This window comes from Odocoileus virginianus, unplaced genomic scaffold (assembly GCF_023699985.2).
Source record: "Odocoileus virginianus isolate 20LAN1187 ecotype Illinois unplaced genomic scaffold, Ovbor_1.2 Unplaced_Contig_3, whole genome shotgun sequence".
NCBI classification, from domain to species: Eukaryota; Metazoa; Chordata; class Mammalia; order Artiodactyla; family Cervidae; genus Odocoileus; species Odocoileus virginianus.
In genome coordinates, this window is record NW_027224320.1 from 22,707 (window position 1) to 93,283 (window position 70,577).

At 52.6% G+C, this 70,577-nt stretch overlaps 1 protein-coding gene and 1 long non-coding RNA gene across 9 annotated transcripts; one reads left to right on the forward strand and one right to left on the reverse strand.

Annotated features, from left to right (window-relative positions):
* Positions 1-27,123: 27,123 nt before the first annotated feature.
* On the reverse strand, positions 27,124-53,679 carry CFAP100 (cilia and flagella associated protein 100). 5 transcript variants are annotated; one of them, XM_070463543.1, is made up of 17 exons: positions 53,472-53,679; positions 52,246-52,354; positions 46,559-46,633; positions 42,055-42,155; positions 39,138-39,324; positions 37,158-37,225; positions 36,923-37,086; positions 36,671-36,751; positions 36,183-36,361; positions 35,949-35,981; positions 35,735-35,861; positions 33,553-33,604; positions 33,328-33,479; positions 30,319-30,454; positions 29,149-29,354; positions 28,269-28,362; positions 27,124-27,410 (listed from the first exon to the last, which is right to left on the reverse strand). In XM_070463543.1, exons 2-17 carry the CDS (start codon positions 52,292-52,294, stop codon positions 27,297-27,299), a joined length of 1,818 nt encoding a protein of 605 aa, XP_070319644.1. In that variant the 5' UTR covers positions 52,295-52,354; positions 53,472-53,679; the 3' UTR covers positions 27,124-27,296. The 5 variants fall into 5 exon arrangements, with proteins under 5 accessions (XP_070319644.1, XP_020737138.1, XP_020737148.1 ...); XM_020881479.2 differs by lacking the exon at positions 53,472-53,679 and adding an exon at positions 53,192-53,286; XM_020881489.2 differs by lacking the exon at positions 53,472-53,679 and adding an exon at positions 53,188-53,285.
* LOC139033814 (uncharacterized) lies at positions 33,408-46,399 on the forward strand. Of its 4 annotated transcripts, XR_011486297.1 has the most exons (5): positions 33,408-33,495; positions 34,448-34,911; positions 35,396-35,554; positions 36,997-37,423; positions 46,008-46,399. It is a non-coding gene; the product is annotated as an uncharacterized lncRNA (long non-coding RNA). The 4 variants fall into 4 exon arrangements; XR_011486294.1 differs by having other exon boundaries at positions 34,448-35,554; XR_011486296.1 differs by lacking the exon at positions 46,008-46,399 and adding an exon at positions 38,644-39,432 and having other exon boundaries at positions 34,448-35,554.
* Positions 53,680-70,577: the final 16,898 nt, after the last annotated feature.

A 70,577-nucleotide genomic window follows, 5' to 3' on the forward strand; every position in this document is an offset into this window, starting at 1 on the left:
CCCAGGCGGAGAGCAGTAGGGGAAGGGAACCCAGGAGAACAGCTCTGTCACGTGGCTTGCAGTCTCGGGTTTTATGGTGATGGGGTTAGTTTCCGGGTTGTCTTTAGCCAGTCATTCTGACTCAGAGTCCTTCCTGGTGGTGCTGAAGGAGGAAAGTAGGCTGAACGGATTCCATCTTGAAAATCGGTCTCCATCTTGAAACCACTGTGAACTTTGGACTGTATGCCTGGGTGCTCACCTGATGGACACTAAATTATGTGCTCAGTATCCATGGAGATGACATACTGTGAGAACGCCGCGGCAAGACAAAGACAGCGCCAGAGTATTAATGGGCTCCATTGGGCAAAGCTCCCAGGCACGGAAGCGGCGGGACCTTTTCGAATATGGTTGGAATCAGGCTCTAGGGTGCTGATTGGCCTTTTGTCCCGTGTCGGTTTTTCTTGATTGGCCGGAGTCTTGGCACCTTCGCGTCCATCAGTCTGCCTGGCAACGGGCTGCTGATTGGTGGATGTCTGTCCCTGGGACTTATCTGGGACTTTTTGGCGGGGGCAGTCAGCGTGACCTTTCACATACCAATTGGAAAACCGACCCCCGGATAAAAGGCCTCCATGACTCCTACCGAGACATCCCGTCATCAAGGGAGTGTACTAGCAAAACAAATTATCTGTACAGTGTCTATGGATATGTTACCCTGTTTATCCAACTAAGACTTACTGCATATAAATCATAGCTAGCCTTGATTGTATCTCTTCTTTACACTATCCAGACTAGTTTCAAGGAATCTGGGCATGAGGGCTTGGGCACACACACCTGTGGTATATAAGGTTGTCACAAAAAGTGGTAGGGGTCCTTGGCTAAGAGGAGACTCTGCCTTGGGCCCGCCGGTGTAATAAATTGCACTCCACTATTTGCATTGTCCTTCTGAGTGAGTTTGCTTCCTGGAGAGCGTGGCTACAACAGTGCATACCCTGTTCAGCCAAGATGGATGCCAGCAAGGATTCTGGGAGGTGGTTGGACATGTGGTGTCTCCTTTTGACCTTTCCTGAACTCTTCCGGTTGGTGGTGGCTTATTAGTTCCGTGTTCCTTACCAGGACCTCCTGTCGTAAAACAACTCATGCAAATGGTTACTATGGTGCCTGGCCAGGGTGGGTGGTTTCAGTCAGTGTGCTTCCCCTAACAGTGGGATGCATGTACAGCCATTTTATAAGACAGCTGGGCAGTTTTCTCCAAAGCTAAACAAGTCTCACGTTGGGATGCTCAGTATTAGTCAACTGCTTCAAAAATCTATCTCCAAATTCAAACAAGGATGAAATTATGCACAGCAGCACTGTTCATAATAGCTAAAAACTTGAACAAATCAGGACATCCTTCAGTAGATGAATGCACAAGCAAAGTGGGATACATCCATGTCAGGGCAAATAGAATATACCACCCCAAAATACACCTTTCGGGCATAAGGAATATTTCAGTCTCATTAAAAAAAAAAAAAAAAAAAAAAACAGGAATCTCAGAAAACTGTATGGAGATTCCTCAGTTGTGAAGGACATTTACAATAGAGAAATCTCCATATTTAAGGGCTGTCCCTTTTCCCACCAGAAATAGAAGGATGACTAAACCTCAACTCTTCTCAAAGGAGGAGCCCTGACTTAAATCTGCAAACAATCACACACGTCTTTACTGTGTTTTGGTGATAACCTGCCAAAACGGGCTTCCCCTCCCCCAAGGACTTTCTCCTATTGTTTTCATCTGAAGATAGTATTTTAAATGATGGCCTTGGACGTTAAAGGGAGTACCTCACTTTCTCTGGGTAGCTCCTGTATACACACGAGGCATGTACTTAGTCGCCCAGTCATGTCCAACTCTTTGTGACCCATGGACTGTAACTCGCCAGGCTCCTCTGTCCATGGGATTCTCCTCCTCCAGGGGATCTTCCCAACCCAGGGATCGAACCCAGGTCTCCCGCATTGCATGTGGATTCTTTACCATCAGAGTCAAGAGGAAAACTCATACAGGAGGTATACAGGTTATTAAACTTCTGTTTTTCTCCTGGTAATCTGTTTTTTTCTTTTTTACAGGGGAAGTCTCTACCAAGAATCTGGAAGGGTAGAAGGAAAATTGTTTTTCTTTACAAGCATATACAATGGACCACTGCTCAGCAATAGAAAGGAATGAACCATCAACCCATATATTGTTAAGTGAAATAATCCAGTCTAAAGAAGCTGCCCATACTATTGATCTCAATGAGGCAGCAGTTGTAACCAGGAAGGGTTAATTTTAAATTTACACTGGATCTGCTTCTGTGACTTTAACCTTTTTTTATTATAAGCATACATAATGGTCTGCCTCTGGGAGACAACCTGAGACTCCGGCCTGTGAAGGACTGTAAGGAAGTGAGATAACACATCCCCCTGCCTGAGGCTTCCCATTCTAGGAGATATCTGCAAGGACTGAAAAGTCTTTTTGCTTTGTTTCCTCACCTCCTCCCATTTCTGCTCCATAAAAGAGCCTGGCACCAGGCCCTGACAAGATGGGTATTTGAGGCATGAGCCTTCCATCTTCTCAGTCAGCTGGCTCCCCAGTTAGAGTCTCTTCCTTGCCTCAACACCTCTTCTCTCGGAGTCATTGGCCTGTTGTGCGATGAGCAGAGTGAGCTTGGACTCGGTAACAGAGTGAGCAGGGGCATGAAGTGGGATCTTAATTCCCTGCCCAGGAACTGAACCTGGCCAGCCTGGATGAAAACCAGGAATCCTAGACACCAGGTCAGCAAGGGCAAGGAGCTAGAGGATATTTTCCCTTGACTGTTTGTCCCAGGGAAAAATGCATTTATCATGGAGGCAGAAACTGTAAACCAAGTATAAAATTCATTATTATAGAAATAGCATAACAACAAGTGGGACAGCACATGGAAAAACAATTTGTTGAGTTGAGACAGAAGCAAGGCAGAGACACACACCTGGAGAGAAAGTAGTGTGGGCAGGCCCCTACTGAGGAGGAGCGCAGTAAAGAGGCAGTGAAGTCATTCATACAGGCCAGTTCTTCCGGGTCCTTCTCTTCCTTCAGCCAGTTATGTGGTTTCTTTTTCAACCTGATCTATGCTGGGACCCTCCCCTTGGTGTGCACACACCCCTCAGCCAAGATGGATCTCGAAGTGAAGGTTTCTGGGAGGAGGAAGACTCATTATGGCCTGGCATTATCCCTTGACTTTTAACCCACAAAAAGCCTTCCTGTGCATGTTTAGTGTCCCCTTTGTCCCAAAAGAGGGGGAGCAGCAATCCCTGAATCCTTTACTCAACACAGGGTTTTGCCCCTCTTTGTCCTTGCCTTGACTATCACCTTGACTATTGCCATGACTATTACCTTAAGGTGTTTACAAGAGACAAACACTGGCTATTTACCCTGTTTCTGTTGTTACTTCCATTTCAGAGGGCAAACAGGAGGCTGATTGTAAATGCCTTAACAGAGTACAGCTATCTCTTGTCTCAGGAAATGCTAACAGTTGCGAGTATCCAGCTGAAGCCCACTTCTTCATGCCCCGTGAAAAGCAAACAGGAGGCCAGTTGCTAGTGTCTAACCTGGAGCCCAGCTATCTCCTATGTCATTATGGCCCCATTTATGACATCCTGGATGAGGCAAAGCTAAAAGCTACACAGATAATAAGCAGATCATGGGGTGGGGGTTTAAAGGATTCCAAGTGATACTTTAGAATGGATACCTGTCACTATGCACTTGTCTAAGCCTGCAGATTTGTATAGCCCAATGGGTCAATTATAATCTATTTGATTTTAGTTATTTTGGGTATAGGAGTGGAACACACAATGTGGCATTGCATCTAACTGTAATAGAAATATGTAGAAAAACCTCACTGTACAGGATGAGGCCAAAGGTGCTGACAGCTTTGGGAATGAGCAGAACCTGTAGACTAAAGGCAAAACTGAGCACCCATCAACAGTGGGCTTGACTTTACAGAGGTCTTTCCCAGGCACGGTAGCTACGAGTGCTCAAACCTCTGAACACATCCTGCGAAGGAGCAGCACACAGAGAGACAGTGGGTGGCGGGCGCCGAGATCCTCTCTGTGGGACTGGGAGCTGCAGAGAAATGGAGGGAGGGCCTCTTCCCTGCTGACCCTGGATCCGGACTTCCTGGGAAGCTGACATGGGGAGCTGACTGGCCGGGAAAAACGCACAGACCAGACTTCTGCACTGGGAAGGCCCTGCACATGTAGGAACCTCACGCCCCATCTTTCCCCCCATACCTGTTGGAAACACTCAGCCCTCCATGATCTGAGGTGCAGATTTTAAGACATTCTTGACCCCAGGCAGGTACAGGAGTGTGAAGGCCTTGCTTTCCCCTAAGCTGTCCCAGAACCCAGGCCCTGGAGGTTGGAGGCAGGATGGGGTGCCTGGGCCTCTAACCAGCAGCTGGTGGGAAGAAAGGAGACCAGTCCTGAGGGCAGGAGCTCCCTGACAGCTGTGAGCCCCGGTGCCCTGATACGATTCATCCCCAGTGGGGACATGGGTGGGGTTGCAGTAAGTCCTTTTGCCACCAGGGACCCTTTGATGAAAATGCTTCCCGGGTGGCTCAGTGGTAAAGAACCCACCTGCCAATGCAGGAGACGCAGGAGATGTGGGTTCGATCCCTAGGTTGGGAAGATTCTCTGGAGGAGGAAATGGCAGCCCACTCCAGTATTCTTGCCTGAAAAACTCCAAGGGCAGTGGAGCCTGGCAGGCTACAGTTCGCAGGGTCAGACATGACTGAGCATGGTCACACGCCCTTTGATGAAACCACGCAGCGCTGGGCTCAGAGTCTCCTGATAGGATTTCAGACTCTGACACGGGGTTTCATAGGAACAGAGAAAGAAGCTGAGCTCCTGACAGCCAGTCCTTTCTGGCTCTGAGTTGATTCCACCAAGACTGCACCACAGTCACCCGCATGGAGTCTGCTATGACCCACATGCCCTCACCTGGCCTCTCCTCTTCCTGCAAAGATTCCAGTGACATTTCCAGCCTGGACCCTCTCCCAGACCAAGTGTATCTGTCCAGCCACTGCATCCCCATTTCACCTTGAGGGTCAAGAGGCCTCTCAGAGGACTGTGATGCTGCTGCTCCCACACCCAGGAAGCAGCCCGACCTCCCCTGGTTGCAGAGCCCAGACACCCAGGGCCTCCCAGTCTCCCACTTCCTTGTGCCCCGGTGACTGCCAGTCCCCCCTCCAGAACCTATGGCCAGTCACCACACTGACTTCCCTCTACGGCCACAACCTTTGCTCAAGCCTGCTCCCTCCATCAGGCCCTAACAAAGTTCCCTGGCGCCGCGGTGCATCTCACACCCCATCTCAATGTGGTCTTTCTGAAGCATAAACTGTGGAACCACATGCTGGGGTCATAGGGCAATATGTCCAGAATTAGCTAAGCTGCATGGCAACCACTGTCCTGGGCCATTCTGTTTGTCATGAGCCATCCTGTCCCTTGGACTTCCCTGCTGGCTCAGATGGTAAAGCGTCTGCCTGCAGTGCCGGAGACCCAGGTTCAATCCCTGGTCAGGAAGATGTCCTGGAGAAGGAAATAGCAACCCACTCCAGTGTTCTTGCCTGGAGAATCTCACGGACAGAGGAGCCTGGTGGGCTACAGCCCATGGGATCACGAAGAGTTGTACATGACTGAGTGACTTCACTTCACTTTCCACTTCACATTCTGTCCCTAAATAGCAAGTTCCAATCTCCATATTAGGCAAGGTGGGCATTCAAAAGACCCCCAACCAATGACAACACCATCCCATCTCATAGGAACTTCCTTTGTCCCGATTATAACAATTGGCTACAAGCCCATGAAAGGGGTCAGCTCTTCCTGGTCCGTCAGGAAGTCTGCCCACTGCCTCATCAGTGGCCCTCCCTACCTCAGTCCTCTGTTCTCAGCAAGTTCTCTCTTCTGAAATACTGCCTGCTCTGTCTGTGTGTCCCTCTGTCTCTCTCCCTGCCACGTAAGGACACAGCGTTACACATCTTATCCTTTGCTGACCCTTACAACACTCCCTTCCCCTTGGAGTTACATATCAGAAAGGCCACAGAGTCACTGAGCTGCTGTGCTCAACTACTGGGCTACTGACACCAGCCTAGGACTGTTTTTGACAAGATCTTAACACCTCTGTTCCTCATCACTAAGTCCTGACTGCAAGTCCTCATCTTATATAAGCCCCTGGACCCCTCATGGGAGGGGGCACAATTCTCGAGGCATGACCCTACGGGGTTCCCCTCTCCACTGACTGGAAATTTCTTTTAGGAACTTCTATGTTATGTAACTTCAGAGCTCAGTTCAGTTCAGTTCAGTTCAGTCACTCAGTCGTGTCTGACTCTTTGTGACCCCATGGACTGCAGCACGCCAGGCCTCCCTGTCCATCACCAACTCCCGGAGTTTACTCAAACTCATGTCCATTGAGTCAGTGATGCCATCCAACCATCTCATCCTCTGTCATCCCCTTCTCCTCCTGCCTTCAATCTTTCCCAGCATCAGGGTCTTTTCCAGTGAGTCAGTCTTTGCATCAGGTGGCCAAAGTATTGGAGCTTCAACTTCAGCGTCAGTCCTTCCAATGAATATTCAGGACTGCTTTCCTTTAGGACGGACTGGTTGGATCTCCTTGCAGTCCAAGGGACTCTCAAGAGTCTTCTCCAACACCACAGTTCAAAAGCGTCAATTCCATGGCACTCAGTTTTTTTATGGTCCAACTCTCACATCCATACATGACTTCTGGGAAAACCATAGCTTTTACTAGACAGACCTTTGACAACAAAGTATGTCTCTTCTTTTCAATACGCTGTCTAGTTTGGTCACAGCTTTTCTTCCAAGGAGGAAGCGTCTTTTAATTTCATGGTTGCAGTCACCAACTGCAGTGATTTTGGAGCCCGGGGGGGGGGGGGGGGGAACAAACACTCTCACTACTTCCATTGCTTCCTCATCTATTTGCCATGAAGTGATGGGACCGGATGCCATGATCTTTGTTTCTTGAATGTTGAGTTTTTAGCCAGCTTTTTCACGTTCCTCTTTCACTTTCATCAAGACACTATTTAATTCTTCTTTGCTTTCTGCCATAAGGATGCTGTCATCTGTGTATCTGAAGTTATTCAGGCAGCCTCTCCCTCTCCTGGTGCTGGGGGTCCCAGCTCCAGCCTCCTGCCTGAGAATACAGCCTTCTGACACCTAAGAACTCCCAGCAGTGCACAGTGGGCCCTGAAGGGACTTGTCTGGACGGGCTGCTTGTGAGATGCTGCAGGGGAAAGGAGAGAGACTCAGGCCCTGTCTTCTTTGCTTAGGCACATCCCACTCATTTATTGCACAGCCCAGGAAGTCAGCTGGCCCTAAGGCTCCACTTGCCCCCAGGATCCAAAGGAGGGCATGGGAAAGTGCTGCCTCCTTGTGGACATTTCCTGTAACTACAACATGACCACAGGCACCTCAATTCAATCCACAAGGCCTGGGCTTCTGAGCCAGCTGCCCCCAGGGAATGGCAGTGGATGTTCAGGAAGCAAATTGCCAAAGGAAAATTGTCCTCACACCCTTAAAGGAGAAGAAAAAAAACCAGAAAAGCACAGACGCACCCAACCTCCCCCACCAAACAAGGCGCTCAGCATCCCTGATGACTGCAGGAATGCCGATCGAAAGGACGACGGGAAGCCACACTGCAACACTGACAAATGCCAACAGGGCAAGGCTACAGGCAATCAACGTGGAGAGAGCCTGGAGGGAGAAGAACCGCCCTAGGCTGTGGGTGGGAACACCCATTGACAGCAGCCACTAGGATGGAGACGGACAGTCTCTGAGTGCCTGAGAGAAACACTCTCAAGTCAGACCTTACGTCATTCCCACACCTTGGCCTGTTTCCTGAGAGCTCCGTTGGTCAAAAGGCACACGCGCCCCAACAAACCTCGAGAACTGCTTCCTTCAGGAGCCTAGACGCGCACCCCACAAAATTCCCAACAAGAGGTTGAAGCTTAAAGAAAACGTTGTACATAGATCCGGTAGATGGTTTCTCACTCACAGAAAAAAAGACACAGAAAGTGGGGAACTCTAACCCTGGGAGACACGGATGGACGGCCCATGAAGGGTCAGAGGCCAGAAGTAGTCAGGCAGGCAGAGGAAGATCCGGGTATATGAGGTCTAGTCTAGGCCAAGTGAGGACAGACATAGAAAACAACAAACTGACATCCCAGAAAGAGAGCTGAGAGTTTAAAGTCAAAGAAAGGGTTTCGGAAAGAAAAAAAGAGCATGGCCTGGAACAAATTAGTGGGTGATCACCCAAAGCGAAAGCAGATCTGTCCCTGTAATCACCCACGTGGACTGTACCCTTTGCCCCTCACTTCCATCCACACAGATGTACAGCTCTGCAGCTCTAAGAGATTATCCAGACCAGCTATCGGTTATCTTCCTGCTTTCCACTGGCAAAAAGAAGGGTATCTGAGGTAGAAAAGGCATGAAGACCTGATGCTCACCACTCTGCTTGACCTCCTAAGGCAGATAGTCCCCCAACACCATAGAGAAAACCCATAGATGACTTCATACCTGAATCCGGTGACAGTGTAGTGACAATCATTACAGCAGGTCAACTGGACTATGTTGTGGGTAGTATTGGCAAGATATCAAAGAAAAGGGAAGGAAAGCAGTGCCTATTGTATGATGCCTGACCTCCCTGACTTGCGACGCTATCCCATCCCTGGAGGCTGAGCAGGCTTGAGTCCCACTGCTGAACTGGGGTGAGGTCAAAACAGCTTGGCAGGGTGCCCTTCACTGAACAATTTTTAAAGGTTTACTGTGTGCTGTGTTGGGCTGGGACAACATTATGTTGTGGGATCAAGGCCGCTAGGAATTTCAAGGCAAAATTAAGCCAGTCTTCACCTCTGCTGGTCCTGGGGATCTTAGCTCAAGCCTACTTCCTGTCGATGCTGTCTCCTGGCATATAAGCACTCTCAGCAGTGTACTGTGTACCCTGAAAAGATTAGTCTGGATTGGGTGTTTGTGTGATGCTTTATGGGGAAATAGTAGTGAGACTCAAGCCCTTTTGTTTTTGTTCACATAGAATTCAGATAGATAGTTCAGGTAGAATCCACACAGAAAACTAATCAAACTGATCACATGGATCACAGCCTTGTCTAACTCAATGAAAGCTATGAGCCATGCTGTGTAGGGCCACCCAAGATGGACGGGTCATGGTGGAGAGTTCTGACAAAACGTGGTCCACTGGAGAAGGGAATGGCAAACCACTTCAGTATTCTTGCCTTGAGAACCCCATGAACAGTATAAAAAGGCAAAAATATATGACACTGAAAGATAAATTCCCCAGGTCGGTAGGTGCCCAATATGCTACTGGAGATCAGTGGAGAAATAACTCCAGAAAGAATGAAGAGACAGAGCCAAAGTGAAAACAATGCCCAGCTGTGGATGTGACTGGTTTTGGAAGCAAAGTCCCACGCTGTAAAGAGCAGTATTGCATAGGAACCTGGAATGTTAGGTCCATGAATCAAGGCAAATTAGAAGTGGTCAAACAGGAGATGGCAAGAGTGAACATTGACATTTTAGGAATCAGTGAACTAAAATGGACTGGAATGGGTGAATTTAACTCAGATGACCATTATATCTACTACTGTGGGCAAGAATCCCTTAGAAGAAATGGAGTAGCCATCATAGTCAACAAGAGTCCGAAATGCAGTACTTGGGTGCAATCTCAAAAATGACAGAATGATCTCTGTTCATTTCCAAGGCAAACCATTCAATATCACAGTAATCCAAGTCTATGCCTTGACCAATAATGCTGGAAAAGCTGAAACTGAAAGATTCTATGAAGACCTATAAGATGTTCCAGAACTAACAACACCCAAAAAAGATGTCCTTTTCATTATAGGGGCTGGAATGAAAAAGTAGGAAGTCAAGAAACACCTGGAGTAACAGGCAAATTTGGCCTGGGAGTACAAAATGAAACAGGGCAAAGGCTAACAGAGTTTTGCCAAAAGAATGCACTGGTCACAGCAAACACCCTCTTCCAACAACACAAGAGAAGACCCTACACATGGACATCACCAGATGGTCAATATTGATTGACCATATTCTTTGCAGCCAAAAATGGAGAAGCTCTATACAGTCAGCAAAAAACAAGACCAGTGAGAGGGTAACAGGCAGGAAGGCCAGGGGTCTCCAAATGGAAAAAAGAGGCTGCAGGTGCCAGACATTTTTATCTCTCTTAAGTGGCAGGAAGAAACAAACCAGCGATATGTCTTTCCTTCTCTATACAAATTTAAAAGGAGGTTTCTCTTAACATGCTGTGTTGCCATGACACCTGGTCTCACCTGAAGCTAACTACTCTCAAACCTTGAGTTAACCAATACATTTCTTTTTCGTATGGAAATGTTGTCTTAAGCTATGTTAATGAACCCCAGACTCTATCTTCAAGTTGGTTCCGCCAAATGGCCTAACTTACTTACTCAGGTATTGTTCCCCTAATCTATGTAAACGAAACTATTTGTTGGTATTCTGCCCTTCTACAAGATTCAAGTCAATCGTTTTATGGCCAGGGATGAATTATCTGGTGCCATTCTAAATTTTATGACATTCTTTTCATTAACAGACTGTGAGTGACTATATAACATACAGCTAAAGACTAGGAGGGGGGTACTCTTTTGCCCCCTTCTGATGCCTATGTCAGAAGCTTTCTCTATCTCCTTTATACTTTAATAAAACTTTATTACACAAAAGCTCTGAGCGATCCAGCCTCTTCTCTGGCCCCGGATTGAATTCGTCTCCTCCGGAGGCCAAGAATCCCGCGTCTAATCATTCAGCAACAACCTTTCACCAGGATCTAACTGTGGCTCAGATCATGAACTCCTTATTGCCAAAGTCATACTTAAACTGAAGAAAGTAGGGAAAACCACTAGACCATTCAGGTATGACCTAAATCAAATCCCTTATGATTATACAGTGGAAGTGACAAATAGATTCAAGGGATTAGATCTGATAGAGTGCCTGAAGAACTATGGACAGAGGTTCGTGACATTGTACAGGAGGCAGTGATCAAGACCATCCCCAAGAAAAAGAAATGCAAAAAGGCAAAATGGTTGTCTGAGGAGGCCTTACAAATAGCTGAGAAAAGAAGAGAAGTAAAAGGCAAAGGAGAAAGGAGAAAAATATACCCATTGAATGCAGAGTTTCAAAGAAGAGCAAGGAGAGATAAGAAAGCCTTCCTCAGTGATCAGTGCAAAGAAATAGAGGAAAATAATAGAATGGGAAAGACTAGAGATCTCTTCAAGAAAATTAGAGATAGCAAGGGAACATTTCATGCAAAGATGGGCACAATAAAGGACAGAAATGGTATGGACCTAGCAGAAGCAGAAGATATTAAGAAGAGGTGGCAAGAATACACAGAAGAACTACACAAAAAAAGATCTTCATGACCCAGATAACCATGATGGTGTGATCACTCACCTAGAGCCAGACATCCTGGAATGAGAAGTCAAGTGGGCCTTAGGAAGCATTGCTACAAACAAAGATAGTGGAGGTGATGGAATTCCAGTTGAGCAATTTCAAATTCTAAAAGATGATGCTGTGAAAGTGCTGCATTCAATATGCCAGCAAATTTAGGGAACTCAGGAGTGGCCACAGGACTGGAAATGATTAGCTTTCATTCCAACCCAAAATAAGGGCAATGCCAATGAATGCTCAAAATACCGCACAACTGCATTCGTCTCAAGCTAGCAAAGTAATGCTCAAAAGTCTCCGAGCCAGGCTTCAACAGTACATGAAGCATGAACTTCCAGATGTTCAAGCTGGATTTAGAAAAGGCAGAGGAACCAGAGATGAAATTGCCAGCATCTCTTGGATCATAGAAAAAACAAGAGAATTCCAGAAAAACATCTACTTCTGCTTTATTGATTACACCAAAGCCTTTGACTGTGTAGATCACAACAAACTGTGGAAAATTCTTCAAGAGATGGGAATATCAGACCACCTGACCTGCCTCCTGAGAAATCTGTATGCAGGTCAAGAAGCAACAGTTAGAACCAGACATGGAACAATGGACTGGTTCCAAATTGGGAAAGGAGTATGTCAAGACTGTATATTGTCACCCTGCTTATTTAACTTCTATGCAGAGTACATCATGTGAAATGCCAGGCTGGATGAAGCACAAGCTGGAATCAAGATTGCTGGGAGAAATATCAATAACCTCAGATATGCAGATGACACCATCCTTATGGCAGAAAGCAAAGAAGAACTAAAGAGCCTCTTGATGAAAGTGAAAGAGGAGAGTGAAAAAGTTGGCTTAAAGCTCAACATTTAGAAAACTAAGATCATGGCATCTGGTCCCATCACTTCATGGCAATTAGATGGGGAAACAATGGAAAAAGTGACAGACTTTATTTTCTTGGACTCCAAATCACTGCAGATGATGACTGTAGCCATGAAATTTAAAAGATGCTTACTCCTTGAAAGAAAAGTTATGACCAACCTAGACAGCATATTAAAAAGCAGAGACATTACTTTGCCAACAAAGGTCCATCTAGTCAAAGCTATGGTTTTTCCAGTAGTCATGTATGGATGTGAGAGTTGGACCATAAAGAAAGCTGAGCGCCAAAGAATTGATGCTTTTGAACTGTAGTGTTGGAGAAGACTCTTGAGAGTCCCTTGGAATGCAAGACCAAACCAGTCCATCCTAAAGGAAATAAGTCCTGAATATTCTTTGGATGGACTGATATTGAAGCTGAAACTCCAATACTTTGGTGACCTGATGCAAAGAGCTGAATCATTGGAAAAGACCCTGATGCTGGGAAAGATTGAAGGCAGGAGAAAAAGGGGAGAAAAAGAGGATGAGATGGTTGGATGGCATCACCGACTCAATGGACACGAGTTTGAGCAAGCTCTGGGCATTGGTGATGGACAGGGAAGCCTGGTGTGCTGCGGTCCATAGGGTCACAAAAGAGTCAGACATGACTGAGGATCTGAACAACAACAAGATGTGCTACATTTATATGGTAGACTATTTCTCATTTGTCTAAAACTACCCCTGAAGTTAGGGATTTATGACACTGGTAGTCACAGGGATGGACTTTGAAGGATCATACACTAACGGAAGTCAGGCAGGCAGAGGTAGAACATGGTGTATGAGGTATTGTCCAGGTAAACTAAAAAAGGGTGTACAAGTCAACAAATTTACAATTCAGAAAGAGACTCTGAGAATTCAAAATCAAACAAACAGTTTCAGGAAAAAAAAAAAGTTAAAGTGAAGGGATGGAACAAATTAGGAGATCCATACCTAAATTGACAAGAAATCAATATATCTAACAAGCAATCCATGAAGATAATCCTCTTTCTGTCTTCTTCCCTTCATTCCTTCCTTTGACATATGCACAGAACTCTTCATCTCTAAGAGATAATTCATAAAATTTATCTCCTATTGAAAGGTTGTTGCTGAACCACGAAAGACGCCAGGATTCTTGGCCTCTGGAGGAGAAGAATTCAATCCGGGCCAGAGATGAGGCTTGATCGCTCAGAGTTTTTGTGTAATAGAGTTTTATTAAAGTATAAAAGAGATAGAGAAAGCTTCTGACATAGACATCAGAAGGGGGCAGAGAGTCCCCTTCTCTAGTGTTAGCAAGGGAGTTATATACTTTTTAATTAGTTATTACAATGAATCAAAAGAATGTCTGGAGGTTGTAAAGATCTTACTAGACCCACTCCCATAATTTACATTTTAAGATAACAGGATTAGCCAGAAGGTTTTCAGGAAGGAGAAACTGTCCTCAAGCAGGATACACTGTTGTTGTATAATCCTTAGCACAGAGTTTAAACTGAGCTGTTTGTTGTGTAATCATCAGTTCGAGGCTAAGGAATGTGCGGGAGTTGGGGGGAGTTTGTCCTTTCCTCCTCCTTGAGAACCCCAGACCCCTCTCTCCTTGGGGACCCCTGGACTTCTTATCAACCTGCCTAGGAATTGACTCTCTCACTATCCTCCTGTTTATAGTCACAGAAAAGTGTATCTGATATAAATAACCACCAAGAACCCAATGCTCACCACTCTGCTCAACCTTCTAAGGCAAAAACTCCAGGGGAAAAAAGTAGAGATTTCCCATAGATAACTTGCATTCCAGTTCCCTATGATGAAAAGGACATCTTTTTCTGGTCTCAGTTCTAGGAGGTCTTGGTAGGTCTTCACAGAATTGGTATTTCAGCTTCTTCAGCATTAGACGTTGGGGCATAGACTTGGACTACTTTGATATGGAATGATTTGCCTTGGAAATGAACAGAGATCATTCTGTCTTTTTTGAGACTGCACCCAAGTACTGCATTTCACACTCTTTTGTTGACTATCAGGGCTACTCCATTTCTTCTAAGGGATTCTTGCCCACAGTAGTGGATATAATGGTCATCTGAATTAAATTCACTCATTCCCACCCATCTTAGTTCACTTATTCCTCAAATGTCAATGTTCACTCTTGCAATCTCCTTCTTGACCACTTTTAATTTACCTGGATTTGTAGACCTAACATTCCAGGTTCCTATGCAATATTGCTCTTTACAACATCGAACTTTACTTCCACCACCATACACACCCACAACTGTTTCCCTTTTGGCTTAGCCTTTTCATTCCCTCTGGATTTATTTCTTCACTCTTCTCCAGTAGCATATTGGGCACCTACCAACCAGGGGAGTTCATCTTTCAGTGTCATATCTTTGTGTCTTTTCACACTGTGCAGCTGAATATTAAATGCCAGCTGAATTTTGAAGCAGTTAATATTCAGGAGAATCCAGGTTTTTGTAGTTGTTCAAGTTGCTAAGTCATGTCTGACTCTTTGTGACCCCATGGACCGCAGCACACCAGGCCTCCCTGTCCCTCACTATCTCTGGAAGTTTGCTCAAACTCATGTCTGTTGAGTGGGTAAAGCCATCCAAACATCTCATTCTCTGCTGCCTGCTTCTCCTCCTGTCCTCAATCTTTCCCAGCATCAGGGTCTCTTCCAATGAGTCAATTCTTTGCATCACATAGCCAAAAGATTGGAGCTTCAGCTTCAATCCTTCCAAAGAATATTCAGGGTTGATTCCACAAGAACTTTCTCTCTAACACATACAAATTGTTAGTACAGCTCAATTAAAAAAAAAAAAACCCAACAACAACAACAAAAAATCAGCCAAAGATCTAAATGCATGTTTCTCTAAAGAGGTCACAGAGATGGTCATAAAGCACATGAAAAGATGCTCAGCATCACTAGTTCTTTGAGAAAGGCAAATCAAATGTACCATGAGGTATCACCTCACATTGGTCAGAATGGCCACATCAAAAACCTACAACAATAAATTCTGCAGAGGGTGTGGAGAGAAAGGAACCCTCCTACACTGTTGGTGGGAATGTAAATTGGTACACCCATTAGGGAGAACATTATGGAGGTTCTTTTAAAAACTAAGCATAGAAGGTACCCAGTGACCCAGAAATCCAATACCTAGAAGTAGATCCAGAATGAAAAGCAAAATTTTAAAAGACACCTGCACTCCAAAGATCATGGCAGCACTAGGTACAATAGCCAAGACAGGGGAGCAACTTAAGTGTACAAGGACAGATGAATGGATACAGAAAATGAGGTACATATACACAATGCAATATTGCTCAGACATAAAGAAGGATGAAATAATGCCATTTCCAGTTACAGGGAAGAAACTAGAGGTGATCAAACTAAGTGAAATAACTGAGAAAGGGAAAGACAGATAATAGAGAATATCACTTCTGTGGAATCTAAAAATGGATACAAATGAACATCATTACAAAAGGCAAACAGATTCACAGACTCAGAAACTTATGGTTACCAAAATGGAAAGGTGGCAGGGGGTGGGGGGAGTAATTAGCTGGTACAGATCAATATTTACATGTCAAAATCAGCGCTGTTGTTGTTGTTTAGTTGCTTAGTCATGTCCAACTCTTTGCAACCCCATGGACTGTAACCTGCCAGGCTCCTTTGTCCATGGGATTCTCCAGGCAAGAATACTGGAGTGGGTTGCCATTTCCTTCTCCAGGGGATCTTCCCAGCCCAGGGATTGAGCCCAGGTCTCCTGAAAGTCTCCTGCATTGCAGGGGGATTCTTTTACCACTGAGTGAGCAGGGAAGCCCTAAAACAGGTGCTGAAGGGCTCTAAATAGTCACAAGTTTGACAGGGCTTTAAATGACATCTGCCCTCAAGAAATGTCCGGGGTATTTCATCAGAAAAGAATTCCAAAGAGGGCCAAGTTTCAAGAGGTAAATTGTACTCACAAGGTATAAAATAATAAAAGCACATGGAAAGATACTCCACATCAATAATTATTAAATCAATGCCAATCAAAACTACAATAAGGTATCACCTCACACTGGTCACAATGGCCATCATCAAAAAGATCTACAAAGAATAAAGATAAAATAAATAAATAAATAAAATAAAAGATCTGCAAAGAATATACAGAAAATGAAATCCTCCTACAATCTTGGTGGGAATGTAAATGGTGAAGCCACTATGGAAAACAGCATGAAGCTTCCAAGAAATACAAGACATAGAGGTATCATATGACCCTGCAATCCCACTCATGGGCTTAGGTCCAGAGAATATGAAGTGAAAGTCACTCAGTCATGTCTGACACTTTGCAACCCTATGGACTATACCAGTCCATGGAATTCTCCAGGCCAGAACACTGGAGTGGATAGCCTTTCCATTCTCCAGGGGATCTTCCCAACCCAGGGATCAAGTCCAGGTCTCCTGCATTGCAGATTATTTACCAGCTGAGCCACAAAAGAAGCCCAAGAATACTGGAGTAGGTAGCCCATCCCTTCTCCAGTGGATCTTCCCGTCCCAGGAATCGAACTGGGGTCTCCTGCATTGCAGACGGATTCTTCACCAGCTGAGCCACAAGGGAAGTGCAGGTCCACAGAAAATCACCATTCAAAATGACATGTGCACCTTGATTTTCAGGGCAGCACTATTTCAATAGGCAAGACATGGAATCCACCAAAAGGTCCACTGACAGAATAACGAAGACCAGGTGGTACATTTATAACTGGAATCCTGCTGCTGCTGCTGCTGCTGCTGCAAAGTCGCTTCAGTCGTGTCCAACTCTGTGTGACCCCATAGACGGCAGCCCACCAGGCTCCCCCGTCCCTGGGATTCTCCAGGCAAGAACACTGGAGTGGGTTGCCATTTCCTTCTCCAATGCATGAAAGTGAAAAGTGAAAGTGAAGTCACTCAGTCGTGTCCGACTCCCAGCAACCCCATGGACTGCAGCCCACCAGGCTCCTCCGTCCATGGGATTTTCCAGACAAGAGTACTGGAGTGGGGTGCCATTGCCTTCTCCACATTGGAATACTACTCAACCATAAAATAGAATAAAATAAGGATGCAGTCAGCAGCATGGATGAACTAAGAAATCATTACAGTAAGTGAGGGAACTCAGAGAGAGAAAGACAAATATCATGAGATCTCACTAATGGGTGCAATCTATAAATTCATACCAATGACCTAATGTACAAAACAGACTTCACAGCCTGAGAAAATCAAATTATGATTATCAAAAGAAAGTTAGAAAGAAGAAATAATTAAGAGTTTAGGATTAACTATACACACTAATATTTAACAAATTAATAATCAAATAGGACCTAGTGAATAGAACAGGGAATGCTACTGAACAGACTGTAATAATCTGTATGAGGGAAAAAATGGAGAAAGAATAGATATGCTTCTATGTAAAATCAAATTAAGTTCCTGTACAGCTAAAACTAATAAAACAATGGAAATCAACCTGACTCCAATAGAAAATAAAAATTAAATTACAGAAAATCCATCTAGGGGACCCCAGACAGTGGCGACCCTACAGATTAGGTCTGTGATACACTATGATATTAATATGACACCGCCAAAGGTTTTCACCCAGCAGAACACAGAGCAGCAACCCATTCAAAGGTGCCTGACCTCATGTGAATGTCACAAGATGAAGAGAAGAGAAAGGACCACAGGTTAATCAGGGCAACACCCTCAATTCAGATGTTGGGGATCTCCAAGGGGCAAGACACACAGAGGTGAAGAGCAGACATGGGGTCTCTGGGCACAGGATCCGGACCCACGTGGATGGGGTGAGACCCACACGGTCCCCGAACCCTGCATCTGGGGCCGCATGACTCTTGGTCAGTACACCAGGTCCCTGATGGCTGGGCCCCAAAGGCGGAAACGAGTGGGTTCCTGGAAACTTCTCTCGTCCCAGAGAAGTCCTCCTCTCCTGCCCTTTGGTTCTGTCTGATATAACTGTTTTGACAGCTGTCACGATAATGTTGAACACACTGCCTTGGTTCCAGCAGGCTCCATTCTTTGTTTTCCCACTGAGGTGTTGAGAAAATACACCAGGCGTGGGGCTAGAAGACGAGGGGCAGGTCTGGTCTCTGCTGAGCAGGGACGGCCGACGGGAAGGCGATCACATAGCAACCTCACCTGCTGCCCGTTGGTTTTTTGCCTGATCCTTGTACCCTGGAATCAATTAACCAGGTGAACCTGCCTCCCTACTCAAACTGAATGTGCTGGAAAACTGGAATAATTACCAGGTAGCCCACCTGAGGAGTCTCCATGAGCCTCAGGGCAGGTGAGCCTGGCAGGAGGAAAGACTAAGAGCCCTACTGCAGCACTGACCCCTGGGAGGGCCATGGAACCCCACTCAGAGGAGAGCACATTACCCAGAGAAGCCCACCTCAGCTCCAGACCCCAGACCTCTGAGCACTGACATTCAGACACAGGCACGGAGTTTTCCAGGACAGAGGCCAGGCCGGGTCTGCACCCAGGTCTCCACGTCCTCGTGCACACAGAACATGGTCAGGTGTCAATATTCTCATTGCAGAAAGCAAGCAGTCTTGTCTAAACATAATCAGTGCAGACAGGATTGAAAAGTCAAAGTGTTCATCGTTCAGACATGTCTGACTATAGCCCTCCAGGCTCTTCTGTCCATGGGATTCTCCAGGTAAGAATACTGGAGTCAGTTGCCATTCCCTCCTCCAGGGGATCTTCCCGATCCAGAGATCGAACCCAGGTCTCCTGCACTGCAGGCGGATTCTTTACCATCTGAGCCACCAGGGAAGCCCCTAGACAAGACAGAGAGGTCTAAATCTACCATGCAGACAGAACTTGGTCAGGTTTAAACTAGCGTAAAGTTGCTCTCCCTGGAGGCACAGGTCACACCCAGGCAGGGTCTCTCATCATTGGACGGGGGCCTCACCCTCGTGTGGGAGCTAGCACGTAAGTTTCTTAAAGCACTGGGCTCCACATGTCACCCACATCAGGAAACTGAATGAATCTTTGTCATTAAACACTTCAACAGCCAGAACAAAACTGTTACCAGCATCTTTGGGCACGTGGTACTCAGGATCCAGGGGAGATCCAGGGATTTCTTAGAGTTGAGCCCAGGGTCCTGTACAGACAGACAGGAGATGCCCTGATTCCATCATTCAAGGCTTCCAGCAGGAGGCAGCCACACTGGAAGCCTTCTAGAAAAGGATATTCTTTATCAGAATAAAAATTGTTGAAATTTAAAGCACACTAGTTAGTATTTGCCAACCTAAAATATTCTTAAAAGCTTGGCCCCCAGATCTTTGCAGTTCCCACTGGTTCCTTTGTGTTCAGATTGTCAGGGTAGAAACAATCCATCATTTCAAATTAGTTTCTTCTAATTCTGTTATTTGCTATTATATGAATGAAAGGTCACACTTGAAAATATACATAGGAAAATTCCTGCAAAAAATTTGAGTCAAGGAGCCCATAAGCTGCCATGAACTCTGCCGTCTAACAGTTTCAATCTCAAAGACTGAGGGCAGAAGAAGAAGGGGATAACAGAGGACAAGATGGGTGGATGGCATCACCGACCTAATGGACATGAGTTTGAGCAAGCTCTGGTAGATGGTGAAGGACAGGAAGCCCAGCATGCTGCAGTCTATGGGGTTGCAAAGAGTTGAACACGACTGAGCAACTGAACAACATCAAGCTTCAATTTTCTGCCTGGAGAAACCTGATAAAATAGGCACCCTGATTTTTTCACTTCTCTGTTTAAACTCTGCTAAAATGAAATTGATATTCATATAACATGTAAGAGTTTCTGAGTTTTGAGATGTCACACCAAGGTAAGAGGTGCTGGTGAGAATAGAACACTGCTGGTGGGCAAAACGTTCTTCAAATAAAGCTTTGTTTCAAATTGGATTTAAATACAACACTACATGGTTACATGAAGTATGAACCAAGAGCCTAAATATAGCAGGCAATATGTAAAAACAAATTTGATATCCCATATGTGAGAGTAAAAGCTACTGGTTTTTGCAGTAGTCATGTATGGATGTGAGAGTAGGACCACAAAGAAGGCAGAGCACCAAAGAACTGATGCTTTTGAACTGTGGTGCTAGAGAAGACTCTTGAGAGTCCCTTGGTCTGCAAGGAGATCAAACCAGTCAATCCTAAAGGAAATCAGTCCTGAACATTCATAGGAAGGACTGACGCTGAAACCAAAGCTCCAATCCTTTGGCCCCCTGATGTGAAGAGCCGACCCACTGGAAAAGACCCTGATGCTGGGAAAGATTGAAGGCAAATGGAGAAGGGGACGACAGAGGAAGAGATGGTTGGATGGCATCACCAACTCAATGGACATGAGTTTGAGCAATCTCCAGGAGATGGTGAAGGACAGGGATTCCTGGCATGCTGCAGTCCATGGGGTCACAAAGAGTCAGACACAACTTAGCAACTGAACAGCAACTACAACATGAGAGGAAATGTTTCTTGTCAGACCTGCAGCTGGTACGCACACATTGGTTTAGAACACTCTCCAACACAGATTGTCTCTAAGTCTGATTGTGTCACAAGGGCATGAATCAAAAGGTGATGTATTCACTCCAGGATGGAAAAGAATGTTACTTTGAACAGTCTGTAAAACTTACACAGAGTCTGTAATCCACTCAAGATTTCAAATAATAAAACATTCACCTGAAATTTAAAGCCTCTTGGAAAGTTGCATCCTATCTATGAAAACATTCCATAGATTTCTTTTCATAATCATTTTTCACAGTGATAACACTTTAACTCTTCAGTTGCTGATATTATTACCAAGATGAACTTGTCCTCATGGGTGTGGGAGATGAAGTGGATCCACTGTGATTGCTCTCTGGTCAAATGACTCTTGCAATTTCTAATTATGTTCTATATCCACAATATTTATTTTTACATCCATCAAAGTCTACTTCTCAGATCTTCATGTACACCAAACAATAGATACCTGGTGAGTTCAGATTATATTAAACACTCTTTCCATAACTTTTCCAATGTCAATTGAATCAGAACAAGGTGAAGCAGGGAGAAGAGTTGAAATTTTAAATGATCTCTAAGGACCCTAACACAACAACAAAAAAACATTAGACAGAAATCCTAACCATTACTGGTCTATACAAAAGAATCACAATGTGTCTTTTTCATGAAATTGCAACAATTGACTAACTAGAGTTGCAACAAGTTGGAGTTGTGCTTGATTTGAGTTGGAACAGTTTGAATGTGGGCACAGGAGGATATATAGGATGATACATACTTAAGGAGGTACCAACAAGTATGAATCCATAAATTGATAAGGTATACTTTGTAAACAAAGATGAAACATTTAACTTGCTCTATCTCACCCTTCCAGACTTTGCCGTCGTCTACTGACTCCCCGTGGACTTGCTGGTTTATTGCCACCAGATTAGACCCAGTCACATGCATCTTGCTTAGCTGTGTTCTCTTTGTTTGAAATTGTTTATGTTTCTCTCTCCTAGTATGCTCTTATAAATGCCACTATCTGTATCACTTATGTTGTCTCTAAGGTGGTCTCCTTCATTGTCCACTGTGTAACCATCCTCCGTGTATGCAGATATTTACGTGTCTATGTATATAGATATCTATGTCTATATGTATCTATAATAGATATTTATATCTGTATATACATAGATATTTATGTCTATGTATATAGATATCTATGTCTATATGTATCTATAATAGATATTTATATCTGTATATACATAGATATTTATATCTATATGTACATAGATATTTATGTCTATATGTACATCATTTATATGTCTATATAGATATTTATGTCTCTATGTATCTAAATATTTACATATCTATATATCTGTGCATATAGACATTTGTATATCTACATACCTAGACATTTATATCTCTATCTGGACATTTACACATCTATGTACCTAGATATTTACATTTATGTACACTTATGTATATACAAATAGATGTCTTTCCACTATAACAGGGCCTGTAGAAAAGGGAACACTCCTACAAAGAGAGTCAGACATGACTTGGCAGCTGAACAACAACATAATAGAAAATACATACAGTTCACCTGCCACCAACAACACATAGTATATCAATGTTCTACAATAAAAAATAAAGATTAATTTAAAAAAATAATGCTCAGGGGGACTTCCCTGCAGTCCAGTGGTTAATATTCTGTGCTTCCAAAGCAGGGGGCGAGGGTTCGATCTTTGGTCAGGGAATTAAGATCCCACAAGCTGCATGGCACGGCCAATAAGTAAATAAAATTATTAAAATAAATAAATAAGAATGTTCAGGAAGAACACACAAGCTTTTGGGTGTTTCTTCAAGTATATTCCGTATTAAATTACAGTCCTGGTTGAAACTCAAAAGCTTTCATTTCCAAGGTTAAGGTTAGGGTTAGGGTTAGGGTTATGAAAAAATCCTGCCGCCTTGTGGCCATACCCTGCAATAGCAACCTGAAGAGTTTTGCTTATGAATACCTCTTTGTTGTTCAGTCCCCAGCTCCTGTCCCACACCCTGTGACCCCACGGACTGCAGCACGCCAGGCTTCCCTGTCCTTCACCATCTCCCAGAGTTCACTCAAACTCATGTCCATTGAGCCAGTGATGTCATCCAACCATCGCATCCTCTGTCGTCCCCTTCTCCTCTTCCCTTGCTGCTGCTGCTAAGTCGCTTCAGTCGTGTCTGATTCTGTGCGACCCCATAGACGGCAGCCCACCAGGCTCCGCCGTCCCTGGGATTCTCCAGGCAAGAACACTGGAGTGGATGGCCATTTCCTTCTCCACTCCTCTTCTCTTACCACAGCTCAATCCACAGTGGGGCTGGGGCTGACCACACAGCTCACTCCACGGAGGTGATGGGGGCAGATCCCACACCTCACCCCACGATAGGGTTGACCCTGACCTCACCGCATGGTGGAGCTAAGGCTGATCCCACTACTAACCCCACAGTGGGGCTGACCCAACACCTCACACCACAGTGGTCCTGGGGCTGACCCCAAACCCCACCTTACGGTGGGGCTGACCCAACACCTCAACTCATGGTGGGGCTGGGCTTGACCCCACACCTCACCCCACAGTGGGGCTGGGGCTGACCCCACACCTCATCCCATGGTTGAGTTGGGGGTGACCCCACACCTCACCCCACGGTGGGGCTTACCCCATAGCTCAGCCCTTGGTGCAGCTGGGGCTGACACCACACCTCATCCCACGGTGGAGTGGGGGATGACTCCACACTTCACCGCACAATGGGGTTGAACTGAGACAGACCATGGTGGAGCTGCAGCTGACCCCAAACATCAGCCCTCGGTGGAGCTGAGGCTGACCAACACTTCACCCCACGGAGGAGTTGGTGTCTAACACAACACTTCATTCCACAGAGGAGTTGGGGGCAGAACCCACACCTCACCCCATGGAGGAGTTGGGGACTGACCTCACACCTAATCCCACAGTGGGGCTGGGCCTGACCCCATACCTCATCACATGGAGGAGCTGGAGCAGACCCTACACCTCATCCCACAGTGGAGTTGGGGATGACCCTACACCTCAACCCACAGTGGGGCTTACCCCATAGCTCAGCCCTTGGTGCAGCTGAGGCTGACACCACATGTCAACCTACGGAAGAGTTGCAGATTGACCCCATACCTCACACTACAGTGGATCTGGGGCTGACCCCACACCTCACTCCATGGTGGGAATGACCCAACACCTCACCCCATGGAGCTGCTAGGGCTGACCCCGACCTCAGACCACGGTGGAGCTGGGGCTGACCGCACAACTCAACCCCACAGTGGGGGGGGTGCTGACCTGACACCTTATCCCACGGTGGGGCTGAACCTGCACCTCACCCCTCGGTGAATTTGGTTCAGACCTGGCACCTAAGTCCACAGTAGAGCCTGGGTTGACACGACACTGCACCCCACAGTGGGGCTGACCCGACATCTCACCCCACAGTGGAGCTGGGGCTGACCCGACACCTCACCCCACAGTGGAATTGGGGCTTGCCCCATACCACACCCTGAGGTGGAGTTGTGGCTGACCACACACCTCACCCCATGGTGGAGTAGGGGCAGACACCACACCTCACCCATGGTGAACTTGAAGCTGACCCAACAACTCACCCCACAGCGGAGCTGGGGCTGACCCAATACCTCACCCCTCCGTGGGTTTGGGGCTGACACCACACCTCACCCCACTGAGGAGTTGGGGACTGACCCCACAACTCAGCCCATGGAGCATTTGTGGGTAAACCCCAGACCTCACCCCACGGTGTACCAGGGGCTGACCACACACCTCAGTCCACAGTGGAACAGGGCCCGACCACAGACCTCACACCACGGTGGAGCTGGGGCTGGCCCCACACCACACACTTCAGTGGAGTTGTGGCCGACCACACACCTCATCCCATGGTGGAGTTGGGGCTTGCCCCAAACCACAACCTGAGGTGGAGTTGTGGCTTGCCGCAAACCACAACCTGAGGTGGAGTTGTGGCTGACCACATACCTCACCCCATGGTGGAGTAGGGGCAGACACCACACCTCACCATGGTGAACTTGAAGCTGACCCAACAAGTCACCCCACAGTGGATCTGGGGATGATATGACACCTTATCCCACAGAGGAATTGGGGAATGACCACACACCTCACCCCACAGTGGACCTGTGGCTGACCACACAGCTCACCACATGGTGGAGATGGGGTTTATGGCACACCACACCCTACGGTGGAGTGAGGCTGACCACACACCTCATGCCTTGGTGGATCGGGGTCTGATGCCACCCCTCACCCTACAGTGGAGCTGGGGCTGACCCACAACTCACCACGGATGAGATGGGGGCGAACCCCAGAACTCACCCCATGGTGGACCTGGGGCTGGCCACACAATCACCTCAAGTTGGAGCCAGAGCTCACACCACACCGCACCCCACAGTGGAGATGGGGCTTACCCCACAACACACCCCACGATCAAGCTGGGGCTGACCCACAGCTCACACAGCAGTGGCACTGGGCCTGACCCCACACCTCACCCCATGGAGGATTTGCATGGAACCCATACCTCACACCACGATGGAGCTGGGGCTTACCCCACAACTCACCCTATGTGGAGTTGGGACTGACTCCACACCTGACCCCACGTGAAGTTGAGGATGACCCCACACCTTACCCACAGTGGAAATGGGGCTGACCCTACACCTCACCACACATGGAGTTGGGCGGACCCCTCACCTAACCCCAAGTGGATTTGGGCCTGACTTAACACTTCACCCCACTTGGGGTTGGGGGTTGACCCCACACTTCACCTCATGGTGAACCCGGGGCTGACCCACACCTCATCTCACATGCAGTTGGGGCTGACGCCACACCTCACCACACAATGTAGATGGGCCTAACTCACATCTCACCCCACGGTGGAGCTGGGCTGGCCCCACACCCCACCCCACATGGAGCTGGGCTGACCCCACACCTCACTCTACATGGAGAAGGGACTGAACCCACACCTCACCATATGGTGGAAAGAGGTTTTACGCTACACCTCATCCCACGGAGGAGCTGGGGCTGACCTCACACCTCACCCCATGTGGAGCTGAGGGCTGATGTCACATCTCACCCCAAGGAGGAGGTGAAGGAGGAACCCACACGTCATTCGCTGGAGGATTAGAGGGCTGACCCCACACCTCACCCCATGGTGGAGTTGGGGGAGGAACCCACACCTCACAACACGGAAGAGTTTGGGGTGGACCTCACACCTCAAACCACAGTGGAGCTCAGTATGAACCCACACCTCACCCCACAGTGAACATGTTGGCTGACCCCACACCTCAACCCACGGTGAAGCTGCAGGCTGGCACTACACCTCACCACACAGTGGAGCTGTGGACTGACCCCACCACTCATCCCAGGGTGGGCCTTGGGGCTGACCCCAAACCTCGCTCCACAGTTTAGCTGGGGGCTGACCCTGCACCTCAGACCCAATGGACCTGGTGGCTGACCCCACACCTCACACCATGGTGGAGCTGGGGCGGACACCACACCTCACCCCATGGGGATGTGAAGCTGACCCCACACCTCACCCCACGGTGGAGCTGGGATGACCCCAAACCTCAGCCCACGGTGGAGTTGGGTGGACCCCACTCCTCACCCCACTGTAGAGCTGGGGCTACCCCACACCTCACCTCACAGTGGAGCGGGGCTGACCCCACACCTCCACTCAGTTCCCACCTAGAGATGATCCTCTACATCCCTCAGGTACAAAACGAATGAACTTCACGACTAGTCTCAGAGAGCCTGGGTCTGAGCCCACATCTCTCCTCGAGTGTAACCGTGCTCGTTGCCACACTTGAGTTCCTTGGCAGCTCGGAGTCATCCTACAGCCCGTCAGCGTTGGGTGGAGCTGAAGAAGATCCCAAGGTGGATCTAGGGTGGCTCCCACACATCACCTGGGTTTACACTGCAGTTTTTACCCCGTCACCTCAGGTTAACATGCAGTTGATCTCCCATCTCACCTTGTGCAGAACCGCAATTGATCCCACACCCCAGTCACCACAGGACGTCTGTCTCAGCAGCTGACTGACAGGAAATCCAAATGGGCTCATCCCTTATCATTGTCGTTCAGTCACGAAGTCACGTCTGACTCTTTGGGACCCCATGGACTGCAGCGCACCAGGCTTCCCTGTCCTCCATTATCTCTCAGAGCTTGGTCGAACTCAAGTCCATTCGGTCGGTGATGCCATCTAACCACCTCTTCCTCTATCCCTTGTCATTTCCTGGTTTAAGTGACAAATGAGAGGAGACTGACGTTTTGTTACTGTGTCTGCCTCCTGAGACAGGCCTGGAGGTACCCACGCGACACAGCTTTTATTCCAGGTGAGTCTGGAGGCAGAGTGGGCGGTGAGGGGCGTGCTGGGCCGCAGGCTCCGCCTCTGCTCCCCGCGCCGCCGTGCTTCCGCTCAGCCAGCAGGGGGCGCTCGCGCTACGCGAAGAAAAACAGCTGCTCCTCCCGGTCCTCGTCCATCGGCTCGCGCTTGGACCGCTCCGTGGTCTTCGGGGCGGGCGGCCGGGATCGGCACACTAGCCTCCGGCCCCGCTGCGGGGAGCGGATGTCATGAGCCTGCACCCCAGCCTCACTGCACCCGGGAGGAGGCCTGGACACCTGCCCTGAGTGCACGAGAGCCCCCGGCCCAGGCCCAGCCCAGCCCAGCCTCCCCAGCGGCTGAGGTCCTGTGCGGTCTGCGGGCGGGCCAGGGCCTCCGAGAGGGCCGGAGTAGGGAGATCTATCTGGTCTGCACGCCAGGTGCTGGCCCTGGGTGATGAGTGGCGGTGGGGGAGCAAGGAGGCACCTGGAAACTCGGGAGACGCCAGGCTAAAGGGACATCTCTCCGGCCATGAGGGTCAGGAGAGACCCCGCAGGGTCCACACTGGTCCTTGGGCCAGGGTCAGGATCGGGACTCTTTAGGGACCACAAGTCCAGCAGGCCAGCGGCTGCTCTGACCCGTAAGCTATGGGTGGGGGATGCAGCGGCTGCGGGACCCTCAGGGAGTGAGGGGTGGTGGCCTTGGCCTGCGGTCTGGCTGGAATGTAGGTGGGATCCCAGGGGGGCACTGAGCTGTGGGCACCAGTGCTCCTAGGGAGGGTTGGGAGGGTGCCCGGAAGAAGTGGGTCCTCAAGGGCAGGTGGGGAGGGAGGGCAGGCCTGAGAATGGGGGCCCTGGCTCCACCCTGACATTGCTCTGGTGACCCGTCTCCCCCAGGACCCCAGCAAGTGTGTCCACAAAAGTGGGCGAGGCCTGGCGGGTCTGCAGCCTTGAGCCCTCCCAGCCACGCCCCCTCGACGCCACCACGCCTCCTGGGGCCACGCCCCTAGGGGCTGCCGCGCCTCCTCGGGACTGCCACGCCCCTTGGGGCCACCACGCCCCCAGGCCGCACCTCCTTGGGGCCTCGCTTACCTTCTTCTTGACCTCGGCCTGGGCCCGTGCCTGTGCGCGCAGCAGTCGCTCCTCCTGCAGCTGTTTCTGCAGCTTCGCCTTCTCTTCCCGGAGTCTGGATGCAGAAGGTCGAGGTTAACAACCAGAGGCCCGGAGAATGCCACCAGCTCCTCCCCAACGCAGCCTCAGGCCTCGGCGCCTCTCTGTCCCACCTCCCTGCTGGGTCAGGGCCTGGCTCTGGCCCTGGTTGCTTGGGAGGGCCTGGCTTGGGGCTCATCTCCCTTCGGAGGCCCAGGTTCCTGGCTTCCCCTCCTTGGTCACTGATGTATCTCCACCCTGGAAAGCCCAGGCCCCAGCAAGGTCAGTAGTCCCGAGTCCTCCTGTCTGTACTTGAGGCCACCAAACCTTTGTCCACTGCCTGCCTGAGCAGGGTCTGAGGACCCAAGGGGAGAGCCCTTGTGTGTGGGAAAGACATGGCTGCTCACAGATGGCCGTGCCTCAGGACTCTGCTGGGAGCGAATGACCCAGGTGACCAGGAACTGGCCTGCACCCCACCGGGCCCATGGGGCACACCCTTTGCTGATTCCCCTTCAGCAGCTCTCAGGCCGGCTGTTTCCCTCCCTGGCCTCGGGCAGTACAGCTCTTTGCCGGGAAAGTGCCTCTCGCTGTCCCTTCTCCTTGGCGGTGGGGTGTGGGAGGTGGGGGGTCACCCATCACTTTGCTCCCGGGGTCCCTAACGCCACCACGTGCCTCTCCCAGTGGAGGGACCTTCCCCACTGGGCTGAGCCTGCGGCCCCATCTGAACCCCAGATGCCCCCTCCCAGTGGAAAGCCCCGGGGTGTGTCCCTGTCCTCAGGGCCAGCCCAGAGCTGGCAGGGGTGTGCAAGACCTCCCCACGCACCGGAGGCGCCTCTCCTTCTCCTTGGCTTTCTCAGCCTGCTCAACGCGGGCCGGGGGCACGCGCTCCAGGTTCTCAAGCAGCTCGTCCAGCTGGTGCTCGATGGTGGCCAGCATCTGCACGGTGCCCAGGCTGGACTCCTGCTGGCCACCCACGCAGTGCCGGTAGACATCCAGCACCTTGCAGTTCAGACTCTCCAGCAGCTTGTCCTGTGAGGCGGGCAGGCCTCCCTCCAGCAGAGCCGCGCGGGCCCAGGCTGCCCCCACGCCTCAGCTGGCTGACCTCCCAGGGCTCTGCCAAGCTGGCAGGGGGTGCTCGGTAAGTCAGGGGGCACAGAGCTGGACACTCGGGCTTCTCTTGGGCAGAGGGCCGCGCCCTGGGCCTCTGTGGTCAGCCAGATCCTGAGTCCCAGCACCTGCTGGGGCTCCTGCCAGGACCCAGGGTGCCCACTGAGGCCCCGTGACCTACTCTGCCCCTGCGCTGACCTCAGCTCCCCCAGGGACCACGTTCTGTGATCTGCTTTCTGTAGTGCTGGGCTATACGACCTCCCCTCTCTCAGCCTGTTCTGCTGTTCAGAAGACACGACACCACCTATCCCCTGGGGTGGCCAAGAGGGTGGGGGGAGGGGCAGGGGCACAAGGCACGGCTGGCGCCCGGTAGCCTGGGGGTAGATGCCCAGCCCGCTCTTGGGTCTCCAGGTACTTGGTCCAGTGCCCAGCAGGCAGGAGACTCTCAACAGCAATCAAATGAACTAGGAAGCTGGGTGCAGGCCCCGGACCCATGGGCTCTGTGCTCTGGGTCCTCTCACCCTCCCGGCCTGGCTGGGGACGTGCCTGCCTGCCTCCCTGAAGGGTCACTTCTGGACACACTGAGGGTTTAAGAAGAAGATGAGTTCACGGAAGGAAGGAGGGATAGAGGAGGGGTGTTGGGGAGCTGCCCACTCACGGGGTGTGAACATATGACTGGCTCTGATTTGGGGCCAAGGGCCTTGTCCCGCAGTGCCCGTGGATCAAGCCCAGAGCCTGGCGAGTGGCAAGGACCATGGCAGCCCTGGAGAACCTCCGGGCTGGCTCTCCTGAGGTCTGGGCCCCTCTGGCAGGGATGACTCCCACCCTCCACTGGGGCTATGGCCACGTGCCCCATCGCTGCCATCTGCCCATCTGGGGACCCTACCTCCTGATCACCCTTGAACTCGCCAAAATGGAAGACGCGGGCTTTGAGCTCCAGCTCCGCAGCCGTCTCCTCCTCCTTGGCGATGGACATCATCAGCGTGGTGATCCACTGCTTCAGCTGGTTCACCTCCCGGTCCCTGAGGGGCATCGGCACCTCTGAGCCTGCTGGCCCTGCTGCATGCTGAGGGCCGAGAGCCCCAGTCTCAGAGGCCCTGGTGAGATGCAGGGGAAGTCTAACATCTTTAACAATCCATGCTAAAGAAAAAAAAAAAAAGGAAAAACCAAAACCTGCCTTATTGAGGTATATAATTCACCATAAAATTCTTTCGAAATGTCCAGTTTTTTCATGACCATCATAATCTAATTTCAGGACAGTGTCATTAACTGGAGAGAAGCCCCCAGTCACTCTCGTCCGCCCCCTCCAGTCCGTCTCTCCTGGACATAAGCACGGAGCCACATGACGTCTGTCCCTTTGTGTCTGGCTCTTCCACCCATCACTGTGTTTTCAGGTCTGTCTGTCCTGTAACATGTCTGGTCAGAGCCTTGTTTCTTCTTACGACCACTTCTTACGACCCACCGTGTGGGAGACCAGGCTTTGCCAGAGTCATTCTTCAGTGGACATCAGGCAGTTTCTACCTTTAATCTCTTGGGAACAATGCTGCTGTGGATGTTCACTGGACAGGGTTTTGCGAGCCCAAATTTTTAATCCTCTTAGGGGCTTCCCTTGTGGCTCAGCTGGTAAAGAATCCACCTGCAATGCAGGAGACCTGGGTTGGGAAGATCCCCTGGAGAAGGGAAAGGCTACCCACTCCAGTGTTCTGGCCTGGAGAATCCCATGGACTGTATAGTCTACAGGGTTGCAAGAGTTGGACACGAGTGAGTGACTTTCACTTTCACTAGGAATAGGATGGCAACAATCACCTTTTCTATGAAACATATTAAATTTTTCTTAAGTCTTTCGTGTTCATGGCAGACATGCATTGTCTGCTGGGGTTTCTGGAGCAGGAACCCCGGCTCTTACAGTTGGCATGGGTCTGGCCAGTGTGGGCAGCGGCATGCCAGTCCTGACCAGAGTGAGCAGGACATTGGTCACTCAGCCAGCTGTGCCTGTAGGGTCTAGAGGTGCCCCTTTCCCTATGGTGGTTCTGAGGCTCTGCCCAGGTGAACAGAACTACCGACATTTTCCTGTGCTTAGGCAGAGTGCCACGGGAGCCACTCCTTTGCCCTCTGTCAGGAGCACGGGCGCCGGGTGCAGGCCTCCGCCCCCTGGCAGCCCTCTAGGCTGCAGCCCCATGGCTGTGGGGCTGAGGTTGGGAGCCTGAGTACGAGGGGGCGGAGCTGGTCTGGCCAGCCCTCCCAGGCTTTCAGAGGCAGGTGGCCAGGGGGGCCACCTGCAGCTCACACACACCCTCCCCTCCAGGCCTGGGCCCTTATGGGGGGCAAGCAAGTCACCCAGGATAAGAACAGAGGCCGGACCTCCCCTCAACGCTGAGTGCCCACTGCAGAGTCAGCAGTACATCTCCCAGCAGTACATCACTGCCAGGAATCCAGCTTGCTCCTTAGAGCTTCCTCTACGTCCAGTGCCTGGACACGAGAGTGACCCTGCAGCCAGCACCCCTTTTACATGGACCAGACTGGGGGGGGGGGGGCAGGTAATTTTGTTCTTCTATTTCTTTCCCAGGTATTTGGGATAAAAAAATGCCTTTTCCACACTGTGTGTGTGCTCAGTCACATCCGACTCTATGCGACCTCATGGACTGGAGCCTGCAAGGCTGCTCTGTCCATGGGACTATCCAGGTGAGAATACCTATTCCCTTCTCCAGGGGGTCTCCCCGACTCAGAGATCAAAACCGAGTCTGTAATATCTCCTGCACTGGCAGGAAACACAGTCTTTCCTGAGAGCTCATGTTTTGGCATTATTCTGGAGACTCTTGGTAGGAAATTATCCAAGGCAGGATGTCAGTCAACAGGACATGAGCACACACGTGGTCAAAGCTGTGGGCTGGCTCCATCAGGGCCTTTGCACATGCTTCCCTCTTCCCCCAAGATTCCCTGTGGTGTCCCATCACTCAGGAAGTCCATGGCTGAAAGGACACCTTCCCCTGGGAGTCTCCCCTACCCTCTCCCATCTGCCGCCAACCTCCACTTCAACCTCCTCCTCATAGGACTCTTTACTTTACTCCTAGCATGTGTTACTACCCACAAGTCAAATCTGTGCACATCTAAGTCGGCTCCCCTCGGCTGCCAGCTCATGGGGCAGGGCTTACCGTATTCATGAAGGGCCCAGACCCCAGCCTGATCCGGAATGGGGGCTTACTCAAGGTTCGGGAGTAAAGAGGTGATCCCCTGCTCCCAGATGGCCTCACCTGGAGCCAGACCCTGCCCAAACGGGCTCTGCAGGGCTTGGTGTCAGCAATAAAACTGACTCCTCTTTCTGTTCCTGAAAACTTACTATGAGCCAATGCTGGGCAGAAAACACTACATGACGAAGGCTGGAGAGTCAAGTAGCTTGGATCATATTACTACTTTAAATAACAAATAACAATGCTAGTCATTATAATCATTAGTAAAGTAAATGTGCATGTGCCCAGTCACTTCAGTCATGTTGGACTCTACGACCCCATGGACTGCAGCCCACCAGGCTCCTCCATTCATGGGATTCTCCAGGTAAGAATACTGGAGTGGGTTGCCATTTCCTCCTCCAGGGGATCTTCCTGACCCAGGGATGGAACCCGCAGTCTCCTGCATTGCAGGCAGATTCTTTGCTGCTGAGCCAGTAAAATAATCATTACAAAACCACCTTGGGGGTGTCTGTGAAGATGCCCCCTTCCAGCTGCAGGCTGCTCCAGGTTGGGGAGAGGTCAGCCCCTCAGGGCTCCACCTGCCTGGCCCACTCTGAATCTCAGCTCCTGGCCCAAGAGGACACAGCCTCTCCCCAGAGCTGGCAGGGCCAGCACCATGGACAGGGCAGGGCGGGCTGCCCAGCAGCAGACCCCTCCCTGAGACCTACATGCGGGTCTGGGTGTTCTTCAGGGTGAAGCTCAGTTCCTCCAGGGCCTCCTCCATCTCCTGGGTGTTCTGGACCAGGGACAGGTTCTGCTCCTCCAGCTTTGTGAAGATGTCAAGGAGCTGCTGCGGATCCGTGAAGTACAGCTCCAGCTCCTGTGAGCAGAGCCGGGTGAGGCCCCTGGGCAGTGGGCCTGGCCCTGCGGCCCTGCCAGGAGCAGGCACTCACCTCCCCATCATCGCTGTCGAGGTCGTCCTGCACAGGGAGGGTGGAGCTGGACCTGCGGGGACACGGGGTCGGGGCCTGGGGCACCTCCCCAACCAGCCCTCGTCCCATCCTCTGTCCCCCGGGCGGCCAAGGCTGTGGCTCCAGCCTCCTCTTGGCCCCCAGCAGTCACACGGTGCCGGGTCAGTCCCTCTCACTCTAGTTAGAATAAAGCGTGGTTCCCACCTCGAGGCTGCCAGCCCCAGCAGCTCCTTGCTGCGATCCAGGAGCCAACCCGACCTCAGACCCATGGCTCCCACTTCCAGGCCCCTCCCTGGTCCCCACTCTCTCCCTCACACCTGGGCCTTCCCTGCCCTGCTCCCTCCATAGCACAGGTCATCGCTGGCCACTCTCACAGCTGCTGTGACACTCAGGCCACATGTCAGGGACCTTGCTGGACATCACAGCCCAGCAGCCACAGGGAGGGCTGTGAGGGCTGCAAGCACTGGGGGAACCTGGCCGACCTCAGTCCTGCTTCCGTCACCCCTCCCAGCCTGCAGCTTGTGCAGACAGGCAGGCTCTGCCGTCCCCTGAGCTGGTGAGGCCGGCTTGCAGCTGCAGGAGGCTGGGCCGAGACCTCAGACACTCCAGCCCAGCCTTCCTGAAGTGCAGAGCTGGCATTACAGGGCCCCGCTGACAGCTAGCACACTCGCCAGGCCTGTGCCTCAAACCTGTATGCACGTTGATTTTATTGTGTAGTCACTGAGTCGTGTCTGACTCTTTGCAACCCCGTGGACTACAGCCCACCAGGCTCCTCTGTCCATGGGATTTCTCAGGCAAGAATACTGGAGTGGATTGTCATTTCCTCCTCCAGGGGATATTCCCAAACCAGGAACTGAACCTGCATCTCCTTCATCAGCAGGCAGATTTACCATCTGAGCCACCAGGGAAGCCGCATACACACAGATGCCATTGAATCGGCACAGGAGAAACCTGCCTCTCAGAAAGCCAGTCACCTGCCCAAGGGCACTCTTGGCCTGGAAGGTGCCCTTCTAAGACTCTTCCTTCCAAGAGGACACAGCCTGGAGCCAGGCTGGACTTTAGCTCCGACTCGCCCTCCTGGCCAAGTGCCTTGTACAGCCCGTGACCTGCCCAAATGTGCACAGTGGCCGTGATCACAGGGCCGGCAGGCAGAGATCCCAGAACTTTGCTCCCAGGGACCTTCCCTGCTGCTGGGAGCTCCAAGGCTGAGGGCACCTCACCAGAGGAGGCACACGCATCCGACCCCAGAGCTGGAGACCACAGCCCGGCCCAGAGGGATTACGGGACCAGAGCTAACCTCTGCACATGCCTGGCCTGGTGCGCTTGAAATCAGAGAAAAAGGTACGAGATCCAAGTCTGATCGTGTCGGTGCCCTGCTGAAACCTCCCGGCCTATGCAGCCCCGGACCCCAGGGTGGGGACTCGAGGCAGAGCCAGGGTGCAGCCCTGCCTGGCTGGCTGCCAGGCGCCCTCGCCCCTCCGCACCTCATGGGCAGCCCACCCGGAGAGGCTGGGGCGCACAGTGACGGCGCTGGAGGAGCGGGGGGCCCCGGAGGCGACCGTGGAGCAGGCCTGTCCTGTGGTCAGTCATCACGGCGTGTGGCGGGGAGGGCGGGGTGTCAGGGAATTACAGGAAGACATTCAGGACAGGTCCCAGGGTGGCTCGGTGGTCCCTGAGGGGGTGTTGCAGGGGCTACGGGGTGAGTCACCTGGGCTGGATCTGGTCCAGCTGTGTTTTCCATAAGACTTGAAAATAACTGTCATAATTAAAGTTTGGGAAATTCTATATGAAAATCCAGACTTCCTGCTTCCCTTTCACGGTACAGGGGCTCTGCCAGCCCCCCAGCCAGCACTCTGGGCTCTGAAGGTCACGGCAGGAGGGTCCTCTCCCAAGCACCCCCCGCTGCCTCCTCCGTGCACCTGTGACTGTCCCACCAGCACCCACGTGGGCCACCCCAAGCTCAAGTTCACCAAATGACACAAACGTAAGTGTCTGATCAGGAAACACCGTGATTCTCAGGCTTATGTTGAACTCTAGACCCTCCAGGCTGGACACGGCCCTTCCTCAGCCTCTCCCCTGATCCAGGCACCCCGAGCTGGTGCCACTGGGGGCCACCACCCAGCAGGCCAGCCTCCTCCATCACCCCCTCCCCATGCCCGCTCACCTTTTGGACTCCACCCCGCTGGACACGTTGGGCAGGGTGCTCTGCTGCTGGCTGACAGTGGTGGACAGTGCCTGGCGCAGCCGCATCACTTGCAGGAGCTTGGCGGGCTTCTTGGGGCTCTGCCCCTCTGGGGGAAGCAGAGGGGGGCTGTACACCTGCCCACCCCCCACCCCAGCCCACAGCAGGGCCCCTCCAGCCAGGGGCCGCCACATACCTCTGGAGTTCAGCTTGCCCTTGGTCTCCGATCCTGTGGGAAGCCAGGAGAGGCTCAGGGTCCCAGGCACTCGCCTGGGGTCTCCCCAGGCGGTAGGCCTGCTCGGAGAGCTCCCAGTGTGTGGGAACAACACAACCTCCCAGTGTGTGGGCTGAGCGGTGGGGGTTGGGGGTGGCTCTGGGGGATGGGGAGGCCTGGCCAGGGGACATGGGTGCACCCACCCCTCCCTGCTACCTCTGTCCCCCACAGAGAGCAGCAGGCTCTCCTTGAAGGCCTCCACCACCTCCTTGGCCTGTTTAAGAGCCAAGCGCTTCTTCTCCTGCTCCTCCAGCCACTCTTTGGGCGACAGCTTGTACAGGAAGTCCTTGTAGACCTTGTACTGCTGCAGCATGTCCTCAAATATGGAGATTTCACTGCACCCGGGAGGGAACGGGCAAGGTCAGGCTCCATCCCTAGGACCCTCAGAGGGGAGGCGACCCAGACCCTGTGTGCGGGCGAGAGGGCTGGCCTGCAGGACGGTGCAGCTCAGTCCCCCAGTCACCACCGCTCCTAGGGCAGAGGGACCTCAGGGTGAGCCCTGCCCCGTGTCCCGGCCTCGGTCACCTGCAGGGCCGGGGCTCCCATACATGATCAGGTGCAGAGCTGTGTGCCATGAGGAGCTCCCTGGGCTCTGGGAGACACGCTGGTGGGCACAGCGGAGCCAGTGCGCCCCCTGAACTCACCTCTTGATGTTCATGATCTGGGTGGTCAGCTCACGAATCTCTAGGATCTTCTCCATCTTGGCTTTGGACTCCTTGTCAGCTCTGGGGGAGGGGGGCGGAGAGGAGGGGGCTCAGGGGAGCATCCATGCTGCCTTCAGTCAGGGCTGCAGGCAGGGGAGCTGCCAAGCAGGGGCCTGAACTGAGGGCGGGGGTCTGTCCATGGCCGCTGCTGGTCGGCTGGGGGAGTGGTGGGCGTGCAGGCCTGGGGCTCACGTTCTCAGCGCCTGCACAGAGCTGCGGTCATTCTCCCTGAGGAACTCGTCAAACAGGGCTGCATCCTCCTCTAGGAACTTCTCCGCCCGCTCCAGCTCGGCTTCCTCCTGGGCCGCCAGCCTCTCCAGCCTCTGGATCTCACTCCGCTTCATGTCCAGGGCGTACTGAGGGAGGAAGCGGCATCATGAGGGCCCCGCGGGGATGGGGCGCAGGGCCCACGGGGCAGCCAGCCTACCTGGATGAGAAACATCTGCCGGTTCTGGTCCACGTAGCTGTTGATGTCATTGGGCTCCAGCTTCTTTTCTGCAGGGAGAGGCACAAGGCATCTGGGGGCAAGAGGGCAGCGGGAGCGACCCTCCCAGGTGGTGGCCAGGGACCCGGAGTCAGGCGGTGCACTATGTCCACCCTGAGGCCCGGGTCATGATAGGGACCACGACGGAGCAAGCTCTGCCTCCAGGCTGTGCAGATACAGAGCAGTCTCCATGGCTGGAGTCTGGCCAGGTAGGAAGTCCTTCCTTGGGTCTGACTTGAGTCTCTCTTGCTTGTAGCACCCTTCTCCCTAGAATGAGGCTCTGGACACCCCACCCTGGAAGTTTCACCTGGCTGGATGTCATGATGAAAGGTCTATTGGCCAGGACAGTAACAGGATGGGATGGTGAGAGAGAAAACAGGGCAGCAAGATCTCTAGTTGGGGCACCCTAAGCCTCCAGCAAGGCTTCCCAGGTGGCACTAATGGTAAAGAATCTCCACCTGCCAAGGCAGGAGATGCAAGAGACACAGGTTCGATCCCTGGGTCGGGAAGATCCCCTGGAGAAGGAAATGGCAACCCATTCCAGTGTTCTTGCTGGGAAATCCCACGGACAGAGGAGCCTGCTGGACCACAGTCCACGGGGTCACCGAGAGTTGGGTGCGACTGAGCATCTGAGCACACACACAAGCCTCCGGAGGCTAAGCCCACCCTGGCAGGGTTCAGCCGGGTGGGAGGAAGCGGGGGTGGGCATCAGGGCCGCCTTCTGGAGCACGAGCAGCGAGGCATTGCAGCTGGGGTCAAGGCCCATGGGGCCTCTTTCCCGGCCTTTCTGAGAGCACGGGCTGGGGCGCCCCCACTGTGGATGCAACTGTGGGCTCTCGGCCTTGTCCCTCAAAGCCGCTCCTTTCCAGAAGCACGTGCTGTGGTCCAGGAGGTCTGTTTTAAGTCGAGACAGCTGGCCTAGCCGTCCTGAGCTCCTCGAGGAAGTCAGACCTGCTGGGTCCAGTCTTGCCCACTCAGATGCCCCCTGCTGCTCCCAGGTCTCAACAACAATGGGCGGTGGCGGCAGGGACAAGACACAGGCAGAGCCCCACAGTCGACCCGTCAAAGACGTTCAAGGCCTCCCACCCACATCGCAAGCCGCGGCGGCAGCGGCAGAGGCTGGGGCCTCGCCACGGCCACACTCAGGGCCTCTGTGGCCGAGGGGTCCAGGACTCTGACCTCGACTGCTTCTTTCCAGCTTACGGGCTTATACTTCATCAGCAGAACACTGATACGTGTGTTTACTGCTTCAGACTTCCTTGTTTGTCCCTCAGTCATGTCCAGCTCTTCGTGACCCCATGGACTATAGCCCCCACCAGGCTCGTCTGTCCATGGGATTCTCCAGGCAGGACTACTGGAGTGGGTTGCCATGCCTTCCTCCAGGGGATCTCCCAACCCAGAAATCAAACCCAGGTCTCCTGTGTTGCAGGCAGGTTCTTTACCATCTGAGCCACCAGGGAAGCCCTTCAGACGCCTTACAGGGTGATGAAAATAACAACAGCTCACACACACAGCTCCCTCTCACCACGCGCAGTGTGTGAATACACCGAATCCCAGGACCCACAAGGCTGGTTAGCAGAAGAGGCAGCAGCAGGGTAAAGCTGACTTGCCCAGGACAGACAAGCCAAGGGAGATGCCTGTATCTGACACACAGTGAAGCCTGCACTCACGGTGCAGGTCAGCATTCCGACGGCATTAAAAGCTGCTTTAAAGGCTGCTAGGTTGGCAGTCCATCTGGAACTGACCTTTGGGGCCTGGGAGGCAGAGGTCGGGCATAAGGAAGACCCATTGCCCCCACCACACACACACCCCCCGCACCGCGGCCCCACATGGCTGAAGCCCGCTAAAAGCGCTGCTCCTACAGGAAGGGCAAAGGCGGGCCTGGGGACCAGGGCGGGGGACGGGGCAGGGGACGGGGCGCACCTCGGGTCATGGCGAGCTTCCAGGCCACCTGCTCGTGGAAGCTGCGCAGCTGCTCAGCCCGCTCTTCCTGGTCCTCCGTCTCGTCCTCCAGCTGCAGCTCACGGCGCAGGCTGGTGTGCTTGGCGGACACTTTGGACGAGTAGGTCATCTTCTCGTGCACCCGCAGCTTCTTCTTCTGCTCCCGGTCCTGCGGGTGGTGGGCGGGAGGGCAGGGTCAGCGGGGACGGACAGACTGCGCCCGACCCTCCCCACCGCCTGTCCTGTAGGGGTTGCGGAGTGTGAGGTGGCACACACAGGCGGAGGCACACACTTGGAGGGGTGTGGGGGCCCGTGCGTGTGCTCTGTGCGGGGGGAAGTGCTCGGGGTGAGGGGCATCTCCCTGCGGAGAACAGGGTGCAGGCAGGCAGGGCACCGGAGGAACTGGGGAACCCTGGTCAGAAGCGATTCCAGTCCAGGGTGCAGGGACATGCTCACTGCCTCGTCTGTCCAAAGGTTACACTTAAACTGAGTGTCTTGGGCTGTGATTTCTAAATCTGACAAACCAAGGCTCAGAGAAGCTGGATCCTCAGAGTTTCCAGGTTTGATCAGGAAGCCCACTACTTACTGGGGGTGACCTGGGGCTGGGAGTCACTGGGGATCTGCAGCGCCCCAACCCTTCACTTGGGGGGGTCTCAGGACAGGGTGGGGTGGGGGGCCCTCTTCCCGGTGGCCTAATGTCCACCCCTCCTGCTGCCCAGGCCCTGGGGATGTCGCTGGCTCGAGCCTGCATGTGACTTCACCCGGTCAAATCCGACATCCCGCTGGTCCTGCCAGTAACAACGGCTGTTCCCCTCCAACGTGTGGTGGGCCCTGATTTGTGCATCCTGGTACAATAAAACTAGGGAAGTGTCACCTGTGAGGATTCCAGTGGGAAAAGGTCTGCAGTTTGAGGGCACTGGGAGGCTCCTCAGTGTGAGGAGGCTGGGGCTGTGCTAGGGGATGGGATGTTAAGGGTGGGCAGGGGACCCTGAAGGAAGGCAGAAGGTCCCTGAGGCCGGTCCAGGCTGGGAGAAGGAAGTCCAGGCTGTGCTGCTGCTGGATGAAGGGGAAGTGTGTGTCGGGCGGGGGTGGGGCGAGCGTGTGCATGTATGGGTGTGTGAGTGTCTCTGTGTGTGAATGTCTGTGAGTGTGCATATGTGTGTGTGCATGTGCATGGGTGTGCATGTATGGGTGTGTGAGTGTCTCTGTGTGTGAATGTGAGTGTGCATGTGTGTGTGCGCATGTGCATGGGTGTGCATGTATGGGTGTGTGAGTGTCTCTGTGTGTGAATGTGAGTGTACATGTGTGTGTGTGCATGTGCATGGGTGTGCATGTATGGGTGTGTGAGTGTCTCTGTGTGTGAATGTGAGTGTGCATGTGTGTGTGTGCATGTGCATGGGTGTGCATGTATGGGTGTGTGAGTGTCTCTGTGTGTGAATGTGAGTGTACATATGTGTGTGTGCATGTGCATGGGTGTGCATGTATGGGTGTGTGAGTGTCTCTGTGTGTGAATGTGAGTATGCATATGACTGTGTCTGTGCATGAATGTGCATGAGTGCACATGTGTGTGAGTGTGGCGGTCATGTGCGGGGGTGTGCACATGTGTCTGTATGTTTAAGAGTGTGTGGGCATGACAGCGCATGAGTGCACACGTGTGTGAGTGTGGCGGTCATGTGCAGGGGTGTGCACACGTGTGTGAGTGTGTGCGGTCATGTGTGGGGGTATGCACATGTGTCTGTGTGTTTAAGAGTGTGTGGGCATGACAGCACATGAGTGCACACGTGTATGAGTGTGTGCGGTCATGTGCGGGGGTGTGCACATGTGTCTGTGTGTTTAAGAGTGTGTGGGCATGACAGCGCATGAGTGCACACGTGTGTGAGTGTGGCGGTCATGTGCGGGGGTGTGCACACGTGTGTGAGTGTGTGCGGTCATGTGCGGGGGTGTGCACGTGTCTGTGTGTTTAAGAGTGTGTGGGCATGCCAGTGCACGTGTGCACATGTGTGTGCATGCATGTGCAGGCGCACTACCTCTAACACCGCTCAGATGGGCTCAGAGTCTGTCACCCCTCCATCCAGGCGGGAGGTGGGAGCATGACTGGCACCCATGGAATCCTGACCAGGTCTGGGGTGAAGCCAGAGGACCTATCCGTCCCCGAGTGTCCTCGGTCTTGATCAGGGTGACAGAGGGAGCTGCTGCCTGAGGGATCTCAGAGGCTGAGCCCTGAGCTGGGGGGACACAGGCAGCCCCAGAGGGAGCCCAGGACACTGGCCATGCCTGTGCCTCTGACCACGTGTCCCAGAAACATGGCTCACTGGGTGAGTCCCCTCAGCCTGGCAGGGTGAGGTCCGTCATACTGCAGGGCACTGGAGGGGGGGGTGGAACTAGCTGGGCACATGGGGGTGAAAGAGACTCTGCTGGCATGCAGACATGGCGTGTCCTGGGGGACAGGGCTGATCCTGGGACTCCCAGGCACTGCAGAGACGCAGCTGTGTGTGTACACACACAGTGTGTGCACATGTGTGTGTGCACACATGCGTGTGCCCATGTCTGGCCCCCAAGAAGTCCAGTGAAAGGGGACTGTGCAAGGTTAGAGCATGCGGGGGGTCTCCTAGGGCCTGGGGGTCAGAGAGGGTGTCGGGAGGGGATGGCGTCTATACCAGGTTCTGCAGAAGTTAAGGCACACTGGCTAAGGCTCTGGGACAGACACTCCCTGGGGGTCCCCCTGACGAGAGCCCAGGAACGGCGGTGGTGAAACGGGTATAAGAGTAGGATGAGAGACCTAGGGCCAGGTGGAGTCGAGGCACCTTCACAGGCAGTGTGAGCCATCGACTGTCCTAGAGCGAGAGTGCCAGGGACCAGCGCTCTGGCCAAGGCAGGAAGGCTCCCCCTAAATACTCACCAAGAGAGACTTGTTCCGCTCCTGTTCTCTGAGCAAGAAGAAGTCCACATCCCCAGATATGTGGAAAGGATTCACAGGCTGGCCAGGAACAGTCTTGGACACTGGGGAGAGAGAGGTCCCGTTAGAGAATCAGGGGTTATCTGTGCCTCCAGGGTCCCGGCGTCCCAGCCGCCCGGAGAGGGAGCACCCACGAAAGCACGCACAAACAGCAGACACTCTCTCAGATCCAGCTGTGCCTGAAGTCTGCACCTGGACCTCCCAGCTCTATAAACTTACCTGCCTGGTTTAGCCTGTTTACCTTCCATCCCTGGCATCTGAGAGACCATGTGAACACAGACCTTCCTGTGTCTCCGATACTGCTACATTCCTGGCCCTCTGTCCTCGCATTTAGTCTCAGGAACCTCAAGGCCATAAGGAAGAGAAGTTCCACCTCCCCTTTGTAAGCGATGCAACCAACTGACCCTGGAGTGTGCGGCACCTGCCTGCAGGGGGCGGGGAGGCCAGCAAAGCAGCTTCATCCCTGCAGGAGCCACCGGGAGCTGGGATGACAGAGTGCCTGGATGCTGGGAGATTGGGGCTGCCAAGGACTCCAGGCCTGTTGCCCCCTTCCCAGGCATAAGAGAGATGTGCCCACAGCCCAGCTCAACAGGTGTCAGAGAAAACGGAACCCAGGGGGCTCCAACCTAACAGCTTAAAAATATAGTTGCTTTCCTACTACCCTCGATTTAGAAGAAACAGGGTTCATCATTTTAAAAAAAAAATCTTCAAAGTAAAAGGAAAATTGTACATGCTCAGTTGTGTCTGACTCTTTGCGACCCCATGGACTCTGTCCATGGGATTTCCCAGGCAAGAATATGGGAATGGATTGGCTGTTTCCTTCTCCAGGAGACCTTCCTGACCTAGGAATCAAATTTGCATCTCTTGCATTAGCAGGCAGATTCTTTACCATTGAGCCACCAGGGAAGCCCAGGAATTATTAAAATAAGGAAACAGACAACAGAGTAGAAAAGTGGGCAGAAGGCAGGGGCTTCATAGCACAGAATCATCAATACCCCGTAAACACAGCTCGTCCCTCTCGCTGGTCACGGGGAACACGGGATGCTAACGCATGCCCAGCGGCCCAGGTAACCCAGAAAGGAAGGGCTAGTGCCCAGGGCTGGAACGGCGTGAAGTGACCGGAGCCCTCACAACCTGGTGGTGGGCTGTGAGCTGGAATAGTCTCTCTGGTAGATGTTCAGTGACAAGTTCTAAAGTTTAACATCCCAGCAGCAGTTCTGGTCCTCCCAGTATGCGTGGGGGAAACAGCCTCAGAAAAGCAGGTGGTGGACAAGGAGGACGACGCAGAGTCCATCTCTCCCCACAAACGCATCAGCGATGCGTTTGCACGATGCACATGCAAATGGAAGGGTTGTCACAAAGCACCTGCTGAACAAGCCAAGACCTCAGACACCTGAAAGGATCCCACGTGACCAGACAGGATGAAAGAAAGAAGGAAGAGGAGGGGGACAGGACCTGTACTCTGGGGAGGCTGAAGGGAGGGGAGCTCCTGCCACCAGTGAAGCCCTGTCACTGGTGGGGAGATGAGCAAGGACAGAAGGGGAGCTTCAGGGGCTCCAAGGGTGCCCAGCAGCTGGCCAGTGGCAAGCAGGCTATGGTTTTTCCAGTAGTCAGTCATGTTATGGATGTGAGAGTTGGACTATAAAGGAATCTGAGCGTGGAAGAATGGATGTTTTTGAACTGTGGTGTTGGAGAAGACTCTTGAGGGTCCCTTGAACTGCAAGGAGATCCAACCAGTCCATCTTAAAGGAAATCAGTCCTGAATATTCATTGGAAGGACTGATGCTGAAGCTGAAACTCCAATACTTTGGCCACCTGATGCGAAGAACTGACTCATTTGAAAAGACCCTGATGCTGGGAAAGACTGAAGGTGGGAGAAGGGGACAACAGAGGATGAGATGGTTGGATGGCATCACCGACTCGATGGACATGAGTTTGAGTAAACTCCAGGAGTTGGTGATGGACAGGGAGGCCTGGCATGCTGCAGTCCATGGGGTCGCAAAGAGTCGGACACGACTGAGCAACTGAACTGAACGGAACTGAACTGAACTGAAGGGGACAGCAGACCATCGGCCATCCTCGGGAGAAAGGAGGGAAACGTTCTAGACGGCAAACAGGGTGGAGGCTGTACACCGAGTTGTACACATTTATCAAAATGCATCAAACTGTAACCTGGAGGTTTGTCATTGCACTGGATAGGAATGGTACCTCAATGAAGACAGACAGACAAGCCACAATGCAGACCTCTGGCTGCTAATGTCATGCTCAGCTCAATGCAAGCATCATGGGTAGAAGAAACTGTCAGGAGAACAGCTGGGATCAGCAATGCAGAGTCAGGCTGAGCCCACCGCTCACAGGTGGCTCCCAAGGAGGCCACTGAAAGCACAGAGCACAGCGGGAGAGCGGTCTGTGCACACACAGGCAGACACGGGCCCGCTCAGGCATCCTGGTTAACGCTGAGCCAGAGGAAATGCAGGACCCACAGAAACAGCCTCAGTGACACCACCAGGAAGGGAACAGATGTGTTCACCACAGGGACGTGCTATAGGATAAGTAATACTATTTCTCCACCAGCGAAGCACAGAGAACAAAAGGATGTGGAGGCCACTCTGCTTGGTTAAACAAGACTGAAGGTGCTCAGATCTCAACCGTCTTTGGATGAGAACAAATCTTCTGTGGGAAGACATTCCTGAGACAACTGGGTAAATCTGATGATGGTCTGGTTAACTGCTTCTGGGCGTGTGAGAAAGATCCTGATATTTGAAAAATGCACACTGTAGGAATGAAATAACATCTGGAGTTTATCCTGGCAAAATCTGTAGCAATGTGGATGCAACCAGAGATTATCACACTAAGTGAAGTTGGAATGAAAAAGACAAAAACCTTATGATATCACTTAGACGTGGCAGCTCACATATGCCACAGGGACTTCCCTGGTGGTCCAGTGGCCAAGTCTCTGTGCTGCCAATGGAGGGGGCCCGGGTTCGAACCCTGGTCAGGGAACCAGATCACACATGTCAAAACTAAGGGTTCAAGTGCTGCCAACTAGAGACCCTGCATGCCACAATGAAGACAAAAGATCTCGTGTGCCCAGCTAAAACCCAGTGCAGCCACGAAAGGGCTTCCCAGGTGGTACTAGTGGTAAAGAACCCACCTGTCAATGCAGGAGATGTAAGAGATGCAGGTTTGATCCCTGGGTCAGGAAGATCCCCTGGAGGAGGAAATGGTAACCCACTCCAGTATTCTTGCCTGGAGAATCCCATGGACAGAGGAGCCTGGTGGGCTGCGGTCCATGGGGTCGCAAAGGGTCAGACATGACTGAGTGAGCAACACTCTCACTGTGCAACCTGGATAGTCAGTACCCTGGGATGAACCATAATGGAAAGAACACAAAAGAGAATGTCTGTGCGTGTGTAGCTGAGTCACTGTGCTATGCAGCACAACAGTGCAAACCAACTACACTGCAAAAAACAACAAAGTTAGAAACAGTAAAATATTCTGGCAAAGACAAAAAAAGAAAAAAGAGAAGAAGGATAGGTGAAGCAAATGCAAAATTTTGTCTGCTTCCTATCTGGTGATGAGTTCACTGACCTTCAGTCTCGACTAGGCAGGTTTGGATTTTGATAACTAAAAGAAAGAGGAAGTGGGGGTGGGCAGGGTGGACGGGGAAGCCCAACCCCAGGGCGGGAGCTTGGCCAGGGAAGGACAGGCTCAGGGAACATGCTCAGAGCTGCACACCTCTGCAGGAGGGGCAGACTGGCTTGTGGGGCCGGGTTGGGGGTGGGGACAGCCGAAGAACCAGGAGGGAATCCAGGAAGCCAAGGCGTGGAAGACACAGCAGGGTCCAGAGGACGAGGCATGTGCTGCCAGATGCATCCCTTTCTATCTCCTAACAGGTGGCAACCTTGCGACTCCCTGAAAAGCTGCATTTCTCAGCCTCCTTTGCAGATACTGATGGCCCCACAACAAATTGAGTGTGGCAAGAAACAGTTGGGTGGGGCTTCCAGGGAAGATCTCTTCCCAAGGATGGCTGAGTTAGCCCTTCCCTTTCCTCCTTCTCCCTGTCTGGAAGCAGATGTGACGGCTGGAGCTGCTACAGCCATTCTATGACCAGGCAACAAACTTATGGTTGAAAGACCTGAAAGTAAAGATGCTGGAGCAGAAAGACTTAGAACCTGGTCACCTGGAAGATTTCGTAGGACTGATTTTGGTAGAGCTCCACAGAGCCCTGGCCTGCCTCCCACACTTCTCATTACTGGAGGAAAAATAAATCCTACTTTGTTGCTTATGTTCCTGTTATTTCAGGTTTCAGTAATCCAGTTTCTAATGAAAACAGAAACTTTTCTCACTGTCCTTCCCACCAGAAGCTACATCTGAGGCTTTCTGGGGCCTAAGGGTGAGCGTTTGCCTCCCACAACAGGACTTGCACTCCCAGGTCCAGAATTACCTTTGCCTTTTTTTGCACGCTTCTTCTTTTCTTCAGTGACTGAAGAACTGTTGTCCGTGGATTCTGGGCCATGCTCTGGGGAGACACAGAAGTGGCAGCCACAGCACATGACTCAGCAGCTTGGGACAGCTATGCACGTGGCATCAGGCCAGGGAGACTTCAGAGGCTCCAGCCCTGGGGTCTCACCTGCCGGATGACCCTGAGCTCCCACACCTGAGACGATTATACTGACTTTGCCAGGAAGTTTTGAGAACTGAGCAAAAAAAAAGGGCCACCAAAGTTCCAGCACATGTGCCTGAGCCATGAAGGCATCCTGTGACTCCCCTTGGGCACCCCTCCCCTTTGCTCCTGAGGACAGAGCAGGACGGTTTTTCACAGAGGCCACAGGCTCTGAGCCTCTGATGCCTGCCCAGCCAACCTTTCTGCTAGGAGCCTCCTCAGGCCTCCGGGGGCTGCAGTGGAAGACACGGAGACCCCCTCCCTGCTGTTCCCCTGTCAGCTGACACCACGGCACCCTCTGAGGCAGGCAGACAACAAAGGGAGAGAGCAGGCGGGTGGCTGCTGTCGCCCGCTGGCCACTTGGTCTGTGGAGATGACCCCGCATCAGCATTGAATCCCCCCAACGCTGCACAACTCACCATGCGTCCCCCAGAGGCCCTACAGGAGCCTGGAGCTCAGCAAAATCGGGGCCTCAAGCGTCCCCAGACCCACGGCCAGGCCCTCCTCCTCCGCTCAGCACCTGTCCTCACCAGACCCCACGGCCCCCCAGGCCCTGACCCCTGAGGCCCGCTGTGCGGACTCTGTGTCCCTCTTTGAGGTGCCTTTCTCGCCGTCATGGCACCTGCCCACACACCCTCCCTTCATCTGGGTTCTTCCCAGCATCTCCCCGGTGCCGCCTGTCCAGGACTGCGGGAGCTCACCCCACCCCGGGCCTCCCTGGGTCAGCTCTGAAGCGGTCCCCTCAAGACTCGGGAGACGCTGCTGCTTCTCAGTCGTCCAGGAAACCGAGACATGGGAGGTGGCAACAGCAAGGCTGGGCCCGATGCCCACCTGCCCCAAACCCCTGGGCACCCTTGCCCTCCAGAAACTCCCATGGCCCAGGTGCCATGAGAGAAAGGCGTGCATCTGTGCTCCTCGATGGGGCTGCGATGGGGGTTGGGTTTTCTCCAAAAATAAATCTATAAATAAACTTTGTAAAAAAGATTTCCTTAAGACTCTGGCTCCAAAGCAAGAGAAGGTGTCCCGTTTCTAAATTCCTGCCAACAGACGTGGCAGGGAAGTGGCTCCAGCCCGTGTGTGGCCCTTCAGCAATCAGACAGCCCAACTTGGAGGACAACCCTTGCTGTCCACCCTGGTGTTTCCAAGTGCAACTAGTTCTGCTTGCCGCACAAGAGCCCAATGAACCTGAGAGACAAGGGGCTGCGGGAATCAGGGAGCAGGCAGATCAAGATGACGGTAGGCTAGCACCTCAAAATAACCATCTTGTGGGGTCTGGAAAAGACCCTGATGCTGGGAAGGCAGGAGGAGAAGGGGATGACAGAGGATGAGAAGGTTGGATGACATCACCGACTCGATGGACGTGAGTTTGAGCAAACTCTGGGAACTGGTGATGGACAGGGAGGCCTGGTGTGCTGCAGTCCATGGGGTTGCAGAGAGTCAGACACAATTGAGAGAATGAACAACACAATGGGGTCTGGATGCCAGGTTCTTTTATAGATCAGAGATGGGGAGATGAGGAAGCAAAGTAAAAAGGCCATTAATCTTGCAAACATCTCCTAGAATGGCAAGCCTCAGGCAGGGGATGTGTTCATTTCTTCCTTGCCATCCACAGGTGGACAGGGTTCTGAACAAAGGCACTTTAGTTTAACAGTCAGGCAGAGGGGCAGGATTCTCTGAGGCAGGCTGTTCCATATGATAATAGCAAAAGTGACGGAAAGCAAGTCAAAGAAACAGTTCCAACATGGAGTCAGAACTGACTTCTTCTTGCAACACTGGCACCAGCAAGCCACACCAGGAACTCAGGCCGCCCTCCCCACTGCCACTGGACTGGAGGCTGGAGGCTGGTAGCCACGCCAGAAAATGCCAGAATCCCCCGGAATCCCCCCGCCTCGGCATTAACTTCTCTCCTGGAAGCTGCAGAGTTCCTGTCCACGGTCCGGACAGCGCCTGCCTGCTGGAGAGTCATTCTGGTGGAGAGACTGACTCCCGGGTCTTCTTGCTTGGCCATCTCCCACGACGTCACCCCTTTCCTGGATATCTGTTCTATTCAATGCCATCGTGAATGGAACTGCCCGTTAATTCCCAAGCTGGACTGTGCGTGGCTGGAATATGGAAACACAACTCATGTCTGAGTGCTGATCTTGTGTTCTCCTATGCTGCTACATTCATTTATGCACGCACAGAGCTTTCTCAGGGATTCTCCACATACAGGATCACCCCATCTGTGAGCAAAGTCTTGCTTCTTCCGTCCCTGTCTAAACACTCTAGCTGAACTCAGCATGGCATTGGAAAGCAGTGGCAGAAGGTCCTGACCCTTGGGGAAAGCTTGCAGCCTAACAGAATTTCATTGCAGGTTTTCTGTGTACCGGGTTCTGGAAAAGACAGCACCCTAAGAGGCAAACAGAGAGCCCCCAGCCCTCAGGCAGCTGACAGTCTACTGGCCGGGGGAGGGGGCCAGGGCTACTAGAAGATAAAGCTGGGGAAAGAGGAAGGTGGGGAAGGTTTGGCCCCCCAGGAAAGCCCTGGATGGTGGGGTGGGGAGGTGGCCCACTGAATAAGCTCATGGAGGGCCGGGGGGGACACTCTGTGCAGGGATTGCCTGGTCTGTCCGAGGACCAGAGAGGAGAGCAGCAGGTCACTCTGCCCCAAAACCCTCTGAGAGCGGGCCTGCCTCTGTGCCCTTGACCTCTGCACTCCAGCACAGTACCAGGCACAGAGCAGGTGCACCCACACATGGCCACCAGCCCGGGCTTCGGACATCCCGATTCTGCAGCTCCCCAGACTAAGACTGGGTCGCTTAAAACCATGTTCCCTAAATCACCAAAGTAAAGGACTGCATCCAGCCCCACCCCTACAGTCAGCAGCGAATGGGGGAAGGGACGCCTACACATGGGGCTGGGGGGGTCCCCAGTGCGGGGCAGACATGGGGGAGCAACCCCCTCCCCACCAGCCTGCTCAGGTTAGAGCCTGGCAGTGAGCTTCCTTCACCAGGAATGACCCCTCGCCCCCTCCAGTCTTGCCTTCAGGAGATACCACCATTCACTCAGTGATCACTCCCCCCCAATCCATCCCTGGACCCAAGAGGCTCAAGTGGGTTCTGGCCTGGATGCCAGGAGCCCCCAGAGACAGAGGGACCAGCCACAGGCCGTGTCTCCCAGAAGCAGGGGTCCTGCAGCCCTGCCTGGGGAGCCTGGGTTCCACTTGTGTGGCCAGCCACTCTACCAGGCCAAGCTCCCCACCGAGGTCCTCTGTCCTCTACGCCAGGGCACGGACTAGCCGTGTCTCGATGGAGCTGTGGCCATCCCCCACCTCCACCCCACTCAAGGTGGGAGGAATGGTGCCCCAGTCACACACTCGTAGACCTGGGCTGTCTCCATCATCCCAGCAGAGCCAAACGGTCCTCCCCACACACACAGGGTGCTACATACTGGCCCACAGTGGCCTCTGCCTCTCCCTCCAGCACCTCACTTCATCCCCAGCTCGTGGCCTAGAACACCCTCCCTTCTGAGAATGGAATGTTTTCGGCCACATCAATAAACAAGGAGCCACAGTCTAAAGTGCCCCCTGCCCTCCAGGGCACCCAGGAAGGAGAGCAACACCTGCGATCCCAGGGTACCAGTCCCAGTGGGAAAGGAGGGGCACTGGCCCCAGGGAGTGACAGGCACACGGAAGGAATGATTTCAGCGAGCCCAGACTCTTTCATCATCCCACACTTGGAAAACCACGAAACTCCTTAACCTTAACCAGGTAGCCTTAACCCGGGCTATCTGGTTTTCTTTAATTAACAATAATCTTTTGATGTTCAGACTACCTGCCCTTTGTTGCAAAACTTCTATATAACCCCCCTCCTCTCCTCCCCTCCTTGTAGCAGTTTTCTCAATGTTTCTCCCAGGCTTGAAGTCCTACAAATTCACACTGAATAAAACATAACTCAACTTTTGTGTGTGCTTAGTCATGTCTGACTCTCTGCGTCCTCATGGACTGTAGCCTGCCAGGCTCCTCTGTCAATGAAACTCCCCAGGCAAGAATATTGGCATGAGCTGCCATTTCCTACTCCAGGGGATCTTCCAAACTCAGGGATTGAATCCGCATCTCTTGAGTCTCCTGCATTAGCAGGCAGGTTCTCTACCACTAGCACCACCTAGGAAGCCCAAATATCCCCAGGGAATGAAACATAATTCTGAACTTGTAGGTTTTGAATATTTTTTCAGTCAACAGCACCATTATGTTGCATTGTTTTGTGTGAATGCATGTAGAGTTATTTTATTATCTGTAAACATTTCAAAGCTATCTTTTTTCTGGTAACCCCAGTTCAACCTTTCTTCATTTTTCAGTTTACTCTGGAGCAGAGCAGATGAGAAAGAGGGAGGGGGTGAAGCACACAGCTTAACGAGGACAGCCATGGACAGCAGCCACCAACAGAGACTGGTGCCTGCACACGTGAAGTGCCTTTGCTGGAAGCACTAAAGGTTTACGAGAGCTCGAGGTTTGATAAGGAACAGCCTGCACAGCATCCGGGTTAGTGGCGAAGAAGGCCCAGGGAGCGTTTCTGTTGTGTGGCCACTGGTGTGAGAAAAGGACAGGCTGCGCGTGCATTTGTGTGGATGTGTGCAAGGTGTGAGCATGGCGGGCATCAGGCTTGGAGGGAGAGAGAATGCAGAGGAGCCTCCAAGCAGGTGGAGTTTCACACGGGGGCTCTCAACACCCTTTGGAATCAGAAGCTCAGGACCAGTAAACCAAAGCAGAGGGCGTGTGGCCAGTTCTGCCCCTCAGTCCCGCGGCCGCCCCCAGGGCCACTCAGTGGGAGCCCCAGGGAGGAGGTGCGGGCCTCCAGCTCAGGGGCTGGCCAGCAGCTGAGGCTGCAGGAAGGCTGAGCAAGCCCCATCTCCACTGTGGCATCCTCCTCGAGGCCTGTCTTGCAGTGAACTGTGTTCACCCCTCAAATGAATGCTTTTGAAGATCTGAAGTCCTAACGCCCAGCACCATAGCATGTGACCCTGTTTGAAAAGAGAGTGGCTGCAGATGTAACTCTGGTGAGGTCTCACTGGGCGAGTGTGCACAGCCTTAATAAGAAGGGGAAATAATGGAACACACACATTTAGAACGTGAGGATGGAGTGAAGGTGATGCTTCTACCAGCCAAACACCACCAGAGATCCCAGCAAACCACCAGAAGCCGGGAGGGCACGGGGCACAGGGTCCCCTCCCTGCCTCAGAATGGAAGCATCCCTGCCTGGGACTCGTGGTCCCGGCAGCTGTGAAACAATAAATTCGGGATTATGCCCCAGGCTGGGGTGGGGCTTGGCTACAGCAGCCCTAGGGATTACAGAGTTTCTAGGGAATTTGGCAGAGCCTGTGATTTCCGGTCCGTGGCCTGGCTTAGAATCGCCCCCCCCCCCCCCCCCCCCCCGCCCCCGGCGCCAAGGCTGCCTCTGACCCTGCGCAAGCCCTCCCCAGCCCAGCACTTACTGTTGAAAGTTACGCTCCTGGAGACCATAGGAGGCAGGTTCTCTGACATCAGCGCCGAGGAGGAAGCATGCACTGAGAAACCCGACGTCGGCTAGAGGAGACTCCCAACCTGGGGAGAGACAGCGTCTGAGCCGGGTGGGGCCAGCCCGCAGCCCGCCCTCCGCCCGACGGCTGCCGAGAACAACCGGCACCTGCCCAGGGCTCACCACGAGGAGGACACCGGCAGCTCCGACCCGCCGCGCCTCCCTCCTCTCCCCTGCACGGTTCTAGCCGCCCCGGGCTAGTCCTGGTCGCGGAGCTGCCCATCCAAGGTCAGCCCGAGCCTTGGCTCCTCCCACCCCCGACCAGCACTCAGGCCCGCCCCTCCCCAGAAGCATCTTCCCACTACCCCGTCCTCTTCCCTTTGACCGGTCTCCAATAACTCATGTATCCCTTTAACAACGGTCGATTGCCTAGCTCCCCTAGAATGTAAGCTCCCCGAGGACCAGGGGAGGCACTGCTTGGTGGCTCATCAAGCGTTCCGCCCCCACCGCGGCGTTTTTTTTTTTTTTCCACTATTTGCGGAGTTTGTCTGCATTTTGCAGAGGAGGAAACAAAGTAGCAAACTGTCCAAAGTCACACAGTCAGGAAGGCCTGAGGCTCGGACTCCCGCCCAAGATTCCTTGACTCCAAAGTTTGCACCCTTCCAGCTGCATGCCTACTGCAGCCTCCACGAAAGGAATCCGGGTACTCGGCTTGTAGCAGGACCGGGCCTCCCCACACCCACGTCTGGCCCGTCCGGGCGTGTGGCGAGGGTGCATGGGCCTGGAGGGAAGAGGGGTTGCTAGACGGCTGGCTATGCGATGAGTAAGGAACGGGGAGCCTTGAGACAGGGGCTTGGAGGGGCGCGCGAGATGTCTGCCCCGACCCCGCCCGCGGCTCCCGCTCAGGTCCAGAGCGCACCCACCCGCTCCGCACGCCGGCGCTTGCTCCGAAGCCTCTAAGCTGCTGCCCCGGAGCTCCGCGAGCCCAGGCCTTCGGTTTACGTCGCCATGGCAACCATTCTCCCGGCGGGCGGGGCTGTGACGTCACAAAGGCTCCGGCCTCCCGGCTGCGCCGGCGCCTCAGGCAGGCTGAGCTGTAAGAGGACGCGCCCCACCCAGCAAGCGCGGGCTTCCTTCCTGGTCTGCACCCGTCTTGCTATTTCCGTCATTCTCCTGATAGATTTTTTCACGTGCACCACCTACCTGCCTCTTACTGCAGAGTGAACCTGACAGTCTAGAGGGGCGGCTCTGACAATTGTGGTCCCGGGCCGCAGCATCCCACGTGCTGGGAACTAATTACAGAAGCAAACATTCTGCAGGACCCGGGCGGCGGACCCGGCGATCTGGGCGCCGACAAGCCCGCCCGGCGAAGGTGACTTCAGTGCTGACTCGAATGGAGATCCGCCGCTCCACAGGCTGCATGTGACGCATTGTGAAGGCAGGGTGGCACACCTGTCAGTAAACAGGGAGGGGTCCGGGCTAGATCGCGGAGACTCACCACCGCCCCGCCCCCCCCCACCCCCCCTCAGACGTAAAGAGTCCGCCTGCAATGCAGGCAGACCTGGGTTCCATCCCTGGGTTGGGAAGATCCGCTGGAGAAGGGAGTGGCTACCCACTCCAGTATTCTTGCCTAGAGAATCCCATGGACAGGGAAGTCTGGCAAGCTATAGTCCATGGGGGCGCAAAGAATCGGGCTCAACTGAGTGACCAACACACATAAGGCATTTCGGGGCCACTAGGGGCCTCTGGACAGTCCGCAGGCCAGTACTGTGGAGCCAGTGAGTCCCAGCAACTCCCGGCTCTGCCCAAGGCAGGAGCAGTTCTTTGGTCTGTTCTGGGTCTGCCCAAAGTGGGGAGACTCTTACAGTCCCAATGATCCAGCTGCAGGCCTGAATCTGTAGCCCTTCCTCCCTGGGGTCCACAGTCTACAGTCCGAGCTGTGTGAACCCATGACTGTAGAAAGCACACGGTTCTGAGAGGGTTCATCTCTAGCACCATGAGTTCTAACCAGACTTTAGGAGTCTGGAAAACATCCATCTGAAAAGGAGAAAAGCCAACCCCTTGTTAACAACATGTGAGCTGATTTCCTCCTGAAAGAAGGTGTGACAGAGTTCTTGAGAACAGATATAGAAATCAACAGTAACCAATTAAAAACGAAAAGGGCAGGGGGGGCTCCCTAAGTCTGCAGGGGGTGGGAGCCAGCCACCCCCAGATGGTGGTGTCAGAGTGAGCCCAAAGCGGGCAGCAGGTATGACCCTGGCCGTGAGGGGGTCCTGATGTGTATTCCTGACCTGCAGAACCTGGGTCACCTGCCTGCCTCTGTCTTCTAGGCAGGAGCCTGAGGGTCCCCCCTCCACCCTGACTGCAAGAGAGGCAGGAAGGAAGTGGGGGCTCCTAAGAAGGGGTCCCCAGCCCGGGTGGGTGGCTTGGGGAGGTTGTCAGAGGCACAGGTGGTCCAGCAGGTGGTCCAGGAGGACAGGAGCTGGTATGTTTCCATGGCAGCAGGTCTCAGGTCACTCCTGCAAAACCGACTCTGTACCTGGGCTTCTATTCACCGCCTTTTGGGAATGACCTTTATTCGGATGTCAAACTCCTACTGTTAGCAAACTCAGGTTCAGCTGCAGGCCGATCAAGAAATTAATACTGAGAGACAAGTGTTAGGTAACAGGAAAGATGGTTTTATTGAGGAAACTGGCAGTCTTGGGAAGAAGGTGGACTTATGTCCAAAAGACTCAACTCTTCACTCCCTGTGTTTTGCTTGGAGATCACGTAGGAGAGGGCTATGCCAGGGCAGAGGGTTGCGGGAGCCATGATCAGCACATGGACATTCTTCTGATTATGAGGTAACCAGGGGTCAGCATCACCAACCTTCTGGTTCCATCTGGTCTGGGGTCCACATCTTGTGGGCAGCACACAGTTAAGTTCTCCCATTGGGCAGGGGTTTCGGTGTCTGCAAAACAGCTCAAGGGGTGGGGCTCAAAATATTATCTACAGTCCTTGAGGAAGATCTAAAGGTCCCTGACTTTGTGCTGTGCTTATTTAATGACTAACCTCTTATTATATTGTCTTACTTGACTGTTTTCCTTTCTCTCTCTGTTTTCTCATTTCTCTGATCACATTTATTCTTTCGCTAATGTTTTTCTACAGACAAGAGGCAGGTGGACGACATGAGTGGGGAGGTCTGTGCCAGGAAGGCCCCAGAGGGTCCTGCTTGGTTCCACTACATTTCTCAAGACTCAGTTCAGGGCTGACCTCTTTGGAGACGTCCCTAGAACAGGGCATCCTGCTGCTCTGTCCCATCACGGCCCACATCCTCCAGGTCCTTCCACAAACACTGCCTAGCCCTGGCTCCTCTGGATGCCCGAGGGGTCTGGTGGGGGAGAGGCTGGAGGGCAGGGACATACTGGAGCCAGAGCATCTCTCCCCTCCCTCTGCTTTCAAGGGCTCCTCGGCTGTGGCCTTCTGGGCGGGCCTGCATGGTTCCAGCCTGGCCAGGAGCCCTGGCTAATTTCCCATGGCCCCACCATTCATTCCCATTTCAGCATCTAGTTACTTCTGTCACATGTGTAACAAATTTTCTATATTCAACTTCCTCTCCTGGAAACTCCCAGGGCTTCTGTTTTCCAGATGAGAGCCTGACCCCCACCCACTGCTCAAAGACCAAGGAGACCTTGGTGGCCAAGGGGAAAGGCTGTGGCATCAGGCCAGGTTGGGTCCATGTACTTGCCCTGACCCTCTCTGGCTGTGTGACATCAGACAGTTTACTTTAGTGCTCTGGGTCTCACCTTCTCCACCTAAAAAGTGGGGCATAAGAACACCTGAGAGAGATGCTGTATGATAGCACAGAACCCAGTACCCAGCACAGGATGCCAGTCTGCCTGTGTCTTAGTGTGGCTGGAGTGGTGTCCTAGGTCACAGTGTGGCCGAGGGGTGTCCTGTGTCATAGTGTGGCCGGAGGGGTGTCCTGACTGGAGGTCTGCAGGGCACCCCAGCAGGGTGGTCGTGATCTCCACAAGGAAGCTGATAGTCAGACTGAAAGGTGTTTGCCCACGACCACAGCCCATAAGAGCAGAACTGGGGATCAAACCCGGGCAGTCTGACTGCACAGCCCCACTCATGACCACCCCTGTGCATCCTCCACGCGCCCCCCTCCCCCGCCAGCCCCTGCGTGGGGAGACACGGTGCCCAGGCGACTGGGGAGGGCCAGGTTAGGGGGTCCGCAGCTGGGGGTGGACGCTGTGGGTTCTCAGCCAGGCAGGATCCCTCCCTGTGCTTCTTAGCCTCAGGGGGCCTGACGTCTGAGCCCGTGTAAGTTTAAAACCCCTCCCCTGGGTGCCGATCCTCTCCTGCAGAATTTTTGTGGACCATGTGGGACGCCTCCGTGGCTGCCCCGGAAGTCTGGAGGCTGACAGTGGCCACAGGAAGGAGCGGCCGTGCTGCCGGCAGAAACCCCGGGGGCGCTCTCTGTAACTCCCACTGGGGCTGGGCCAGCGCCGCGGTGCTCAGAAGCCTGCCTGCCCAGGCTGCTTGCATCTGGGTTTCGCTTTCTCCTTCCTTCAGGTTCAGAGGTTGCAGGATGTGGAGAAAGTCTGCCTGGCAGTGAGCCAGGACTCTCGTGGGCCATACGGACCCTGTGCACAGCTTCCACCTCACCAGCCTGCCACACGCGGCCACCTGGCTCCAATCCTGCTGCGGTGCACACTACTCCCATGGGCCCAGCCAAGGATGCCACCAGGCCCTGGAAGGGAGTGTGAAGCATTCCACCTGCCCCGCAGGCTCCCCCCACCCCAGGGCCCTCATCTGCCCTGGCAGTGCTCGGGCCTGGCCTGCTCTTTCCCTCACTGTCATCAGATTGCTTGCCTGACAGCGCAGATGGGCAGGTAGTTTGACTGGCGCCCTGGGGAGGAAACAGGGCAGCTTTTGGCATCCACATTTGGCTGCAGAAGAATGTGTTCAGAGAGCTATAGGCAAAGTGTTGGAGCCCAGGGTAGGAGTCTGGGCCGGGTTCGAGGATGCCTAGGGTCTAAACAGGGTTCTGGGAGGGCCCTGGGGAGCAGGGGAGCTGCGATGCGTAGGGAAGGGACCAGGAGTGACCCTGCGAGGTTGCCGTGCAGAGTGTGCGGCGGTGAAGGCAGTGGTGGTGGTGGGGGGGGGGGGGGGGCCCACAGGTTTGGGAGGAGGGGGGAGGTGGGAACTGCCCGCCACGTCAGGGAGGGTTGGCATAGCGTTCCCGCTGTGATGGGGGTCTGTCATCGCTCCCGGGATCAGAGGACGCTGGGGCAGGCGGGCAGAATGGCGGCTGCGCGCGGTCCGACCAGCCACCAGGCGGCGCCCGAAGGCGGTGTGCGAGGCGCCCCCGAACGCCCTCTGTCAGGCGGGGCTCACCAGGGAAGAACCTTTTGTCCCAGTCCGCGGCGGACGTTTCCCGGTGACGCAGGACGGTAAACAAGCTTCGTGGAGGGCCCACGTCAGGCGCAAACGGCGACCTTGTGGCCGGGCGAGCGCGCGGCGGAGTCCGGATCGCTGTTCTGCGCACCCGCGGATCGCTGTTCTGCGCACCCGCGGATGAGGCCGCGGCCACCTCCGGGCACCGAGTCCTGCTGGGTACCCCAGGGCCCCTTCCTGGACTGCTGCAGACGGCCGCGGGGGGGATGGGGGATGGGGGGCAGTGTGGACATCGAAGTCTACGCGGCCCCGGTGCCCACAGGCGAACACCCTCCCCCTCCAACCTGCCCGATTTAAACCTGGTCGGGAAAACTGCAGCCCTGCCCCAGCCCTGGCTCCACCGGAATCCTCATTTATTCATAATCCTGTTTCAGAAACACGGTGTAAACCCCATCCTCCCCAAACTCTAACCCAAGGTGTTTTTATCCCAACTCTGCTGGGCCGTTTAGTGAAAAGTGAATGAAGTCCCTCAGTCGTGTCCAACTCTTTGTGACCCCGTGGACTGTAGCCTACCAGGCTCCTCCGTCCATGGGATTTTCCAAGCAAGAGTACTGGAGTAGGTTGCCATTTCCTTCTCCAGAGGCTCTTTCTGACCCAGGGAGCGAACCCGGGTCTCCCATATTGTGGTCAGACGCTTTATCGTCTGAGCCACCAACCTCCTTGCTAACTCAAACTCTCATCTTCTCACTAGTCAGAACACTTCTGAAACCAACAGCAATCAAACCTAGGGCTTCCCTGGTGGCTCAGTGGTGAAGAATCCATCTGCCAATGCAGGAGATGCAGATTCTGTCTCTGGGTGGGGAAGATCCTCTGGAGGAGGGCATGGCAATCCACTCCAGTATTCTTGCCTAGAAAATCCCATGAACAGAGGAGCCTGGTGGGCTACAGTCCGTGGGGTCCCAAAGAGTTGGACATGACTTAGCAATTAAAACACCACATGACCATCCCTGGTCAGTTATGTGTGTGACAAATACCTCCATCTTCTAAAGACCTTACAGACATGCCTTCCACCTTTTTGTCTTTAATCCTCCTGGAAACTATTCGTGTGTGTGTGTGCAGTATGTCGGAGGCTCAGTTTCACTCTTCCCCTGTTTGGCTAATGGATTACTGCCAAACACTGAAGGTCTCTAATTCCTCTATCTGCACTTTGATCATCGCCGCATATGAAGTATCTGTACATGCCCTGTGTCCCAACTCCGTTTTATTCGATCAGTCCCCTTGAATTGGTTTCACTCTGTGTCGTGATCACTCATCACTACAGTGGTTCTAAATATCACTTCCTAGTGACAGAGGCACAGGCTGCTGCGTCAGTGCCTTCGGAGTGCGTGTTTTCCAGCACAGATGCCCCTGGGACACCACGCCCTCCTGCTCTTACGTCCTCTGGCTGATCTCTTGGCCTCCTGGTTGGTTGTCACCTTAGGACTTGCCCTCCTCCCTTCTTCCCTGCAGGACAGCGTCTTCTGCACCCTTGCTCCCCTCCCTTGTTTTGGTGGAGTGTTCTTTTAGAGGCTTTCTGAGACTGTCACGGGAGTGAACTTTTGAGAGCTTGCACTTTCAATCACCTGATTGATAGGCTGGCAGGGTACAGAATTCTAGGTAGGAGTAATTTTTCTCCTGGGACGTTGAAGGCATTTGCAGCCCCTTATGACAGATAGTATTTTCCAGAAATAGCCAGAGCAGCACGTCCAGTCCTGAGTGGTCTTCCAGAACCTGCTGCACTCCACCAGGACACCCCTTGGACCTCGGCAGGTGTTTGGGTCGCCCTGACCAACAGCAGGCATGGGAGTCAGGTGGAGTGACTCTCCAGACCAGGTCATGACAGACGGAGGGCTTCCTCCTGGCTCTCTCTCCTGGACTCTCTGCCCTGGAAGCAGCTTCCTCATTCCGAGGAAGCGCTGGCCATGTGGGGAGGCTGCACGTGTGTGTCCTGGCTGGTAACCCCAGCTGAGGCCTCAGCCTGGAGGCAGCATCTGTCCAAGGCGAGAGTGACCAAACTTTCAGATAATTCCAGGCCCCAGGCTGCACATCACCAGCAGATTCCAAGTGGCGCAGAAGTGGACTGCCCTCTCCGTGCCTGCTCAAATGGAAGATTTGTGGGCAAAATAATTGCTGGGATTTGCATTGTAGCCTGTATGACAGAACGGCCCTCATCACACCAGCTACCAGCGAAGCAGAGCTAAGGACACGGTGGTGAGCCCTGCACCTGCGGAGACGGCGGTCCAGTCAGTCACTTCACATAAATGTGCAGCTCAGTGCAGTCGCTCAGTCATGTCCTGACTCTCTGCGACCCCATGGACTGCAGCACACCAGGCCTTCCCTGTCCATCACCAACTCCCAGAGCTTGCTCAAACTCATGTCCATCGAGTCAGTGATGCCATCCAACCATCTCATCCTCTGTCATCCCCTTCTCTTGCCTTCAATCTTTCCCAGCACCCGGCTCATTTAAACTGAGTCAGCTCTTCCCATCAGGTGGCCAAAGTATTGGAGTTTGAGCTTCTTTAAAAATTATTTATGCATTTATTGCTGTGCTCAGTCTTCGTTGCTGCATACGGGCTTCCTCTAGCTCTGGAGAGCGGGGGCTACTCTCTAGTTGTGGTGCACAGGCTTCTCATTGCAGTGGCTTCTCTTGTTGCAGAGCACAGGCTCTAGAACACAGGCTCAGTAGTGGTGCATGAGTCTAGTTGCCCCGTGGCATATGGGATCTACCTGGATCGTGTATCGAGCCTGTGTCCCCTCCATTGGCAGCCAGTTTCTTTACCGCTGAGACACCAGGGAAGCTGTAATTAACTTTTAAAGTAATGTGAAAGAAGGTGAACTGTGAACCTCCAGATGTTCAAGCTGGATTTAGAAAAGGCAGAGGAACCAGAGATCAATTTCCAACATCCACTGGATCATCAAAAAAGCAACAGAGTTCCAGAAAAACATATACTCCTGCTTTATTGACTGCACCAAAGCCTTTGACTGTGTGGATCACAACAAACTGTGGAAAATTCTTAAAGAGATGGGAATACCAGACCACCTGACCTGCCTTCTGAGAAATCTGTATGCAGGTCAGGAAGCAACAGTTAGAACTGGACATGGAACAACAGACTGGTTCCAAATCAGGAAAGGAGTATGTCAAGGTTGTATATTGTCACCCTGTTTATTTAACTTCTATGCAGAGTACCTCATGAGAAACGCTGGGCTGGGTGAAGCCCACGCTAGAATCAAGATTGCCAGGAGAAATATCAATAACCTCAGATATGCAGATGACACGACCTTTGTGGCAGAAAGCAAAGAAAAACTAAAGAGCCTCTTGATGAAAGTGAAAGAGGAGAATAAAAAGTTGGCATAAAACTCAACATTGGGAAAACTAAGATCATGGCATCTGGTCCCATCACTTCATGGCAAATAGATGGGGAAACAGTGGAAACAGTGACAGACTTTATTTTTTTGGGCTCCAAAATCACTGCAGATGGTGACTGCAGCCATGAAATTAAAAGACGCTTGTTCCTTGGAAGAAAAGTTATGACCAACATAGACAGCATATTAAAAAGCAGAGACATTACTTTGCCAACAAAGGTCCATCTAGTCAAGGCTATGGTTTTTCTAGTAGTCATGTATGGATGTGAGAGTTGGACTATAAAGAAAGCTGAGCACTGAAGAATTGATGCTTTTGAACTGTGGTGTTGGAGAAGACTCTTGAGAGTCCCTTGGACTGCAAGGAGATCCAACCAGTCCATCCTGAAGGAGATCAGTCCTGAATATTCTTTGGAAGGACTGATGTTGAAGCTGAAACTCCAATACTTTGGCCACCTGATGGGAAGAGCTGACTCATTTGAAAAGACCCTGATGCTGGGAAAGATTGAAGGCAGAAGGGGACGACAGAGGATGAGATGGCTGGATGGCATCACCGACTCAATGGACATGAGTTGTTGAGTAAACTCCAGGAGTTGGCGATGGACAGGGAGGCCTGGCGTGCTGCGGTCCATGGGGTCACAGAGAGTCAGACACGACTGAGCGACCGCACTGAGCTGAAGTGAAAAGAAGGTGAGCGTCTCACAGGTTCCCAGCACCCGGTGCCCACTGCTGTTTATGTCAGCACGCTTGAGCTCTCCCGAAGGACGGGACCAGTGGGGCGTCTGCTTCTCTGGGCGAGTTGGCTGGATTTGCTGGTGACCCGGAGGCGACAGGAAAGCAGAGGGCAGAGCCTCGTGAAGCTTGTGCTGGTGGCAGTCTGTGCTGCGGCCGCCCTCTGCCCGCCCCTGGTCTGGCGCCCCAGGAGCTGCTGGCGAAGGCAGCCTCTCTCCTCCTGAGTGCAGGTAGGCTCAGAGCTCAGGCAGCTGTCACCCAGCCAAGCTGGAGGACCACCCCTCAGACCTCAGGAGACGAGGCTCGGGGTCAGGGGCCCCGCGGGGCCCATCACAGCTTAGGGAAGGCTGCAAGTGCAGCCGGCAGGAAGGGGAGGCCCCCCGTGGAGGGTGTGGGGAGCCGGCCTGGGGGTGCAGGAAGCTCTGGCCCAGCCAGTCCTCACCTGCCCCGGCCCCAGGTTTGAGCCAGTGCTGGAGCTGGAACCAGCCACAGGGCCTCAGAATATCCCCCGGGGGTGGACCCCAGCCTGGGCAGGTGCGCAGGGTGAGATGACTCCTTCCATCTCTCAAGAAAGTCACTACTGAGCATTTACCACCACTAGGCACACTGGGAGTGCAGCAAAGAGCAAAAGAAGCAAAAGTCGCTCCCCTCCGAGAGCTAACCTCCTGGGGAGAGACAGTGCCTACAGCCCAGTGGGCGCAGGCCGGGAGACAGGCAGTGGGGCTCAGCCAGCCTGAGGGGGCTGGGAGGGCAGTGGGGTGCCGGGGTTCTCTGAACAGTGCTCAGCAAGGGGAGGGCTTCCCTGGTGGCTCAGAGGTTAAAGAATTCACCCACCAAGCCAGAGACGCAGGTCCGATCCCTGGTTTGGGAAGAGCCCCTGCAGGAGGAAACGACAACCCACTCCAGTATTCTTGCCTGGAGAATCCCATGGACAGAGGAGCCTGGCGGCCTACAGTCCATGGGGTCGCAAAGAGTCAGACAAAACTTGGTGACTAAACAACAGCAATGGCGAGGGGCAGGTGTCCCTGGACAGAGGCAGAGAGATGAGGGCACAGGCGGCCTCTTGGGGGGGCGGGGACGCCAGGCTGCGGGGACCCAAGGGGGAGCAGGGCAGGGGGCTGCTGGGTGGGTCTGGGGAGAGCAGCTTGGAAGAAAACTCAGGGAGCCAGGCAGGAAGGGGCTTCGTGCATTGGAAGAACACCCCAACACACCAATGAAAGCGAATGTGAAAGTCGGCAGATACTCGCACCAGGCTTTGTTACATGTTTCAAGATAGAACACCGAACCCCTGAAGGGGCCCTGGGGATTAGAGACTACTTTTCAAGGCAAGAGTCTCAAATGTACCCATAAACCACAGCCTGGGAGTGACAGACACCTCGTGGGGGGGGGGGGTGCGGAACGGGACCACAGGATCCCACAGCCAGCCCAGCGGGCTCGTCCGTGCCCAAGGCAGCCATCCATGGAGATGCATCTGGAGGCCACAAGGCTCCTCGGGGAGCCGGCGTGTCCTTCTCTGTTTCACAGATGAGGAGACCGAGGCCCGGACAGGTCAAGGCATGTGACGACCACGTGGCTCCCCCCGGGCCTGCCCCCACGCCTGCAGCTGCCCCCAGCGCACCCTGCCCCTTCTCTCATCTCACCCGCCACCTCCCTCCTGACCAGCTCTGGCTTCCTGCCTGAGCCTTCCCACTGTCTGTGACATCTTCTGCAGCAGAAAGCAGGCTCCCAAGGGCCAAAGTCTTGCCCTGTGCGCTTGGTGCTGCGGCCCGGACGTCCGGTCGGCAGCTCGCGCACGGCGGTGCCTCTGAGCAGTGCTGACCTGTTAGGTAGTTAGAATAGCGAAAAGGAGTCCAGGATGGCGGTGGCCAAAAGACAGAGAAGGGAAAAGCCCAGGCACATAGAACAAAGGAAGGTCAGCAGACGGGAGTGAGGACCTCAGGTAAAACACACAGCCCTCTTGGCTAGCCCAATTTACACAGGGCAGGCTCCGGGGAGGAGACCAATGCATAAAAGGAGGAAGCCTAGAAGATTGGGGGCTTCTCTTTGCATCTTTTGCGTCGGCCCGCCCTCACACCTAGAGGGTGTATTCTCCTTTGTTTGCCAAATAAACCTGAGCTATGTCACGGAGCTGTAACACTGGTCCATCTGTTGCTTCAAATTTTTGCTGCAGCGAGAGAGAACCAAGGAAATTACAAACTTCCCCGACACACATGGTGCCGCGACTCAGATTTAACCTCACTGAAAGAACCTCAGCTCGGTTCCCGCGAGGCAGAGGCCAAACAGCGCAGAAGTCCAGCTTGGCAAAAGCTCCCACGATGGAAGCTGAACGCGAAGAAAACCCAGCACAGGGAAGTGACAAGAAGCCCAGGGTGCTGGAATCAGGGACAGCAAAAACAAACGGGGGCAGAAAGCTGAGGTGGCTCAGTCTCAGAGTCCAGAAGACCTCCGGCTGGGGCAGGAAGTTCTCGCTCCTATGGTTGGAAGAACATATTGCTAACAACGTCTTAATTCCTTTACAATCCCTCGTTCCTTGCTCACCCCCAGCAAACAGGTGAGCCGCAATGGGTGCCCCAGGGCGTCCCGATGGCTCTGCTCTCTGTTGTGCCTTGGTAGCAGCTGCCCAAGTGGCTGGAGGTTCTTCTGTCCTTAACCTCCTTTATGCCGAGGATCAGGCCAACGAAAACTGTAAGCACAGGTCAGGTATTTAGCAGATATTCCAGCAAGCTATGAAGGGGATTCCTAGGCACGTTTCTCCCACCTATTTCTCCTCCCGTCCTTCAGCGCCTCTCTCCATTTATGCCACTGTTTACAAAGTATTGGGCAGGTCATCATCTTTCCATTTCCAAAAATTGTGTGTGAAACTGTTTCCCTAAGATTGGGGCTCAAACCCACGTGTCAAGGACTCTGTGCTGCGCTTAGTCACTCAGCTGTGTCCAGCCAGGACTGGAGCCCAGCCAAAATCCCTGGTGCTTGGTTTCAAATGAAGCTCAGGTTCTTGATGTCTCACTGCAAAAAAAAAAAATTCCGTGAGAGACCCAGCAATAGGTAAGAGGTAGATTTGTTCGGATTCAGAGATAAACACACTCCAAGAGTGTGGGCCATCACAGAGGACAAGTGCAGTGGCTGTGGAATGTGGTTAGTTTTAGTGAGTTGGGTGATTTCATATGTTAATGAGTGAGAGGATCATTCCAACAACAGGGGAACCACCCACTCGGTCTTTTTTGACAGTGCCTTGGAACTCTCCTGGCACTTCTGGGTGTGTCATTTAGCTTGCAGATTGAGGATCAAGGTTTAGTTGAATTTGACTTGTTGTCATCTTGGACCCATTTGATTTTAATCAGTTTATGTTATGCCCTTTGGTTCAGTTCTGTCGCTTAGTCATGTCCGGCTCTTTGCAACCCCATGGACTGCAGCACACCAGGCCTCCCTGTCCATCACCAACTCCTGGAGTTTACTCAAACTCATATCCACTGAGTCAGTGATGCCATCCAACCATCTCATCCTCTGTCGTCCCCTTCTCCTCCTGCCTTCAATCTTTCCCAGTATCAGGGTCTTTTCAAATGAGTCAGTTCTTTGCATCAGGTGGCCAAAGTATTGGAGTTTCAGCTTCAACATCAGTCCTTCCAATGAATATTCAGGACTGATTTCCTTTAGGATGGACTGGTTGGATCTCCTTGCAGTCCAAGGGACTCTCAAAAGTCTTCTCCAACACCACAGTTCAAAAGCATCAATTCTTCAGTGCTCAGCTTTCTTTATAGTCCAGTTCTCACATCCATACATGACTACTGGAAAAACCATAGCTTTGACTAGATGGACATTTGTTGGCAAAGTAATGTCTCTGCTTTTTAATATGCTGTCTAGGTTGGTCATAACTTTTCTTCCAAGGAGCAAGCGTCTTTTAATTTCATGGCTGCAGTCACCATCTGCAGTGATTTTGGAGCACAAAAAAATAAAGTCTGTCACTGTTTCCATTGTTTCCCCATCTATTTGCCATCAAGTAATGATCGGACATGACTGAAGTGACTTAGCAGCAGCAATGAGACCAGATGCCATGATCTTAGTTTTCTTAATGTTGAGCTTTAAGCTAACTTTTCCACTCTCCTCTTTCACTTTCATCAAGAGGCTCTTTAGTTTCTTCACTTTCTGCCCATAAGGGTGGTGTCATCTGCATATCTGAGGTTATTGATATTTCTCCCGGAAATCTTGATTCCAGCGTGGGCTTCATCCAGTCCAGCATTTCTCATGATGTACTCTGCATAAAAGTTAAATAAACAGGGTGACAATATACAACCTTGACATACTCCTTTCCTGATTTGGAACCAGTCTGTTGTTCCATGTCCAGTTCTAACTGTTGCTTCCTGACCTGCATACAGATTTCTCAGAAGGCAGGTCAGGTGGTCTGGTATTCCCATCTCTTTAAGAATTTTCCACAGTTTGTGGTGATCCACACAGTCAAAGGCTTTGGTGTAGTCAATAAAGCAGAAGTAGATGTTTTTCTGGAACTCTGTTGCTTTTTTGATGATCCAGTGGATGTTGGCAATTTGATCTCTGGTTCCTCTGCCTTTTCTAAATCCAGCTTGAACATCTGGAAGTTCATGGTTCATGTACTATTGAAGCCTGGTTTGGAGAATTTTGAGCATTGCTTTGCTAGCGTGTGAGATGAGTGCAATGTGCAATAGTTTGAGCATTCTTTGACATTGCCTTTCTTTGGGATTGGAATGAAAACTGACTGTTATGCCCTTGGACTATGCATTCTTTAAAATGCTGTGCCATACCCCCTCCCCTCCTGTTTCAGGCCTTCATCTTCCATGTCTCCCACAACATGTTTGACTGCAGCACCTTCTCAGTGACCCCAGTAGTCAGGTGACAGGCTTCCAGTGCCTGCTAGGAGTCCTTCTGTTGGTGGCGCCCCTTCAAGGGCAACTGGGCTTCCAGGGATAATGTTTGCCACTTTGGGAGTTAGCACTGCAGGCCATTTGGGCCCAAACCCTTACCACCCTTCTCCTAAAGTTACAAACATACCCCTGGATCAAATCTCCACTCCACTTTTATCAAACATCTGGTCTGTTGCCTCTTATCATTTTGTCCTTAAGCCACTTACTAACTCCTACAACCAGGACCCTGCCCCCTTGTAGGCAATATTGCTCCACCCAGCCTATTATTAAAATACTCTTATTGCCCCTAACAGTACCAGATAGCCCACGCCGTTGCCACTCAGTTCAGTTCAGTCACTCAGTCGTGTCTGACTCTCTGCGACCCCATGAACCACAGCACGCCAGGCCTCCCTGTCCATCACCAACTCCCGGAATTTACCCAAACTCATGTCCATTGAGTCAGTGATGGCCATCCAGCCATCTCATCCTCTGTCGTCCCCTTCTCCTCCTGCCCTCAATCTTTCCCAGCATCAGGGTCTTTTCAAATGAGTCAGCTCTTCCCATCAGGTGGCCAAAGTATTGGAGTTTCAGCTTCAACATCAGTCCTTCCAATGAACACCCAGGACTGATTTCCTTTAGGATGGACTGGTTGGATCTCCTTGCAGTCCAAGGGACTCTCAAGAGTCTTCTCCAACACCACAGTTCAAAAGCATCAATTCTTCGGTGCTCAGCTTTCTTTATAGTCCAGCTCTCACATCCATACATGACTACTGGAAAAACCATAGCTTTGACTAGATGGACATTTGTTGGCAAAGTAATGTCTCTGCTTTTCAATATGCTGTCTAGGTTGGTCATAACTTTCCTTCCAAGGAGTAAGCATCTTTTAATTTCATGGCTGCAGTCACAATCTACAGTGATTTTGGAGCCCGGAAAAATTAAGTCTGTCACTCTTTCCATTGTTTCCCCATCTATTTGCCATGAAGTGATGAGACCGGATGCCACGATCTTAGTTTTCTTAATGTTGACCTTTAAGCCAACTTTTCCACTCTCCTCTTTCACTTTCATCAAGAGGTTCTTTAGTTCTTCTTCACTTTCTGCCATAAGGGTAGTGTCATCTGCATATCTGAGGTTATCGATATTTCTCCCAGCAATCTTGATTCCAGCGTGTGCTTCTTCCAGCCCAGCATTTCTTATGATGTACTCTGCACTCAAGTTAAATAAGCAGGGTGACAATATACAGCCTTGATGTACTTCTTTTCCTATTTGGAACCAGTCTGTTGTTCCATGTTCTTTATCATTACTTCTGTTATTACCTAAAATGGGTCTATGACAATGAAATGTTTACCATTGGAGACACCCTAAGCTGCTCTTATGGAGGACTAGGGGAGGAAATCAGTGACTCCCTCAGAGCAATAAGAGGATAAGGCTTATGGCTGTTTCACCAGGTTCCCAGTCTCAGGGCACAGGCTTGGATTGCTTTACATCATGATATCTATTCCCATCCATGGTGGACAAACCAGCAATGAGTTAAGATTACAACCCCTTAATCCTACCCAGCACTGGTCATGCTGGAGACCTTGGGGACACCCAACTCCAGTCCAGGGGTCCCAGGAGGTCAACATGATTTGACCTGCCCAGGGACCCAATTCTCAGGAGGCCAACCTGCCTCAACCTGCCTGGGGATTCAATCTCCAGGAGGCTGTCATGCCTCAGCCTGCCTGGGGATCTGCACCCTGACCCAGGGATGCCTGGCTCTCAGGTTGCAACAGTACTGGGTAGGATAAGCTTCAAAAAGACTCACCCCTAAGGAAGTCCACCCATGGAAATAGAAGGAAGCCTATTAGTTGTGGGACTGTGCCCAGTCTCAGCAATAACTCAGGAGTCCAACGAGAACCCCACTGCTTTTCTGGAAAGTCTAAAAGAGGCCCTCCAAAAGTTTACCAATCTGGACTTAGACTCTTATGAGGGACAGGTGATTTTAAAGGACAAATTCCTGTCTAATGTGCATCAGACATCAGGATAAAGTCCCAACAGCTACAGCAGCAGGACCCTGCTGCCTCTTTAGATGAGATGGTCCAGACAGCCACCAATACCTTTTATAACAGAGAACAGGAGAGGGAGGCCAAGGCCCAGGAAAGGGAGAAAAGGAAAGAGACAAGGCATGCCCAGATGCTGGCCGCCCTCCAGGGAAGCCCTATGGCAAACCCCGAGTCCTTGAAGGACAAGGCACGAGGCAAATGCCTAATCTGTAGACAGGCAGGACATTGGGCCAAAGAGTGTCCAAACCATGACAAGTCTCCTAAAATGGCTTGCTACAAATGCCATCAATTGGGACATTGGGCAGCACTCTGCCCTTGGGACCCAAGAGCCTCAAGGTCAAGCGCCAAGCCTCATGATGGTTCAACAGGACTGAAGCGGCCCACTCCAGCCAGCCCGCCTGTCACAGATAACCATCATGGGGCTGGAGCCAAGGGTGCAACTGGATGTGACAGGTAGGTCGAGAATTTCTTGGTTGACACAGGGGCTACCTACTCTGTCCTGACCTCCTACTCTGGAGCCTTCTCCTCCCAAACCTGTACCATTTTGGGTGCTACAGGAAAAACAATTACAAAAAGATTCACCTGAGCACTTCTTTGTTGCTGGGATGGACAAATATTTTCCCACCAGTTTCTGGTGGTCCCTGAGTGTCCTACTCCCTTATTGGGAAGAGATCTTTCCCTGCCTTTGAAATCTTGCAGCTATTGCAGTCCTGATAGAAGATGCTTTAAAACTCTCTCTTGGGGGCAAACTATTTTTACCAGCCACCAAGTGAAACAACTCCTGAATGGGAGAGGCCATTTATGGATGTCTGATCAAAGAATCCTCAGATATCAAGTAGTGCTGATGGAAAATCCAGGCCTGACTATATCCCCTTGTGAGGTTCTTAACCCTGCCACCCTCCTGCCTACCCCAAGGGCTCTCTCCCCTTTCACTCTTGCCTAGAAACCTTGGACCATTGGACAAAACCCCGAGAGGGATTGTCAGAAGATCCTCTGGCCAATCCTGAGGAAATTTGGTGTGCTGATGGAATCAGCTTTGTCTTAGATGAAAAAAGAAGAGCAGTAGTCTCCAATTTTGAGACCATAGAGGCTAAACCTTTGCCACCAGGTACTTCAGCCCAATTAGCTGAGCTCATAGCCCTGACTCGAGCTTTAGAGCTGGGAAAAGGAAAAAGAGTAGCCATTTACACTGACTCCAAGTATGCCTTTCTGGTGCTACATGCACATGCTGCTATTTGGAAAGAAAGAGGCCACTTGACCACCCGAGGGTCCCCAATCAAATATGGTGATCAAATCCTTAGGCTCTTGGAGGCAGTCCATCTGCCTGCTGAGGTTTCAGTCTCCCACTGTAAAGGACACCAAAAAGGGAGCACGGAAGTGGCACGAGGGAACCAAGCAGCTGATCAGGCAGCTAAGAGAGCAGCGTTACAGAACCATGACCTAATAGGGGTTGCCACCTTAGTTCCACAGACTAATTTGCCAGAAACTCCTTCATATACTGAAGGTGAGACTCTTAAAGCTAAGAGTGAGGGCTTTCAAGAAGATCATATGGGGTGGTTCCAAAAGGAGGGACTCCTTTTTCTGCCTGGGAACCTCCAATGGAAGTTGGTTAACTCCTTACATGCCACCACTCATTTAGGAGAAAAGGCCTCCAAAGATTACTGGAAAGGTCCTTCAGAGGAACAGGCCTCCAAACGACTACAAGGCAAGTGGTCTCCTCTTGTCCCACTTGCCAATTAAACAACCCCCAAGGAGCTCGAAGACCCCAGCTGGCCCAGCCCGTCCAACGATGTGGGACCTACCCAGGAGAGGACTGGCAGATGGACTTCACCCAGATGCCAGTTTCTCAAGGGTATAAATACCTATTAGTCATGATAGAT

Bases quoted from the DNA above. Each gene is read 5' to 3' on its own strand.
- CFAP100 (XM_070463541.1), bottom strand. From the start codon at position 48,834: ATGGCATTGAATAGAACAGATATCCAGGAAAGGGGTGACGTCGTGGGA. The intron at 35,982-36,182 runs GTAGCAGGGAGG...GGCTTCCCACAG, and splicing joins GCTCTCTGTGGGGGACAGAG to GATCGGAGACCAAGGGCAAG. The intron at 33,605-35,734 runs GTGAGCGGGCAT...GTGTCCCCGCAG, and splicing joins AGCGGGGTGGAGTCCAAAAG to GTCCAGCTCCACCCTCCCTG.